General features: G+C 29.2%; 1 protein-coding gene and 1 long non-coding RNA gene across 6 annotated transcripts; one reads left to right on the top strand and one right to left on the bottom strand.

Moving 5' to 3' along the window:
- Nucleotides 1-30,102: 30,102 nt before the first annotated feature.
- On the top strand, nucleotides 30,103-46,058 carry LOC111292568 (uncharacterized protein At5g08430-like). 4 transcript variants are annotated; one of them, XM_022885009.2, is made up of 9 exons: nucleotides 30,103-30,242; nucleotides 31,074-31,873; nucleotides 34,641-34,750; nucleotides 35,454-35,513; nucleotides 37,270-37,320; nucleotides 38,135-38,205; nucleotides 38,952-39,190; nucleotides 45,020-45,058; nucleotides 45,535-46,040. In XM_022885009.2, exons 2-9 carry the CDS (start codon nucleotides 31,219-31,221, stop codon nucleotides 45,918-45,920), a joined length of 1,611 nt encoding a protein of 536 aa, XP_022740744.2. In that variant the 5' UTR covers nucleotides 30,103-30,242; nucleotides 31,074-31,218; the 3' UTR covers nucleotides 45,921-46,040. The 4 variants fall into 4 exon arrangements, with proteins under 4 accessions (XP_022740744.2, XP_022740746.2, XP_089622947.1 ...); XM_089766820.1 differs by lacking the exon at nucleotides 45,020-45,058 and adding an exon at nucleotides 30,729-30,818 and having other exon boundaries at nucleotides 30,144-30,242; nucleotides 45,535-46,058; XM_022885011.2 differs by lacking the exon at nucleotides 45,020-45,058 and having other exon boundaries at nucleotides 45,535-46,058.
- Nucleotides 46,059-48,414: 2,356 nt separating this feature from the next.
- Nucleotides 48,415-51,250, bottom strand: LOC111292410 (uncharacterized). Of its 2 annotated transcripts, none has more exons than XR_002690514.2 (4): nucleotides 50,646-51,250; nucleotides 50,335-50,569; nucleotides 49,465-49,532; nucleotides 48,415-48,624 (listed from the first exon to the last, which is right to left on the bottom strand). It is a non-coding gene; the product is annotated as an uncharacterized LOC111292410 (long non-coding RNA). The 2 variants fall into 2 exon arrangements; XR_002690515.2 differs by having other exon boundaries at nucleotides 50,732-51,248.
- Between the last annotated feature and the right edge of the window lie 20,839 nt (nucleotides 51,251-72,089).

Raw genomic sequence — 72,089 nt, 5'->3', positions numbered from 1 at the left:
CATGTGAAACCCTAAACCAACATACAAACCCCTAAACCCTAAACCTTAAACCTAAACCCTAAACCCTAAGGCGAAACCTTAAACCTAAACCCTAAACCCTAAGGCGAAACCTTAAACCCAAAATCTAATCTCAAATTCTAAAACCTAAACCTAAACCCTAATCTAAACCCTAAACCTTAACCAAAGCTCTAAAACCTAACCTAGACCTTAAACCCTGAATCTAAACACCCAAACCCTAAACTAAACCCTAAACCTTAACCTTGACCCCAAACCAACACCCAAAACCTTAAGCTAAACCTTAAACCCTAACCTTGACCCCAAGCTAACCCTAAACCTAAACTAAACCCTAATCCAACCCTAAACCTTAAACCAAGATGAACTAATCCCAAAACCCCTAAACCTAACTAGCTCCGAAATTCCTAAGCCAAAACAAACCTAACCCTAGCCCCTAAACTAACACCTTAAACCCTAAAACAAGCCTAAGTCCCTAATCTAAGATAAACTCTAACCCAAACCAACCCTAAACCCTAAGTAAACTTGAAAGCCAATCCCCAAACCTAAAATGCCAACCCTTTACTGTTTCATGCATTCAGATCTCATTTTACTTTATTGTTACATGTATTCTTGAATTGTCATGTATTTACATTTTGTCATTCATGTTTAATTATCATGCATACATTATTTATACTTGTGTTCATGCATGCTATTCACACGCTTTTACAAATAAGATCTTTTAAGGAAGTATTTCAAAAGAAATAAGATCATATTCCCAAGTAAAAATAACCCTTGAGATTTAGCCTAAATATAGGAGGATTCTCAACAGCTATCATTTATACAAAGTGTTATCATAATTTTTAATAGGGCATTTTGAAAGCTTCTAAAGTTAGAGGCATTTTTGAAGCTGTGCCTAAATATAAGGGCATAAAAGAAGTATCTCAATACTTAAGATTTTTCATCTTGATCAAAAAAATAAATTTTTTTCATTTAAAAAAAAAAAACAATTTACTTTCAAAGGAAAATTTGAAAAAGATTTAACTTTTTAAATAGACAAGTGAAATAATGGAATTAATTTATATACATTAAAATAGGACAATTTTTACAAAAATTCAAGAATAACATGTAATCAATTGGTACATTACTTTAACAGGCGTTGTAAAGGTAATAATCTTTCCTCATATGTAACCGACTTTCGAACCCAACTTAGATTTTCACAAACTACAAATATTGTTTTAATAAACTTTACACTCGTTTTAAATATTTTATTAAAAGGATAAAATTTTGAGTGGCCAATCACACCCTAAAAATGATTAGTGGTGAGTCTCCGGTTTTGATTTTTCTTGAAATGCTTTTTACCCATTTTTTCCATGTTTGGTGATCGAGTTCCTGGACCTACACATCATGATAGCTTGGCAATCTATTAAAGATATATTTTTTAAAGAATCAAGTCAAAAATTGATTGCATGTTATCCTAAGTTTTGGTTTAATGGTCTTAGGAAGTTTTAAATCTTAATTCTTTAATTTTAATTTTCTTATTTTCTTAAAAATGAAAAAATTGAAGAAAGTCAAAAATTGAAAAAAAATGAGAAAATGTTTTTATCTCAATTTTCTTGTTTCCAAAGAGCATAAAATTAAAAAAATGTGTATGTATGTTTTCCATTTCATGTATATTTTAATCATGTCATTTATTGTAAATTATTGTTATTTACTTTGTTTTTAATAATTGTGGGGCATTTAGGATAAGGATATTTTAGGAAAATGTGAAAGACTTGTACATTCCTTCGCACACACTCATATTTACATTACATGTATGAGCTCTATACTCAAGCTCTAATCCTTTTTATGTGGAAGTAGCTATGCTCTTATGAGGTGAATACCTCTGCAATGGCTAGTGAAACACTTCTATTTAGATTGTATCTTTTTCGTTCATAGTCTATAATAGGTGAGGATCCGGTGCTTCACTAGTCTGTATTGAACGATAATGTGAGGAACAATTTAGGAACTTATAAACGTGTTAATTCCTAACCCAGCATATAGTGAACTTTAGGGACCTAGCCTTAGGTAGAACCATCATTACATGGGAATAGGTCTTTAGGGGCTTTTTTTTTTCTTATTTAGTAGCATTTATAAACATTGCTTAACGATTCATGGCATTTGAAAAAAAAAAAGCCACTAAAAGCATCTATTATAATTGTGTCAGGGAGTATAATGGTGTTTTAATAAAAAAAAACACTGCTAATTTAAGTTAGCAGTGTTTCTAGAAGAAATGCCATTAAATTTAGCAAATGCCATCAAGTTTATTTCTTTCAATATTTACTAATATAATTAAATAAAAAAATTATTGAAAGATAAAAATGAATTTAAATTCATAAACTAAATATTATAAATATTTAAATATCTACATACATAATTTGTTCCAATATGCATGTAACCATAAAATTTAATACAATAACATTCAAATTGTCTCAGTACATTAACTAGAATTTTAAAATGTTTGAAATCGATGACTGCTTAGACTTGGAGCACTACCATGATCACTAGTGTGATTAAGAACCTACCAAATAAAGAAAAATAAAATTTTAAATTTAATAATAAGCTATTTTATATATTGAAAAAATATAAATAATTATTAAATTTAATACTTGAATAGGTGGCCCACCTGATTGGTTCTTGGAAATTATTGTTGCATAAAATTCATAAGAATGTTGAATTGATCTTACAACTGCTGAAATCTTGCACACTCTTGATCCATTCTAGCATGCTCTTCTTCAATTCTAGCATGCTTATCTTCTAGTCTAGCACTTTTTGCTTCCATTTGCTCGACACGTAATTGCATAGTTTGTAACCCTTTTTTCAATGTGAAAATGTCTTGTGAAAACTGACTTGTTGAAAATGTAAATTATCGAGAGCTATGTTCATAGTACCTAGATGGTGTTCGACCCAATCCAAGGCCTCTGACCCTTCCATGTCTTTCTTTTGCTGCAACTTCTATGAATGTCTGATCTTCTAGGTCTTGCATGTTGACGAACAATCGAATGCTGTTTTAATCTCAGAAACAATTTTCCCTTTCGCTTTCTTTTGTAAATTAATCAAATAAAGCTATTAAGTTTAATAATTAATTCATAATATATTTGAAATATTAAAATTTTACTTTATGTATAAAATGAATTCAAGAAATTACCATAATTTGTTGTGTTTTGGCATTCAAATAAGATCTGTATTTTTTGTGTGAGTTAATTGAAAAAGTTTTACACGTTTAATTTTTTCACCCAATTCAATCTTTTACATAAAACACATATTATTGTTAAAAACAGATCAACTATAACTTATTAATGCATATCAAGCATGGCAATCAAGTTAAAAAATTCAGACAAGTATAATATCATGTATTCGAGCTATCTAAATTGTTAAAATAGAAATATAATTGCAAAATTACACTTTTTCCCTATAACAACACAAAAAAGTCTTGAATAGACATAAATCACAACTTATTCATGCATATCAAGTGCGACATTCAAGTTCAAACTTTCGGACAAGTTTAATATCATGTATTAGAGTTATTTAAATTGTTAAAACATAAATATAATTGTAAAATTGCATTTTTGCCCTTTAACGGGACAAAAAAGTCTTAAATAGACATAAACCACAACTTATTCATGCATATCAAGTGTGACAATCAAGTTCAAACTTTTGGATAGGTTTAATATCATGTATTTAAGCTATCTAAATTGTTAAAATAGAAATATAATTCCAAATTATATTTTTACCCTTTAACAGTATAAAAAGTTCTAAACAGATACAAACCATAACTTTCTTACCCATATCAAGCATGAAAACCAAGTTCAAACATTCGAACAAGTATAATATCATGTATTGGAGCTATCTAAACTATTAAAATAAAAATATAATTATAAAATTACATTTTTGCCTTTTAATAGCATAAAAAATTCTTAAACAAACATAGATCACAACTTATTCATGCATATCAAGCGTGACAATCAAGTTGAAATATTTGAATAAGTTTAATAGCATATAGATGTGACTGTTAAAACAAAAATATAATTGCAAAATTATATTTTTGCCCTTTATCGTCACAAAAAAAACCTTAAACATACATAAATTACAACTTATTCATGCATATCAAGCATGACAATCAAGTTCAAAAATTTGCATAAGTATAATATCATGTATTGGAGCTATCTAAATGTTAAAATATAAATGTAATTGCAAATTTATATTTTTACCCTTTAATGGCATAAAAAAGTCTTAAATAGGCATAAATCGCAACTTATTCATGCATATCAAGTGTGGAAACTAAGTTCAATCTTTCAGACAAGTTTAATATCATGTATTTAACCTATTTAACTATTAAAACAAAACAATAACTGCAAATTCGCATTTTTATCTTTTAACAGCATAAAAAGTCTTAAACAAACAAAAACCACAACTTATTCATGCATATCAATCATGGCAATCAAGTTTAAATATTCAGACAATTAATATCATGTATTGAAACTATCTAAACTATTAAAACAAAAATATAATTACAAAATTACATTTTTACCCTTTAACAACACAAAAAGTCCTAAACAAACATAAATTGCAACTTTCTCACTTAATGCTTAGCTTACTTTTTCTTTTTGCTTTATTGCAAAGCTTTTTTATCCGCTCGTATGGCTATATTTTTGTTGCTTTCTACTAGCAATACCAATCTTTTATTTTTCCTATCACAAAAAATAATTACGTATATAGTAGAAGCACAAATATTACCTATTAAAAACGTAAAACACCTTTATTGTTAAAAATGACATTAAAAGTTCTAAATTAGTACCTCTTATTTCTTTGAGAACTAAAATCTAACAAAACGTTCATATTACCACCTAATCACACTAAGAGATAGCTTTTTTAATGTGGCCTTTATAGTACTATTTCGATCAAAATGCTTTTTCTTCAAATTATGCTTATAGTTTTTCCATTTCTTTCTCAATGACTTAAGTACAAATGAAAAGTTACAATCAATAAACCAATTTTAACATAATTAATATTTCTTATATGTAATTAATTATATTAATACTTTAATAAAATTTAAAGCATCAATCTTAACTTCTGCTGGAATTTTATGTCATGTTTCATTATAAAAGACAAATTTTTTCCATTACGGGCAATCATTCATAGAAATTCAGCCACCGATTGACACTTTTCATCAATTGGTTGCCTATCATAGTTTGTAGACACTACAATATGCTTGTTCGATGGTAGTGTCCATAATTTCTTCAAAGTTGTTTGGCCTCTTACCCCCCGTTGACCATTATTATGAACTATAAAAAAAAATATCAATTAGTAAATTACCACAACTTTAATATAATCAAAATTAAATATAGGGTTTACAATACTTGTACTCAAATTATAAGAAAAATCAATTTGCGGGATACTATCTAATTTTGGACCTCTTGTATTGCCAGATCCAATATCAGTTGAAAGGTTAGAAGCGATTAAGTTAGGACCAACAGTACGTACTTTCCCTTTTGAAAGGATTCACTTCATAGCTAAGATCAACAGGTATCGTAGATAGTTTTGAACTAATATCTTTGATATGTGCTCTTAACAATCTACTCATTGGCATTATAACTTAGCTACATCATAAAAATAAATCAGTTAAAAGTTGAAAAGTTAAGACATTGTAAATATAACCAATGATATTAATAACATATATAAAGAACATATATAAAGACATTGAGAAGTCAATAAATCATAACCAACGGTATATAAAGAACATATTGATTTAATTAAATTAAAAGATAATATATTATTTACAAGGCAATAAATATGCAAAAGTGAATGCCACATAAATTACATTAAAGCATTTATTACATTATGTTTTGAACATTCTAATCGTAAAATATAGATGATTCATCATTGTTCATAAATATCTTCATCACATCTTTATAAACCCACTAAGTAGAGATACTGGAGATATTTTCATCTAAGTTTTGTTCAACAAAAGAAAAACATTCAGTTTCATGTTCAATATCATCATTGGTATCTGAACCTTTATCAAATAATTCCTAGGTGTGTTACAAAGAACAATAAACCAACCTGATTCTTTGGGGTCTTTAAAATAAAAAAAACTTGTTTGACTTGAGAAGAAAAAACATAAAGTTCATCAATGAATTATTGTCCAGTGTGAATTAATAGAGAATTGTTCACAATTGTAAATCCAAATTGATCTTTCTTAGTAACCTTTGCACTATTCATATGAGCCCAATAACATCGAAATAAGACAACTATCCACTTGCCATAATAATCCAACTAAATGGTGTCATTAATCATACCATAATAGTCAACATTTTCCTTTAAAAGGTTTGTGTCCATAGCACTAGCATAGCTAATAGTTGATGGAGTAACAACTCCTGAATTTTATGTTCTTCTATATCTCTCACGAGATTTAGTGTGAAATCTAAAGCAATTGGTGATGAAAAGTTTATATTGTTTAGGAATCCTTTTCAAATTTTATAAAAGATATTTCACCTCTTCACTAACAAGCTTTCCACTTCAAACCTATAAAGGTGAAATAAAATATATGTTATTAATTTTATTTATATCCTAAGCATTCTATGTACAATTCTCAAAATGGGAAGTATGACATTACTTACAATTTCTCTAACCATTCATGAAAATTTTCGATGAATAGCTTATCAAGCTATTGAGGGTTTGATAGTCCAAAATGTGCAAGAGTTCTCAAGTTATTTTTATACTCATTATATACATAAAGATAAAGTATTAACAATAAAAAAAATTCAATAAATGGCAACTTAGTAGAATGAATAATGTTTTCACACAAAAACTTACATGCATAACCATTTAATTGAGTCATGATGGAAAATAACATATTGATTTGCTTGTTCCAGAGATTTGTCATCTAACTCCATTACTTTAGCTTTGCCAATTGGTCTATTAAATATTGTTTGAACATCTTCCAAATAACTTGAACAAAATGTCATACACTCATTTGCTAAATATCTTTCAGCAATAAATACTTTTAGATAGCATTTGTTATAATACTAAGACTTTAACCTCCCAAAAAACCTAAGGCATAAAACATTTGTCATATAACTTTTATCTAGAATGGTTTGATAAACATTAATAACTTAATCAAGTTATTAACAAACAATACCTTTCGATAGAATACATTCATCAATAATAAATTGGTCCATTGATTTTTGCTTCATATGCAATATAGATAACCGAATGCATTATAATAGTGAAGAAGTCTGAAGGAAAAGTCTTCTCTAAATGACATAAAATAATCGCGGCTTGATTTTTCACATTCAAAACTTTTCCACAAAGAACTTTAAATATGTTACTTAGTTCAATTACCATTGAAATGACTTGGTTTGACATTGATGAACATAAAGTAAAAGGAAGTAAGTCCTGCATCAAAATGTGGTAATCATATGATTTTAATGAAAAAAGTTTTCATCATTTCAGATTCACACATCTCGAGATATTTGACACATAGCTATTTGAATTTTGACATTTTTCAACACCTTATAAAACACATCTTTCCACTTCTAGACAACCCAAAATAAGTAAAAGGCAATCAAGATTTACCATTAGAAAGCAACTTCAGATAAAGGTCAAGGCTAATCCCTATGTTAACTAGGTTAATCGACTTTTTAAGTTATCATTTAATCTTTTATTCATATTGAGAATTATTTCCAAAAAATTTTTGCAAACATTCTTCTCTATGAGCATAACATCAAGGTTATGACATAATAAGTTATATTCGCAATAAGGTAACCAAAAAAACTTTTTTCCCCAATTTAAAATCATTCGATTCATCTTTTGTATCTTTTTCCTCATCACTTTTAACATCAATATCACCAACATGAGCATCAGCATTACCAATTTGAATAGTAAAAGATCAGATGCATTTAAAGATCTACCTCACTTTTTTTTTAATTGAATCATTTTTTCATAAATGAAATTGATATCTTTTAACTTTGACAAGATATTAGATCCAATAATTGGTAAAGGCATTTTCCTCAACTCTTCAGTTTCATCAAAGAGATTTTTGGCATTTAAATCAATAATTATCATCTAACCATCAATGATGTGTCCTATAACTGAACTTCCTACCATTATGTAACCAATTTGAACATGTTTTCACAGCACAAAATGGACAAGTATAATAACCTTTGGTGCTCTAACCAGATAAATTCATATAAGTAAAAATATCATTGATAGTCCATAACAAAGTAGCACGCATATTAAAGTTTTTTTTTATGAATTATAAGTGTTAACTCCTTCCCACTACTGCTTTAACTATTCAATCAGCGGATGCAAGTAGATTTTTATATCACTTTTTAGACCTTTCTCCCCATGAATGATCATAGACAAAATAAATGATTGTTGCTTCATGGCAATCCATTATGGAAAATTATGTGAAACCAATACAATTAGCCAAGTATAATAAGAAATACTCATTAGAGTCTAAACATAACATTTCAAGGATCAGAGGAAAAGTTTAAAAACCTAGAGTAAAATGATTTCCACACTACAAAATCAGCAAGATGCCTAAATGATCCATCATCTTTTCATTCGTCATGATGCCGCCTTATAGAATTCACAATTTTGAAAGATATGAAGAGTCATTGAAGTCTCGATATTAATGAAAAATATTATAAAATCTTTACATGATTTTTTTAGACATGGATTTCATCATCATCCTCGTTCAAGCATTCCTTAAGATTTGTGTCCAACTGAAGAGAATTACAATACACATGACAAGATTATTGATTTTTTCTATCACTCTAATACAACATTCAATCATTGGATAGCTATGAATTTTCTCATACCCAAGACCTAACTTCTTGATCATCTTCTTTGAATCTTTACAAGATTAAAGGATTTTTGCAAAAGAAAATATTTCTTTCATAACTTTAATAATAATGTCAAAAAGTTTTTTATTCGTCCACATAAGGATTTCAAGTGAAATAGAGTCACATAAAAAGATAACCTCAAATGCTTACATATCTCGTTAAGCTCTTCATTCATATCCTCAAGTTACCTATAAAACTTTGATACTTTTTCAGTAAGTTATTGGTCACCTACATTGTTAGCTTTAAATTGATCTTTATTTTAAAATGACAAAAAATTAAAATAAATAAGCTTGATCAAGATTTTGAAAAAGATTTATTTAGTACATGTTCTTAAGTTTTATATTTTGGTACTAAATAAATAATATGATTTTTAAAGTTTAAAAAAATCTTTCTTTATGTTTTTTTATTTCTCAAATCAAAAGTATATTTAAATATTATTTATTTGAGCTTAAATGAAAGTCTAATTGTTGTTTTTAATGTGAACTTATTCATTTTAGACTTTATACAATTTTGATAATATTGGTTTTGAGAAATAGATTAACTTAAGAAAGTTGTTTTACAAGAACAAAGTTTTCCAACATTGAACTTGTTTTATTTTTTGTATTAATTCACAAAGCTTTAATATTTTAATTTTATATAGTTGGAAAGCTTTTTGATTCTACTTTCTAATGGATAAAACAAAATCTAAATCTAAATTTTTTAAGAAAAAATTTGAAATTTTTACTAGACACTTTACAGTTATCTAAAAATTGCATAAGGGGTAGTTTTAAAAATTCATTATAGTTTGTACAATGAATTAGGTGATGATTTTTATATGGATAGAAAGGCCTTTAAGTCTAGTTTTTAAATCTTCAAACGGTTTGTGATTTGGATATGTATAACTCAAGATATGATCAAATTAGTGAGTAGAGTGCAAACTGAGAAACATTCACCTAGATAGACAGGATCGATCCCCTCAGGGAAGGGATCGATTGATTTTTCTTATAGAATGTAGATTGGTGCTCCTAGTTGACGAAAAGATCGATCACCCCTTTGAACCAATCAATCCCCTCACTTAAAGGCAATGGGTAGGTATTTTCAAAGGCATAATTAGTTCCAAAACATGAACCAATCGATCCCCTTATGAAAGGAATTGATCGGGTCATGATTTCCAAAGGTGTAAATGGCACTAAACATGAACCAATCAATCCCCTCATGGAAGAGATCGATCGGATATGCCTTGGAACAACTCCAACGGCTAGTTTCTTATGCTTTCAATTTCTATTTTCTTCCTCCAAGCATCCCTAATAGCTAGCCATTCAATTTCCGTATATATTGGCCACTCCAACACACCAAAAAGGTTAATGAATCAAGAAAGAAAGATCAAACAAGTCATATATTCATTCTCTCAAAAAAATCAAGAGTTTTAGAGTTTTAAAGTCTATATTTTTGTATTTGTTGTTAATTCATTCATCAAATTTTTTTATACTTCATTACGCAAACACTTAGCCTTTGAGAGGTGTTTTAAGTTTACATTTTTATTAAGTGATTTTGTAATCAAGAGGTAAGATATCATCTTGAATTTATGGATTGAAAGGTTGCTACTTGCCTAGAAAGTAGAGAGTGTAAGGTTTCTATCTTAAGCCTTAGAGAGAAAAAGATAAGGTTGTAATTTCAATTTAAGATTAGTGGATTGAAACCTTAGTGTGGACAATCAAGAAGAGAGAACATAGGTACCTTACAGAGAAGGACCAAACCTTTATAAATCCTTGTGTTTGATTTCTCTATCCTTATCTCTTTACGTTACATTTGGTTTAAGATTATCAATTTATTGTTATTTGCATTATATTTTGATATTATTTTTAATTTTTCATTTAATTACTTTGAAATCATTATTTAGGAAAATTTTGAAGAGATTCAATTCACCCCCTCTTGGATCACCATCTCACCTATAAAGCTAACAATTGGTATCAAAGCTTTGGTCTCTTTTTGTAGGTTTAACCACCTTAAGTGAAGATCTTATGGCTCAATTTAGGCTTCATGATGGTGAGGAAGTTCTCAAAGCTCCTATATTTGATAAATTTGAATTTTATGAATGGAGAAAGAGGATGAAAGTGTTCATAATAACTCATGATTTTAAAGCTTGGAATGTGATAGAGATAGGGCTTGAAATTCCTCTAAATGATGAAAACTATATGAGGCAAATGATGGATAATGCAAAGGCCAAGTGCATTCTCTATTCTCCACTTCAAAAGAAATATGACAGAAGTTGGATGAGCTACATGAAAAATAAATTTTCAACCAAAATGCATTATGTCTCATGATTCTTGAAGAGCTAAGGTAACCTCTAATACTATTTATTCAAATTCATATAGTTAGTTATGAAATTTGAGTAAATGAAAATGAAGTACAACAAAATAATTTCAAAGTTGAATGTAGAGAATAAGTTTTTCATGAATGCAAAAAATGTTTTAGAAAAAGAAAATGAAAATGTGAAAATAGATTTAAAAACCTCTTAAATTAGGTATGAAATTTTAGAAAAAGAAAATTTTGATTTGAAAAGAAATTTGATGTTTTGATGAATCAAAAATAGGAGTTTTTAGATAAGAGTTTAAGTGCTAAAAGGATTAAATGCAAGTTTTGTAATTTCATGGCCATACTATACATTCTTGTCCCATGAAGAGAAAAGTTTCATTTAGAATTAGGCAAGTATAGGTCTTTAAAGGAACAAGAGACTTGGTAACTAACTTTCAAAGATCCAAAGCAATGTGGGTACCAAAAATCAAATGAACAATGTCTCTTTTAGGTGTGCTAGAGCAAGAAGCTACAATGTGAGATAGAAGATTGAATACTCTAGAAACACAATGGAGATGGGTACCCTCTAAATTTTTATTTTAAGTGAATATGAAACTGGTTGTCTATTCTTGTTGGACATAAAATGCTTAATGGATATTGGTATATGCTTTATTGATATATATTGAATATACCAATTTTATTTGATATATGTGAGCTTGAATTGAATATGCATTTATTTTGCTCTTACGTATGTTTTAGTTGCTTATTGAAATTAATTATGGTGTTAAATTGTTTGAGCATAATTTTGTTGATGAATCTTTTTTATGCTTGGTGTGATTATTTATGTGCTTAATTGTCTTCATATTTACGCACTTAATTGTTTTCATATTTATGCATAAACTTAGGGGGAGCACTTAAAACTTAATGATTTGAAAATTTTATGTTTTGCTTTGAAAATGATTTTTGCTAGAGTCAAGCTTTAAAATATGAAATATTATTTTAGCAAGTTTTTAAAAGGAAATGAATTTGAATATCTTGTATTCAATGTTTTAAACTTGGTCAAACAAAGAAACATGATAACTTGCAATGTTTTAATTTTTCATAGTGTTATATGCAAGTTTCAAAGGATTTTGAAGCTCAAAAGGTCAAATTTTGTTTTTAAGCAATTATGGGTATAAATACCATTTAGATTTTTTTAAAGTGTGATATAAAAATTTTCTAAATGGTTTGAAAAGCTTAAATGTGTGTTTAAATATATTTGTCCATCTTAATAGCCTTTTTCAAGGAAATATAGGGATTAAGAATTGACTTTTTGATTTTGTTATTTCTAATGCCAAATGACCACTTGAACAACTTTATTTTATTATTTGAAACTTGTTGGAATGGTTCAAGATGTTTAAAAATGAGCTTGACTAGTTTTGAGATTTCTTAAGGTATTTTTCAAGCAAAAATGAGTTTTAAAGTGCAAAAATCAAAATCCTAGACATATTAAGCTTTGAATGATTTACCCTATAGTATTCTGCATAAGTATACTTCTTTGAATGATTTAGCATGATGGAAATGATTTTTGTGCATATTGATTTGTAATTGTTGAACATGCTTATATGCTATGATGTTTAAAATTGCTCAATTTATTTATAATGCTTGGATCTTGTGAATTCTTTAAACTTGATTGTGTTATACATAATTGTTTTAACTTTTGATTTGTAATTTTAGAAATTGGTGATCATCTTGTGCTTAAATCATAAATATTGATGTTTGATTGTTCATCTTTTATTTTTTTTTAAAATTGTCTTGAAATATGCTTTAATTCTTTATTCTTATTAATTCAAGATTTATTTCTTCTCTTGTGTTGATTAATTAATGAACTTTATGTGCTTAAGTAATATATATTGATTCATTGTTCATCCATGTTTTTGGTCAAAATATGTGCTCATATGATCATTAATTCAACTTGACCTTAATGCTTATGATTTGAAAATACTTAAATTTTTTTTATCTCTTGATTTTTAAAATATTTTTAAACATACTTTCTCTTGTGTTAAATTGATTCATTAATTTTGTGAAATATTTTGAAACTTGTGTATAATTTACTTATTTTTTTGTTTGGGGTTAAGTATTAATGAACTAATTGTGTTTAATGATATGTGTTGTTAGTTCATCTATTGTTCTTGTCAAGTGTTTGCATATATGATAAATATAATTTTTCTTGACTTGACATGGTTGCAATATGACTTAAGTAAATGATTTTCTTATGATGCTTATTTTTAGCTTAAGTTATTGTTGATTATAGCCTATAATTTGTGTAGATATATTTATGTTTTTATGCTAAATTTTCTTCAATATATTTTTAATGATAAATATGTCTTCATTAAATTTTTAGTTTTTATATGGCCTAAAATTTATTTTGACATATTCTTTGGTGATTTCTTGAATATACATGAATATTGAATATGTTTATTTGTGTTCATGAATGATCTAAAAGGTTTGATTTTTGCACATTACATGAGAACTTTTGCTTTAATGCCATTCTTGTGCTATTTGATATTTAAATTGATATATGACTTGTAGCTTAAGTATATATCTCTTTTGCTATTAGTAATCTGTGCTTAATGAACAAAATTTTTTTTGCCTATAATGACTTAGAATGTGGAATTCATTTTCTAACAATTGTTAAAATTTTTATTAATTGATTTTCTTGATGCTTTTAATGAAAATCCTTTGTTAAGAAAATTTTCTAAGTTTATGCTAGAAGAACTTAAAATGAGCATGAACAAGCTTACATTTTTAGAATTTCAAGTATACTAGCAAAGCATCTCATCTTTATCACGCAAGCCCAAGTACATAAAAGACTAGCTCAAATGATGTGGAATGGAGGATTTAAAGCCTCACTCAACTACAATGAGCATAACAACATAGCTTGATAAGGATGGAGGTAATTGTATTGAATCTATGCTAGTGCCTATGATTTATAATGTTTAATGTATAATTTGATAAATACTTGCTTTGATATGTGTAAAAATGAGATATTATGTTTGAATTAGTGAACACTTTACACAAATTAACCACCAAGCTACTTGATAGAATTTGTCTTAACTTTGTTAAATGCTTTTTAATCGATGTAGTTGCTATTATTTTGAGACAAGCATGAAATATTTGGTATTTCACAAGCACAAAAAGCTTGGAAGCAAATGAATACAGGTAAATTGTAATATTAAATAATTATAATTTATTTATATTATTTAGTTGTATAGCACATTCATATTTAATTTAAATAATTTTATACAATTGAGGGGTGGATGATATATGACATTTATGTTCTTGAATTACCAAAACTAGCAGTCAAAGTGCTTAGTCAAACAACATTTGCATCAAATTGTGAACGTAATTAGAGCGTATTTAGCTATATTCACACTAAAGTAAGAAACAAGTTAAAGTTTGAAAGACTTCTAAAACTTATATATACCTATTACAACATAAGGCTAAGAATGAGACATTAAAAAAGAATGAACATTGATGAGATAAATAATAGTTTTAATCCTGTTAGTTTTGACCATATTTTTGAAGATGATGATCCATTAATAGAATGGTTGCAAAAGAAAAAAAATCTTTTGTTAAATGGTCAAAACTCTAATTGGTTGCTTGTAGATAATTTTGATATGAAATAAATGTTGAATAGTCCTACCAATATCAATAAAGGAATATGTCTCATTCAAGTTCAACTCCAACACCAAGTCAGAGTGATGATGGTAGTGGTTTAAGTCCAGATAATGATGGTGGTGATGGTGTGAATTTCGATGGTAATATGGTTACAAATCAACTTTACAACCCATTTGCAAGAGAACTTGGTCTTCCTGCTACTGGTGGATTTTTCATTAACATGGTAGAATAAGAGCAAATCCATCTATTGAATCTATTGGGGGTCAAAGTGCATGTATAGCTTGATCGAAAAGAAAAGCCAAGAAGCACCACTATGATATTTCTAAAGGTTTTTCATTTTTAGGTAGAAGATCAAATTCTAGTAATTTGAGCATAGTGAATCATCTGCTAGTACTCAAAGATGTTACTATCAATCGGAACAACCTAATTTTCAACCTCCTTATAGTTATCCACCTCTATATGGTTATTATCAATATATCCTCCACTTCAAATGTATCTTTTATTACATATGTATCTCCCACCATAAATGTATCATCCTCAAATATATCCCTTACCTTAAATGTATCAAGAATAAGGCCACAGAGATAGGGATGGAGTTAACTTAGCTCTCAAAGTGAAGATAGAGAATTTGATTCTCCTTATCATTCTACTATGTGGTAAATTTTGAAATATATATCAATACTTGTAGTTGATGGAATTTTAAATTATTATATTTTTAAGTTTATAATTTTATTAAATATAGATGATTGGTATTTAACATATTATGTTTTGTTAATATTTGATTTGTCTAGAGTTAAATATTGAATATGAACTTGACTCAAGCAAAACTTTTGTTGCTAAACCAAATATGAATGCTTTATTATAATCTAAATAAAATTGTGAATAATTTTTTTAGAAAATAAAAAACATATAGTGTCATAAACTACATTAAAAATCATTAAATAAAAGTTTTTATGATTATAATTATAATTATTATATTTTATAACAATTGTGCAAAATTAAAAAAATTCACGAGCACGATGATCGTAATGATTTCCATTATATCCGAAAATATGATAAATACGATGTGAACGAAAACATAATCATGAGAATTATTCAAATCCCTGCTTGTGATTTAATGCACTAAAAACCTTGATTGCACTTTGGGAATGGTAAAATTATCGAAATGCTTTTCAGGGGTATTTTTGCAATTTCACTTTTTTGAATTTGTTTTTATGTGAAAACTTTTATATCATGATTAAATATCATTTTGTGATTTTTGATGAATTAAAATCCTTGATTGTTCCTTGAAAGATGTAAAATTACTAAAATACCCTTTAGGATATTTTTGTAATTTAAATTTTCAAGGACAGTTTATTGTGAAAAGTTGTAGATCACAATTTGACATTATTCTATAAGTTTTGGTGTATTAAAAACCTTGATCATACCTTGAAATGTGTGAATTACTAAAATGACTTTTAAGAGTGTTTTCGTATTTTGATCGTCTCAAGGTTGGCTTTTTGCAAAATGCTTCAGATCATGTTTTGAAATTATTTTATGATTTTTTGTGTATTAAAATTTGTTATCATATAATGAGATGTGAAATGATCAAAATACCCTTTAGGATTATTTTTGTAATTTGATATTCTCAAAGTTAGTTTTTTACGAAAAGCTCTAGATTATGATTTAGTATTATTTTATGATTTTTGGTGTATTAAAAATCACAAAAACAAAGAGGAGATCATAGGTTTCCAAGAAAATCACATAAAAAGGTCAAAACTATAAAATGGGCAAAATGGTTTTTCATGTTGTCACAACTGCACCAAAGGCTATATTTTTTTGTTAAATTCATCATGAACCATTAATATTTCAAAAGGCTAGATCTAGGGGTGAAAGGTGCTTGCTTGGTAAATAAACTTATGGAGTGCTAGTAACCCTTGGATGCAAAATTGATTAAAGGCTAGCATGCATTTGCATGGCCTTTATATTCATCATTTAAGGTTGAGAGAAGGGAGGAGGTAACCAAAGAAAGTGGCATGAAAGAGAGAAAAAATGAGAAAAAAAGAAAAAATTTGGGAAGCTTTTGAGAGGTATAATTTCAATCCTATTTTTCCTACATTTCTATACTTATTTCCATACATTTTTGTATTGGTTTTCTTTGATTTTTGTGTTCTTTCAGGAGAAGACAACATCCTCCATAGTTGTTTGCCTTCATAATTTCAAGCTTGATCTAAAAATTCAACCAACTAATCAATGGTTTGGTTTGAAACAAAAGTGATCAAAAAAAAGAAAAAGTCTACCATTAAATACCTAAAGGTAAGTTTAGCTAAGCTTTCATTCATCCATGGTTGAACCTCTTTTAGGTCATTTCCTATGTTTTGCATGCTTTGGATAATGTATCTTGATCATTTAGGTGTTATATTGTATGGAATTTGCATGCTTGTTGATTATTTTTGTAGTTTGCATGATATGTTTGGTTGGTATTTATATTTCTAATGTTTCCTCTTTAGGTAGTTTACTACATTTTTAAGGAAAATTATTTAGTAATAAAATACCATCATAAGTGAGTTTTCTAAGTGTTTGATGCATGTTCTAGCTAAAATAAATGATAGTATGATTGTGGAGAAGCCAAAGGGGGCATTCGGCCAAGCATTCCCCATTACTTGTCTAAAACTCCCGGGCTTGTATTTTATGGCCAAAAGTTGATATCTCATGTTTGTTTGCTTGAGTTCTTAATTATTTCTCTATACTATGTGTTTGATGAAATTTTCAATGAATAAAAATGTAGAGTTACTAAACTTTTTGGTAAATTTCACCTTGTTTGCATGTGTTTGATTTAAAGCAAAATGGTGGACACATTCCTACTAGTGTTTGCCCATAATAATGAAGCATGAAAATGGCCTTAAAGTTTAGGTCAAACCCTTAATCAAGGCTTGGCCAAACCTTTCTTGCCTTTAAGCCCTTGTTGTTTGATTTCTTTTGGCTAAGTTTTTTGCATGCATGTTTAGTTTATGATATGTTTGTAAATATGCCTACATCTTGCTTTCCACATTCATCCTCATTTCTTGCATTAAAGGTTTCATTTTTATAATTGATATCTTTGTTATTTTGTCATATGCATTGCCTATGCGAAACCCAAACCACTATGCAAAACCCCAAACCTCAAACCACTATGCAAAACCTCTAAACCCCCATGCAATCCCTAAACCCTAAATCTAACCTTAAATCCTATACCATACGTCTAACCTTAAATTTGAAGCCAAAACCTTAAACCCTAAACCTAACCTTAAACCTTAAGCCTAAAACTAACCCAAAACCTTAAACATTAACCTTAACCCTAAGCCCAAACCTAACCTTAACATAAACCTTAAAACCTAATCTTGACCCTAAGCCTTAGATCTAAACACCCAAACCCTAAACTAAATTCTAAACCCTGACCTTCATCCCAAACCAATCAAAAACCCTAAACTAAACCTTAATCCAACCCCAAACCTTAAATAGAATGAAACCTAACCAATCCTAAGAGCCCTAGACCGAACCAACTCCCAAATTCCTAAGCCAAATCGAGTCTAACTCTAAACCCTAAGCTAAAACTCTAAACCTTAAAACTAAAACCCTAAACCCTAAAACTAACCTTAGGCCCCTTAACCTGAACCAAACCTAACACTTAAGTAAACCCAAAAACCAATCCGCAAATCCTAAAAAGCCAACGTTAATCCTTTCATGCATTCACATTTTATTTTACTTTATTGTTACATGTGTTCTTGAATTGGCATACATTTACATTTTGTCATTCATGTTTAATTATCATGCATACATTATATATACTTGTGTTCATGCATACCATTCACATGTTTTTACAAATAAGATCTTTTAAGGAAGTATTTTAAAATAAATAAGATGCTACTCTAAGTAAAAATAACCATTGAGGTTTGACCTAAATATGTGGGGACTCTCAATGGTTAGCATTTACACAAAGTATTATCTCAATTTCATGGAGCATTTTGAAAACTTCTAAAGTTAGAAGCATTTTTAAAGTTTTGCCTAAATATAGGGAAGTAAAGGAAGTTTCTTAATACTTATGATTTTTCATTTTGATACAAAAATATATTATTCTCATTTTTTAAAAAAAAATTTTTTTAAAATTCACTTTCAAAAGAAAATTTTAAAAAGATTCAACTTTTTGAATAAATAAGTGTGAAAAAGGAATTAATTTATAAACATTTAAACATGACCATTTTTACAAAAATTTAAGGATAACATACAATCAATTGGTACTTTTTTTAAGGGTATTGTAGAAGTACTAATCTTTCTGCATGTGTAATCGACTCTGAGACCCAACTTTGATTTTCGCAAGTCATAAATATTCTTTTAATAAGCTTTAAGCTTGTTTTACATGTTTTATTAAAAGAATAAAATTTTGGGTGGCCAATCACACTTTAAAAAGATTGTTGACAACTCTCCAATTTTGATTTTTCTTGAAAATGCTTTTTACTTATTTTTTTCCCATGTCCAGTAGTTAGGTTCCTGAACTTGCACATTACGACAATTGCTTTTCTAAGAGACAATTAGTTGCAAGTTCTTCAAGATTAACATCTTCCTTTTGTGTTTCAATGTTTACTTGAGATCTATCCATGATGAAGGAAGCTTGTCAATTATAAAGACACCAAATATGCCTTATCTATTTTATTTTATATTGTTTATATTTATTTAAGATTGTCTCAATTTCAAGAAATTGATCTAACATTATTTCAAAATGTCTTACACATGTGCCATCTTCAAACTACGAATTTTTTTTTATATAGCATCTTTTTTCATGTAACTTGCATCCAACTTATCCTAAACTTTTTTTGTCGATGTACATGAAATGTAAGTATCAAATAAAGAGTCAGACATACCATTTAAAATGCAACCTATGCATGTGTCATTATTTTTCCATTTTTTGCTTTTTTTAAGTTTTATTACAACTTTTATCATATTTCTCTTTCGGTCTTGGAATAGTGAAAACATTGATAGCACTTAAAAATATAGTATGATTACATGCAAAAATTGGTGCTAAATTTTAAAATTTGTTCAAATTTTGGTGCCTTAATGTTATTTTCTTGCATTTTAGGCTTTAAAGCTTATGGATGAGGAAAATATGCAATTCATGCATAAAGGTGTATATTCAGCCATACAAGATCAAGGGTTAACCGAACCTCATTAGTTCAAGGCCATTCAACCATGCAACCAAAGAAGAATTTTAAATGTATATGGACTCTCAAGTTATCCTTATATTCAGCTAAAGCAAGATCCAAGACTTCTACTTACACTAGGACTTGTTCATGTGGCCAAGAGAGGAATTTGCATCCACAAAGGACTCCTACACCATTCAACCCTATCTATTTTCCAAGAAAACTCCATGCAAATTTAAATGCACAAGAACTCTATCTTATATGGCCAAAAGAAGTTTGAACTCTACCATAACTCTTTTGCTTAGCATTGAAGGATTTCAAGCTACCATAGACTTTACCCTATTCGACTAAGAGTGTTTATGTTTGAAATGGATTTTTTTGCTCATATTTTTGAAGATTTAGAAGTTACATCTTAGGAGTTTGGATAAGAATCAATTACCTTGTCTTGAATTCTACTATAGCTAAACTTATAAGGAGATCACAATAAGATCATATCAAGCAAATATCATATGGCCAAGATTGTTTCCTAAGACATCTATTCAGCTACAACTCTTTAAGAAGCAACAGTCCCATTTGGTTAAAGTGCTTAGAAGATGAAAATAAACCATAACTCTTAGTATTTGATTTAAAATCAAACTTTTGTAATTTTTATCCTCTTATGGCCAAACCTCCTCTATAAATAAAGAGGCCATTCTCACTTGTTTCGTCATCCCATTTTTCTCCTTTTTTTTTTTTATTCTTAGTTTTTCTTTAGTTTAGTTATTGGCTAAGGTGACGAATTTGCCAATAACAAAAGTTTTTTTCTTTAAATTCAAGAAGTATTTATTTTCAAGATTTTTTTTTCTTAAAAACAATATTACTTCATTTTCTTACTTTTGATTTCAAATCATGTTCTTTACTTCCTTATTTTCAACAGGTATTCTTTTATTTTACAAGTTTGATTCAAGCATTCCTACTCTAATGCAATACAAGTTTCGACTATCATCATTCCTTAACATTCAAGTTCTTTAGTTTCATGTTCAACAATTTCAATTTTTTTTTATTTTCAAGATTTTTATTCTTATTTTTTTTAGATTTTGTTTTGGCTTTTGTCTCTAGCTTAAAAAGTGATAGTTGGATAAGTGAGATCTAAGCCTACATTACTCTTCTATTTTCTTATTTTGCAACCAACCGTGAAATTTCATTTGTTTAGATATAAGATTTTATGATATCAACATTGGTACTTGAAAACTATCCAACATTTACAATCTATAATCCCTTGGGAAACGATACTAGAATACTTTCATTTTATTACTTGATCTGTGCATTTATAGGTTATACAAAAAGCAGCAATCAAGTTTTTAGTGCTATTGTCAGAAATTACACCTGTATTTTCAATATCAATAAGGATTTTTTAACATTTTGTAATCTAAACACTTTTTTTACTTGTACTTACTTTAATGTGTGTTCTTTTCTTTTTTGTTTACGTCAAACTTTTATTATAATAAGGCTAAAACTTTTGGGGATGATGAAAAGCTATCTTTTAAGTATTCGCAAATCAAGCCATCATGGTGAGCTACTTAAAGATATGAAGAAGACTCATTTTCAACCATAACCTCACAATTAGCCTCTTTGACTAAAAAGGTAAATGATCTTGAAAAAAAGTGTAAACTTAGATATGTTCATTCATTCTAAAGCTAATTTTATAATTGTTAAGGTTATAGCGAGAAATACTATAGTGATAAGTGTTAAGAAAACCAATCCGATTTTTATTCAAACATCTACACTCAAAATTGGGAGGAGCATCCTAATTATGCATGGAGAAATAGTCAAGAGCTATCATCGATATATACCCCACCTAACTTATTAACCCTCTATCTCAATAATATTCTCCTCAAACATACAATCCACCTTAAGAAAAAAAGTTAAACCTAGATATGCTAACCCAATTGATGCAGTCCAACGATGCAATAATCTAAAGCCAACCTGCATCCATCAAAAATCTTAAAAAAGTAGATAGGTCATTAGCTCAAGCAATAGCCAATCACCTTGTAGGTACCTTGCTTAGTAATACCAAGTCCAACCCATATAAACAAATTAACGAAGCATGTAACAATATATACCTCTATGGGAAAAAAAAGACTTATTTTTCTGATGATGATGATGAGAAAGATTTAATTGATAAGCTTATGGCAATAAACCTACCTAGTTTTATGAAAGTACTTGATGAGAAAGAAGTTTAAGAAGAAGATCCACAAAAGGATGATGATGAATAAATAGATTCTACAAAGGAAAAAGAAAAACTCATCCTAGTTGCAACAACACTCTTAGTAAGTATAAAACTTGAAGTGGAAGACAACTATGAAGATATAAGAAAAGTATGAGATTGAAGAATATGTTGAAGAGCAAGCTAATGTGGTGCCTATTATGATTGATTTAACAATAATTGTTAAGGTGGTGGACAAAGGGATGGTAGAGGTGGAGGGTCATTCTGATAAAATGAAAGTAGAGAAAGATGGATCAACTTTAGGATCAGACATTTTTTAAGAATCTGGCAATAATCCCTTTAAAAGTGAATCTGAGCCCTACAGTCCATTCTTACCAATTACCCAACCCTATGAAGATCATGATTTGGAATTGAATAAGGTGAAAAAGCCAACTGATAAGGGTTGTTTGGTTAATGAATTACTCAAACCTTTAGAAATACTCTTCATTAAACCTAAGGAAAAAAAATGAGAACACATCACCCGTTTTGATGAAACAAATCATGGATGAACCTTTAATATTCAAAACCAACCTTCTAGTTTTCATGGTTGTACCATTTTCATTGGCATTGAAGCCAATGCTTATTTACCATAATCCAACAGTAATGAATACATTGCTAGAGGTGAGAGATCTAACCACAATAATTGAACCACACTACCAGTTAAAGTCTATTGATAAAGATATGGTAAGAAGAAAAACCATTAAATGAATAGATGTTGATGTTAAGTGTGGGGTAGTTATGTAACCCCATGGAAAGATGTATGGTCAAGCTTGACCAAAACTAGCATTGCTCAAAAGGCAACCTAAGTTTTACCTTACTAGTTTTACTTTTTGTTTTTGCTAGGATAGGTATGTTTCGATGTTTCTGTATGAGTTTGTTTTGATAGGGAGAAGTGAAGCAAGAAGGATATCTCATACAAGTAAAGATTCAACCTTAAGCAAAAATTTAGGGAGTATTTCTTTTCCTTTGTTTTAATATATTGTTCAACTCAAGAATTGGGGGAAAAATTACTCTGTGAACTTAAAATGAATTTTAACCCAATTTTGTTTTCAAACCAAATCGACAAACTAGATTTTATTGATATGCATTCTTAGTTGATTTTGTATAAAGTTTCAAGATTGACTTTGGTATGATATAAAGTTTGAATATGAGTATGGTGGAATTTGAAAGAAATTCTTGAACATGTTTTTCTTTAGATATGATTTTTGTACATATGTTTTTATTCTCTTTCAATGAAATGCTTTGATTTCTGTGAAAATTTTGTGAGATATGGATTTACATGAACTTTGAAGATTCAGTAAGTACTTTAAAATTCACTTACTCAACCTTCAAGGTAAAATCCTAGACTTATTTGACTTAAGAGATGATCTAAACATTTCTTTGGATCATTTAAGCTTTTCAAGCCCAATTTTTAATAATGTATCCCTATTACTTATATTTTAAGCTTGTTATATTATTCTTTTTTTTGTTTATTTAGTCATATAATAAGCCCAATAAGCCTTTTCTTTGATTATTATCTCTTTTTTTGTTTTAACCTAACCCAATTGTTCTCACTTATACATTATGAACATCTTAATGTATTTGAGAGGAAAACATAAAGAATGAAAGAAAAAAAAAAATAGCAAATGCAAGGCAAACCCTAATAAAGCAAAAAATATGGCTAAAGTTAAAAAAAAAAGTTGTGAATAAAGAATAAAATGATGCTTCAAAATTTTAAAGTTTTAAAAAGCCCTTAATTATTCAAAGTCTAAGAAATTTCAAAGAAAGTAAGCTTAGGGTTATGAGCATAAATTTTTTTTCCTACATTGATCTAAGCCTTACATTACAAGCCTGAAAGATCTTTGATCTTGAGTCAAATAAGTAAGTTTAACATTAGTAGAGAAGGAATGGGAAAGTGAACATATGAAGTCTATTATGTCTTTGAGTGAAGATATGATGAAATGTTTTGCATTTTTTTTACTTGAGTTATATGCATAAATTAAAGATTGAGTAAATTTATATGTGTAAAGAGCATAAGATATTAAGAGCTTATTTTTTAAGAAATTTCTTGTAACTCTATGTTTATATTTAGCTTTGTATTATGCTATAGTGCATGAATTAAATTTTATGTAATTTTTGACTTTGTGAGTATGTATGATGATTTTTAGTTGTGTTGATTTGATGATTTTACTTGAGGACAAGCAAATATTCAAGTGTGAGGTATGATAGCACCTAAACATATAATATTTTTACATGCAAAAATCAAAGCTAAATTTTAAAATTTGTTCAAATTTTGGTGTCTTAATGCTATTTTCTTACATTTTAGGGTTTAAAGCCTATGGATGAGGAAAACATGCAATCCACGCATGAAGGTGCATATTTGGCCATACAAGATCAAGGGTTAGTTGAATGTCATTGGTTCAAAGCCATTCAATTATGTAGCCAAAGAAGAATTTTACATGTATATGGATTCTTAAGTCATCTTTGTATTCGACCAAAGTAAGATCCAAGACTTTTACTTGCACTAAGACTTATTCATGTAGCCAAGAGATGAATTTGCATCCATGAAAGACTCTTACACCATTTAGCCCTATTTATTTTTTGAAAAGATTACATGCAAATTTAAATGCACAAGGACTATATCGTATGTGGCCGAAAGAAGTTTGGACTCTACCATAACTTTTAAACTTAGCATTGAAGAATTTCAAGCTATCATGGACTTTATCTTATTCAGCCAAGATTGTTTGTGTTTGATATGGATTTTTTCGTTTATCTTTTTGAAGATTTACAACCTACAACTTAGGACTTTGGATAAGAATAAATTATCTTGTCTTGAATCCTACTTTAGTTGAACCTATGAGGAGATTGCATCAAGATTATATCAAGCAAAGATCACATGGCCAAAATTACTTCCTAAGATACCCATTCGGCTACATCTTTTCAAGAAGCAAGAATCCCATTAGGTCAAAGCACTTTGAAGATAAAGATAATCCATATCTCTTAGCATTTGATTTAAAATCAAACTCTTGTAATTTTTATCCCTTTATAGCCAACCCCCTCTATAAATAGAGAGGTTGTTCTCACTTGTTTCATCATCCCATTTTCTTCTTTTTTTTCCTTTTTTTTTCTTAGTTTTTCTTAAGTTTAGTTATTAGCTTAGGTGATAGATTTGTCAATAACAAAAGTTTTTTTTTTTTAAATTCTTTTCTTTAAATTCAAGAAGTATTTTGTTTTTCAAGATTTCTTTTTCTTCAAAGCAATATTACTTTATTTTTTTACTTTTGATTTCAAATCATGTTTTTTACTTCCTTATTTTTCACAAGCATTCTTTTATTTTATAAGTTTGATTTAAGCATTCATACTCTAATGCAATACAAGTTTCGGCCATCATCATTCTTCCCCATTCAAGTTTTTTAGTTTCATGCTCGGCAATCTCAAATTTTTTTTATTTTCAAGATTTCTATTCTTGTTCTTTTTAGATCTTGTTTTGGCTATTGTCTCTAGTTTACCAAGTGATAGTTGGATAAGTGAGATCTAAGCCTCTATTATTATTCTATTTTTTTATTTTGCAATCAACCCTGAAATTCTATTTATTTAAATATAAGATTTTAGGATCTCAACATTAGGACTTGAAAGCAACCTAATATTTACAATTTATAATTTCTTGGGAGACAATACTAGAATTCTTTCATTTTATTACTTGATCTATGTACTTGTAGGCTATACAAAAAGTAGCAATCAAACATATGCAATCTTTATTGAGGATAGAAAGATATGCATATTTTGTTGCCACCTTAGGAAGTTGCCGTTGTCAAACCTTTCCAATATTTAGAAATTAGTTGCTATCTTTTTTGTGGAATTAAACTTATCCATGTTGTAAATAACATTAAGAATGTTAAAAATTACAAGGCTTAAAGAATACAAAAATAATGTGTACTTAATGTTTAAACTTAAGATCTTATTATAGCCTTTTTATTTTGAAAGTTGAGTAGCAAAAATGAACTTTCAATCACGAACATAACTAGCTTTAAGGCATACTGCAAGTGCCACTTTCCTTACAGTTTATTTTGCCTGAACCAATTATGGTATGCAAAAAATGTTGGACCAAATAACCTCTAAGATATAATGAAACCTACATTAGGTTTACTTTACCCTAGAAAACCCAAACCACTATACACTTATTGATGAGAGACCAAAATATCTTGTCTATAACAAAGTTTTTTGTAGCAAACAATGCCAAAGAAACTAGCCTTTTACTTAAAAGAAATGAGAGAAAATTTAAGAAGAAAAGAACTTCTAAATTATATCAAATGAACTCACAATAATTTCAATTTATAGAGATTTCCTCCTAAGGTTATGACTCTTTGATTGTATTGTTTCAATGAAAGATCACTTTCTTTTATTGAAAAGATTTCATTTTAAATAATTAAAGATGAATTGGTTCATTACACTTATTAACCTTTTCAATCTAAAAGAAACCACTTTTCTCATTTTTAAAAATTGTAACTTTACACATAAAGCAATAGACTGTTTCAAGAAGATCGTTGACTATCCGTTTGTAATTCTAATTTCTAGAATGCTTTCTGTGGTAAGGTAGTTAACTACTCTATAAAGTAGTCCACTTCTTTCATCTTTATAGAATGCATTTAACATGTAAGTAGTCGACTGCTTCATATAGCTATCAACTCTTTTTCAATTTCCAAAAAAGTTTCACATTCAGCCTCTTATAGAGTAGTCAACTCCTATTTGCTAGTATTCAACTACTTTAAACTTAGGCTAATTTTTAGAAGACTATCAATTAATAACAATTGATTCCAATAGAGTTTTGAACAATTCTACTAATATCTAGCCATAGTAGTCAATTGCTCAAGTTTGGTAGTAGACTACTATTTATAAAGAAACTAAGTTTTGCTTCTATTTGTCAAGGCAAATAGTGATAGACTACTTTTCTTGGAAACCTAAGGTAGTCAACTCCTTTATTCATGGTATTTGACTACCTATTTGATTAGTCTTCTATATTCAATTCTTTAAATCTAGAATCATATTCTTTGAACCATTCCATAAGTTAAATAACTTAATATGGTTTCTCTTTTGATTAAGGTAGTTAGGTTAATCAAATATTTTCATATTTTGAAAATATTTCTTAGTGGGAATGGCCATTTTATTTTAATTTTTATTAATACCAAAAATTGGTATATTTTGAGAGTTACATCTAAGTTCTATTAATATAAAAAATTAGACATATCTTAAAGATCTGTGGTGTTTCTTAGAAGAGGAAAGTGAAAGTGCAAAAGAAAAATGAACCATAAGGCATGAGGTGAGAGTTGAAGGGAACAACATAAGAGAGGTTTGAAGTTTGAACTAAAAAAAGAGAACTTGGAGAGTAGGTCTTGAACAATGATGGAAATGCATTGTACATTAGCGATGAAGTTAAAAAATGATGGTGAATGTTAGATAATGAGTGAGGCAGCAAGTGGCTTGATGAAAGATTAAGAGAATATGAGTGAAAACATGGTAGTGTTAAGACTTGGGGTTCTAAAATGTGGATAGAGTAAGTTTTAATTTTAAAAAAATGAAATTGTCAGTTTTTTAATTTTAAAAAGATAATAAATTAATGAATTGTCAGTAGAGTGGATAGTGTTTTAAGTTGGGCTTTAAGGCCTTTAAAATTCAATTAGATTCAATTTGAACGTATTAATGAAACAATTTGAAATTTAAACTTTTTGGATTTTTTAAAAATTTGGGTTGATTCAGCTTTTTAAAATTCAATTGGAATAAATCAAATCGATTTGCATTTATTCAATTTTAATAATGCCATTTATCTACATTCGAACTGAAATTTTTAAAATTTGAAGTGATCCAAACTTCCTAATTTGAGTTGATTTGTTAGTTTTCTTGATTTTTTTACTTAGTTTTATTCAAAACTAGATCAGCTTGAAACATTAAAATTAAAAACCAAATATACCTAGGTTTTAGGTATAATTGAATTTTATTTCATCTTTTTAAGGCTCAATAACATTCATAATGAACTTAGAGGTAATCATACTCAATGTTTTTTTTTTTTTTCAATATTTGCTTTTTTTTAGAGCTTTTAAATGCACCATTATTTTTTATCTTTACATTCATTTTATTTATTTTTTAAAAATTATTTATAAGTGAAATTATTTAATTACTTTTCTCACTTTTAAAAGATTTTGGATATCCATATTTGGTAACTCAAATAACTTATTAGGTATGCGTTTTCGATAAATTATATAACCTACTAAATATGTGTTTACTATAAGTTGCATAACTTACTAGATTTTCATATATGGTAAGTTACTTAAACCTAAAAAATTAATAAACTTGAAACTTGAAACTTTAAGTTCAAAATTCCTAAATTTTAAACCTTAAATCCAAAATTTTAGTTGAAAAAAAATGAAATCTCATGTATTGAAGAATTTCTACAACGTTATCAAAAAAAATTTTGTTTCAAATAATGATAAGTTTCTTTAAAAATTGATAGATAAAAATTATAATTTTGAGTAAAAAAAAATCTGATCACAGTATGCGAATTTTTGAAGTTTTTCTTGATTTTAACAATTTGAGAGAAAGAGAAACGATTGATGTTTTTAATAAGATTTTTAAGTTATTTAAATTCAAAAAAATTTAAAAGCTTCTACGTATAAGTATCCAAAAACTTTAAAAAACTTGGCAATTACATATCCAAAAATTTTTAGAAATTTTTTTTAGAAAAAAAAATACTTAAATAATTTCACTTAAAGATAATTTAAAAAATTTATATATGAACGAGGTACAAATAGAAGCATCAATGTTTTTTTATTTACACAATTTCATTATTGAGTTTGACAGTGGAGGGAAAGGAAGCCACCGTGATGGTGTGATGGAGGGAGTTTTAATAAATGCACTTGTCAATTCTAGTTAGACTTCAAGAAATTAGTAGAGTGAATAAAAACTTTTGAGCTTTTATCATCATCATTCCAAGAACTATCATTCTCTTGTCTTTATGCTTCAACTTGGCTAATGTTTTCATCGTTAGTGGAACATAATACCAATAGAAACACATAATCTTTGTTTTCTCTTTTATGTTTCTGGCCTTTTTTATTTTATTTTTCTTTAGGTTTAACGACTTTATTTTCTAATGAAAAATATTATCATTGTAAGTATTTTGATCAAGCACATTAATACCCTTTTTTTTTTTTTTTTTTTTTTTGTGAGTCAAGCACATTAATAACCCTTCGTTTTAATACAAGGTGGAACTCCATCTCATCGTAAACAAATTGTTTCCCATTTAAATGCAATAATAGACGAGTCGTGTCCATTCGATTTCCATCATGGAGCTCCTCCTCGTTCAAAATTAGAAAGGATTAATATTAGTGAGAATATATTATAATACCTTAGTTTAAAGATATTGAAATGCATTTTAAAATAGAACATTTTGAATTCAAATCTAATTATAATAAAAAAAAATTACAGTAAATTAAATTCTTTTAATAATAAATTAAAATGATGAAAAAAAGTATTATAAATATTAAAATTTAAGTTCAAAACTTCATCTCTCAAAATATCTCAATTGATTGAGTTAAAGTTTAGCTTCATCAATACCATTATTTAATTGCTAAAACATCTAAGCAAACTACAAATAAAATCTCAGCAAAGTAAATATGTCTTATCTAAATTTGACTACCAACCCCAGCAACCCAGTCAAAGGTGCATGTCACACAAAGAAATTTAATAACACTACTTGTTTGGGTTTAATGGAGAGAAATAAATCTAAAGAAGGTAAGCTTAATAATTCTAAATTTTCTTCCTTTTTTATGTGGACATTACATTTTATTTGTCGTAAAATCTGTAATGACGTAACTAAAAACGGGGAGGAATAAAAAAAGAAACGACGTCGTGTGTGCTGCCTAATGGTAATATGGTAGTCGGATCGTCGCCTCTCGCCTCCTCGCTGTAGAGTGTAGACTGTTCAAGTGAAGTGCGGTTGTTGTGTGGGGCGTGGAACTCCGAGTGGCTGATAGAGTTGCAGCAAAATTCCTGGTTTTGCAGGTAAGACTCCAAAGCGTCATTATAACAAAAAATTTCCATTTCTTCTCTGCTATTTCATTACTCGTATCATTCGCCCTTGGGATTCCCCCTTTCTTTCTTCCTCTTTCAAAAGACGCATAAAATGACCAAAACCGAACAAGGAGAATAATAATTACTTGTTATTATTGTATTTGTTAATAATAATCTGCTGTTTTTTTATAGACAAAATGGTGAGGGCTTTAGTTTCTATTGTATTATCTATAATAATGTAATTTAAAAAGCAACTACTGTTATTGTGTTGTAAAATCACAAAATTGTTTGTGGAATTTATAGCTTTTTGTTGAGAACAAGTAATCCCTCTTTATGCTTTATATGCTTGAATCAAATCATTCTTACATACCCACTACTTATTGCTGCACGTTTTGATTTTGTACATAACCAAAACATCTGAATCACCCTTCCCTTTGCTCGCTCCTAGTTGTTTCAGCCTCTATCTTCTTTTCACAGAATATCTACATACTGTCTTTAGTATGACAAGTTTAGACAGCCATCCGTTTGGACGTTGCTGTCTCTACCTTTTTTGCACGGACTTGTCTGGTAACTTCTCAACATCTGCTACTAGTTAAATGATTCCCATGTCCAATAACTTAAATTACTATTTTATGTATGTTAGGAATATTGTTGCAACTATAATTGAATCAGCATAAGGCTTGCAAACTTTTGGCACACACAAACTGTTTACTTGGGGACTGAATAACCCAAAAAATGATTTCTCTAACATAAACATAGGCATTATGACTTTGTTCATTTATGATCTTTATTAAACATCATTATCTTCTGCTCTGGTTGCAGGGCATGGTAGATGTTCAGGATGGTAAGCATATGTCTTTCTATCCGTGGGAAATGAACACACTGCCTTGTAAAGCTTTTTTTGGTACATGTCCAACTGAAAATTTTCAAATTGAGGAAGTTAGTGTTTATCATTTGAGTGAAAAATATGGATGCAAAAGGAGTACCAGTGTTTTGGTTGGAAGAATACAGTGGGAATCCACTTACTCCTGCCAGTTTGAAAAGAAAGGCCAAATCAAAGAAACTGGAGTTTGTTCATTGGGGTTCAAAACCACTCATTGAATTTCTTGAATATATTGGTATAGACACCACTAAACAGATCTCTCAACACGATGTTACTGACATTATAGGAAAATATGTTAATGACAGTAACCTTCTACACCCGGCAAAAAAGAAGAGAATTCTTTGTGATGAGAGGCTTTATTCTATTTTTGGAAGAAAAACAATTAGCCGAATCAAAGTCTATGACTTGCTTGAGACACACTATGCTGAGAACCAAGATGCATGGGATGACGACTTTTTCTTTAGCTCAGATGAGGAGAATCTCGGTGAAGAACAGAAAGGTTTGAGTTTGGAGAAAAAGGCTTACCAAAAGAAAAAGGTTTTTGAAACACCAAAAAGTTGCTTCGCTGCAATTGTTCCAGATAATATTAAACTGGTTTACTTGAAAAGGAGTTTAGTTAAGGATCTTTTGAAAGATTTTGAAAGCTTCGAATCTAAAGTTGTAGGTAGCTTTGTGAGGATCAAATCAGACCCCAATAACTTCCTTCAGAAAAACTCTCATCAGCTTGTGCTAGTTAAAGGTAATTTGCTTATGCAATTAGCAATTATTTACTTCAAATTACATTTTTTCACTTCAAATTACATTTTTTCTTTGGGTGTGAAGTGCTCTTTTTATTTCTGTCTTGTTGTGTATTTTTTATGCGGTCTAAAAAACAGAAACAGGAGTCAACAGCATATTGACTGGAAATAGAAAAAACCTGACATTGAAAGTAGAATAAGGGGGGTTTCTGGTTTAATGAGCTAGATATTTCTGTAAATAAATAGCTGCATGCATTGTTTTGAATTACTTTTTTCACTTCGATATAGCAAATTGAAAGGCCCAGTACTTGATTACACATAATTTCTATTTAACTTTCAACACACAAGATAATAAGTAAATTTTAAGAAAATGGTGTTGTCCCTGACTTAAAGTTGAAGCAGAGAAATTTGAGAAATATAAAACTAGGTATGTTAATAAATCCTACTAATCGAGCGGCTTCTTGTCTTCAGCAAGACTCTTGGATGCTTTTCTCTCAATCCACTAGGGTTTGGGACAACTTGGCACTAGTAAGAAAGCTTTAACAACTTAAGGCTTTGCTTAGTTGGAAGGATGAAAAGAGGTGAAGATAAAAATTTTGTTAATCTAATGGTTAAGGTACAAAGTAAAAAGGTTGTTATGAATTTTAATTATTAGATTAACAAATTTTTCATCCTCACCTCTTTCCATCTTTCCTACCATGCAAAGCCTAAATGTGTAATTTTCTATTTTGGATGACTCCAAGCATATTTTTAGCATTCTTCAATCTTCATATTTTTACTATCTCACTTTCTCAATGAAGCCTATGATGGTTTTCCTGCTTTTTCTTTGTTGACATTGAAGACATCTATGATGATAATAGTCTTCACCTCGGGTAATTGTATACTTGATGTTGGGATGATACATTTCTCTAAATAGCCTAAATAACTAGATTTGGAGCTCATTTGTAAAACTATTCCAAATATAATTGGAGTCAATCTCTTTTAGGAGTTGAAGTGCTTGAAAGTTCCGACTTTTATTCTTTATGTTGTGAGTGGGTCTTGTAGGAAGCAAAGTGATTAATATTGTTCTAAGGTTGGAATCCTAATTGATACATAAATGTACTAAATAAATCTAATAGACATTTAGGTTCTGCTTGTTTTACAAAAATTAGCTTCCAGAAAATGTTTTTTGGAAAATGTTGACATTTTTCAAAAAACTAGATATTTTTTGATGTTTGGATGAATCAATAAAAAATGTTATTTGTTGTATGGTTTTTTTTGGGGAAAATTTGCATTTTTTCTAAAAGTAATATTGTTAAAACTATTAAAATATTAAAAATTATTTATCATTAAAAAAATTGAAAAGTATTTACTAAATATTAAAATAATATTAAGATAAATATGTACGTAATAACTATTGAAACATCTATCATTAAAATATTGAAAATTATTTATCATTAAAATATTAACAAGGTTTTTGTATTAAAATATTATTGTTTTAAAATTGTAATATTTTAATAATAATATTTAATAATAAAGTATTATATTAATATTAGATACTTAAGACATTATTATTTATTATTAAAATATTAACATCTTTATACTATTAAAATATTAAGATTTTTAATATAAAAATATTTAGTATTCAAAGATAAAAATATTATTTGTTTATATTTACTATGAAAAGATTAATATAAAAACATTTATCATTAAAATCTTAAAAATGCTATATGTTTTATATCTAAAAATATTAGGAAATGATTAATAATATTCAAATTATTAAAAAACATTATTAAAATAATAATAGTGTTATATGAAATAATATTCATTATTAAAATAAAAACAGTTTTTATTATTAATTATTAAAATAATAATAGAATACTATTTATTATTAAATATGAAAAATATTTATTTTTAATAATAATAAAAATGAAATATTTAGTATTTCAAAATTAAAAAAATAAAAGATTAAAAGACTTTATATTAATATTTTCATGTTTTTAATTATTTTTAATAAAAAATAAAAATTATTTTATTAATATAATAATATTTTAAATCGAATCAAATTAGATCCCAACTTAAAAAATCATGCACAAGTCCAGACTCAATTCGAATTAAGCTCATGGCCTTGGCGAGTAGCCCTACTCTTTGACAACTCTTTTCTAGAAATTGTCTTCCTAAAGACACTTTATTTTCTGTTGACCAATAAATCATTTTTCATCAATTAGTCAATTTTCTACTAAACAAACATCAAAAAATGAAGAAGTTATTTTTTGGAAATCATATTCTGTGAAACAAATGGGGCCTAATTTAAAGGGGAAGTGCTATTCATTTTTACTAATAATTACTGTTTATAACTATTAAGCAAGTGATATAAGGATCTCTATGCAATTCAAATAGTTTTTAAGTATGTGAACAAAAACTCTAGACTCAATTCTTTTTTAAATGATCAATTGGCGATTGGGGGTTGTGGAAAGATATTAGTTTATTTTATTACATGTAAAGAAATTTGAGCATTTTAACAAACCTTAGCTAATAACAATTATTTGGTATTTCTTTTTATGACTTAGACCTTTTATACAACTACTCTCTACAATTCTTTAAGGCTAGCCATTGGCACACAGTTAATGCAATTATTAAACCAAATTTTCTAATTATTCCTTTGCCATTAATACATGCAGAATCTGTGTTGTTTATTATATTTAGCAACTGTATCTTATATTGGATGTGCAATATTTTTGCATTTATTTTAATTAGGTAATTTATGGTGTTAGCATTTTTTGATGTCAGGGATGAAATACTCTGGGAACAATGATACAAACATAGACATTCTTCTCTGGGTTTCAAATTTTGTGAAAGATGTTAGCATTTCCATGCTTTCTGAAGATAATTTCTCTCAGGTAACTTGTATATGCAACAATTTTGCTACTTCATTCAAATAGCATGCAGTTTTTACATATTTCAATACCGAGCTGAAATTTCTACCATCTTTCTAATTTTGGGAGCAAATCTTCTGGAAATTTGAATAATTTTGATGAATTGTTGCTCTTCCTTTCACTTTAAAACTGAAACAGAATTTAAATTATTGTAAATAGGTGCTTGATGAAGAAAACACTAACTTTTGTTGACATGAAGTGAAAAACTGTAAAGTAATAGTTCACTTATATATATATATATATATATATATTTTTTTTTTTTTTCAGTTTGCTTGTGGGACACTAAATTATAGACAGATATAGGCTGGCTTCTTTAGTGATTGCTGATGCTAGTAATATTAGAAACTTGTTATTTCAAACTCCTGAACTTTTTCTGGCAAAAACCAACGTAAAATATTCTCTTGATGATGGTTAGATCTTAGATCAGTTCATCATTTACATTCCATTTTTATCTGAGGTCCCATGAGGATCATCTATTTTATGTTAGAGCATATGTGCTTTTAGAAGTTCCAAAGAAGACATAGTTGAAGTTATGGTAGGTTAGAATTGGTAGAGCAGCTGCATATGGTATAGCAAAAGATCTTAATTTGATTTGGTGGTTGTTTACACTGAAATAGATATCAGATGCATGTGGGTATCTTAGTGTTTTTGTTGGCTTTTTTTGCAGGAAGAATGTGAGGATTTGCATCAGAGAGTAAAAAATGGCTTGCTGAAGAGACCAACTGTTGTAAGCTCACACTGTTTGCATAATCCATTATATTACATTCTAGTTGGGGAAGGAAAATTTTCTTTTCTTTGTCTATTTAACAAGCTATGTCTTTAAGGGCTATGTTAGTTTGTACAATATATACTGTCCATTTTCTAACTCTCCTTTGAAATGGTTTGAGGTAAACTGGAAACTACATAGGGTGAAGTGTTAAGCAGAACTCAAAAACTTAAAACTTTTTTGATAAAGATGGAGCTAATTCCAGAGTCTTGTTCTGGAATTGTAATGGATGTAGCATTGTTTGAATAGATACTAGAAGTTTGTACCAAGTTTAGACTTCTTGAGGTACAAATCATTTACTGTTGTCATCTTTACCAAAATGGTAAAAGGTGTGAGATTTTGTGATTGATTTTCTATGTTATGCCTGAAAAATCAAGGTGTTTGTCTTGTTTGTCTTGGAATGTTTGCAATAAGTTTGGGTTCCATAAAACTGAAATCATTCAATGAACCTTTTTTAGCATATATGGAAAATCTGTGGTTACTCTCAGATTTAGTCTGGTTAAATGTGTCCTTTTATAAATGGGAGAGTAAGCTGAGGTCAGTAACTGATATGTAGGCTATGTTGCATCTATTGAATTCTTAAGTGTTTATAAAAGCCAGTATCTTTTGGAGCAGGAGAATTTTCCTCTTTCTTTGGATTCCTAAAATTAGGATTATTGTTGAAATTGAGGTTGTCAAAGTTTTCAAGCAATTAATTACTCATAAATAAAAGATTCTGCACGGTAAAAGCTTTTTATTTGTTGGCCTAATCATATTGTTGGTATAGGACAGCTGGGAAGCTTGCTGTAGAGTTAAGGTTGGAGGAACAGATTAGGAATTTAGCAAGTTGTACTGATAATGTTTAGTTTAAGCTATACCTTTGGACATTAATTAAGGGTTTTAGGTTTAATTCCGACTGCTGATTGATTTGGGTGCAACTGTGATTGAAAAGAATGGTTAAAAAGGGTTTTATGATGGCAAAAATAAACTGGTTTCAGATCTGAAATTTTTGTCAAAACTGTGGTTCATTCTGCCAATGTTCTCCTTCAATAAATCTGTTTCATGCTTGTTATATTTACGGTTGATGAACTTTTTAAAACCAAAACCAGCCTAGTTGTGCTGACTGCTTAACCATTGACTGGTTTTAGTTCTGGCTTTGGTTAGTTGTCAGACCTTCTTCCGAGGTCTAAAAGCCTCAGTCAGATGACCCTCTTATTGAGCCAAATGATATTGACTTGGGCCATTTTCATTAATCAGATGGGAACACATCCTGGTCTGGTTCCTGCTCAGATAAGTAAACCCAAGAAGGGAATTCTGGTGTCCTAATCGTCTATAGTTCAATAACTAAACATCAATGGGGCACTGGTGATGTCTCACAAAGCTGAATTCTCATGGTTTCACTGCATTACACTTACCATTAAGCTGGCTGTATATTTCTATAGCTCTCTATTTGATATTTTATTAAATTCTAAAGTTCATATTTAATGGATGCTCTCTTATGCTTGATTTTTACACACCAACCAAATTAGTGAAGCTATTGCAGATTTTATTGGTTTATGTTTGGTTACTACTTAATATTTTATATCAATTCCCATGTATTTCTCCCTACCCTCCAATCCCTGTTTTACCCATTGATTTTGCTTTGTTGTGTTTTTAGTTTTTAGTTCTCCTATCTTTCCCTTTTCTTTTTGACTTTTTAACTTTTCCTAATACCAAATTTATTTTAAACTGTTGATAGATGGAACTCGAAGCAAAAGCTCGAATTTTGCATGCAGATATAACTAAGCATGTATGTATTCTCATTCACGCCATACTTAAACTGTTAGAGAAGTTGAATATTCTATTCTCTAGTTATCGGTGTTTGTAGTGTCAATTGATGGCCAATTTTCTTTTTCTATTTGGTTCCTTGTTCCTTAGGTGTTGTTTGAAAATTTGAAAAATTAAGTGTTGAACATTTAATTCTAAGAAATTTATTTATGTATTAAATTTATACGACAAAAATTTTTTGGCATGCTAGTTAAAGATAAATATTGATTAGATATTTTATTAAAGTTTTTTTCTAAAAGTTACATATGGTTTTATTAGGATTTACATAAAAAAGGTTTAAAAAAGAAAGGATATAAGATTAATGTACTTAAATGATAAGAATTTACTTAAATATGATTGTTGAATACATTAAAAGTAGGTTTTAACTACTTAAACATTTTCAACACTTTTTCATAGAAAACTTTCCATTGAGTTTCTAAATTATCAAATACGTTGAGAAGGTTTGTAATTGAAATTTGAATTATTGATGGTTGAAATTCATCAATTTTTTTATCAAATAGCACCTTAGTGCTTTTCCATTTCAGGCTTTTAGTTGAATTAGAGATGACAAAAAATATATAAATTATTTGAAGTTGTAAATTTGCTACCTGAACAGTTGTTGTATTAAAGAAATGCTGTTTACCAAATATTTTCTATGTACTTGTGAATTATGGACCTGAATTATTTATGCTGACAATACTGTTTCCTTGGGAATGCTTATGATGACCTTGTTAGTATAGTAGTTGAATTCCTAAAATTTTTTTCTACGATTCTGTACTTTTTTTTTTCTTTTGCAGTGGATTGCTGCAGAACTTACCTTGTTACCAAAGCTAATTGATCGTGCCAATGAAAAGGGATGGCGCAAAGAATATCCTTTTAGAATACTTGTTGATTACATGCCTAGAAATATATACTTTGAATAATTATGGAGCTCACCCATTGCATTTTAGGTATTGTGATGAGATAAGAAAATGCAGTAGTTTAGTGTTAATAATTTTGTTACTCAACCAAGTTCTTTCAATGTATATTGTTGAATGAATTTGTTGAGGTGGTAGACACACCTAAAATATAATTGTTAAAAGAAAATTTATTTTATGTTTGTTTAAAATAGTTCAACTGCTGAGATTTTTTTGTCTTGTACTTAAGATTACAGATAGGTCTACTACGTTTATGATGGGAGTTCTTTAGGGGACATCACAAAGATGTAGAGCTTGTTCATCTCCCCTACTTTTGCCTCTATGAATCAATGATTTCGTATTTTAATGGGAGGGAATCCATGTGGTGTTTGCTTTTATGCCTCTATGGGTTCGCCAGTAAAATGGTTCAAAATGTTCTTTTTGATTTTTTATGAGACTAAAACTTATTCTTTTGTAGGCTTATTGTGTACATCAATTCTTTCTCAAGGGATGAAGAGGCTTAGACTCTTTATAATATTTTGGGTTGATGCACTTTTGTGTCAGAGCTGGCTGTCATAGTTTACCATTAAAAAATTGACAATGAACAATGTCTTTCTCAAGTAACCATGTTGGTTGGAGCCTGTCAAACCTTGTGAGTATCTAGCATGAAGCATTTCCATTAAGCATAATTGACTACTTAACTTGCTTCAGCTCTTACAATGTTTGAGTACATGGAGAAAAGAGAGCTTCTTCAGACTCCAGATGAACAATCACGACTGCTGCTTGAGGTTCCAAACGTTATTGCAGATGAAATAGAACTTGAAACTGCACCACAAAATGGTAAACATGAAAATGCTGGCTCGCAGATATCAACTGTCAGGGGAACTTCAAAGATTCTTAGCGTTCCAGCTTCAAATGGAAAATTGTCAACCTTGATGCCTTTAACCACAGAGTCTGGTACATCAACTTTTTTTCATTTATTTCCCTAAATTCTCTTGAAGTTCTTTTAATTTGATTGTGCATACTTGATGCCTTTATCTACCTCTTTAGATTATACTGGATTTTATTTTGTGCAATGCATGGGATATATACTTAGAGTTAATGAATTTGCAAAATAATTGATACTTTTTTTCCTTCAATTTTTTTATTTTTGTTTATGTTACCCCTCTTTTTCCTTTAAGTCACATTGTGTTTATTAAATGTCTTAATCATAGAAATTTTTCATTGAAAATTTCTTTACTAAAAACTAACTCCTAATTTTATTTGAATTACCAAAAAATTGCAAAATCTCATTAAATCTTATTTATATAAGTTAATCTGTTATTAATACATAAAAATAGTTTATCTTTATAGTTCTAAAAGTTCACATAAGTGACATTGGCATAAAAAAAATTGTAATACTAAATTAATGCAGAATTTCATATTTCAACTTTAGATTTTATGTATTAAAAATATAATATAAATAATGTAAAAATTCAAGTGTAACAAAAAATTAATATAAAATTACATCAGTCAAAGTTATGTTTCTCAAAAAAAAAAAAAAAAACTACAGAAATAATTCTGGAAAACTTTCCCTTAGTAAATATACATATTGTAGATAGAAATATATCGGTGTTAGTGGTGTAATATAAGATTTAGAATAAATTTGTTACTATGCATTATGCATGAAATAATCCTTATGCTTGATGTATCAAAACATAATTAATTATACATGCAATTTCTTTTATATTCATAATTCATAAGCATATAAAAAGCCAAGATAAAAAGGTTTGAAAACATATTAATCAAATTGAAGTGAAATTTTATGGAGACCAAGGTGACATTTTCCAATATCTTCAATAGGGTTATTTGGAAAAAAGGGAAACAAAAACCAAATCAAGAAACCTTAGACCTTGTATTTCTCAAAGAAGGGTAACAATTATTAGGCCAACTTTTGGTTGTTTAATAATTAATCTATTTAGTTTAAAGTACCATCTGTTATCTATTTATACATTGCTACAAATGTGAATTCAAATTTGAATCATCGAATCAAATCAATTATATTGTTTACATTTAAAACAATTATGTGCTCTACATTAAAAAAAATAAATAAAGGAAAATTATCCTATACACAAAAAATGGAGTTTTGAAATCCAAAGTGGGATTTGAGGGTTGCCATATGTCCCATTACGCTACATATAAAGAAATTAATAACTTAAGATAATAACTAAGTAATCATCTCGCAACACTTTAACTCCAATTATAGAATTTGAAATATCAATGGATGGTGTATAGAATATTAATCTAAAAGTAAAAGGAAATTTAAAAATAGGTTAAATGTGCACCTTTAATGAGATGAAAAAATGAAAATCTCTTTTGTTAGAGATCTATTTATGTAGTACCTTTAAAATTATGGTTTTCCTTTTTCTTTTAGTGTTTATCCTACAAAAGGAAAGTGATCAAAATTTTTGTTGTTTTAAAGATACCAAGTAAGTGTCTTGCATATATATTATACAAGAATTTGACTTTTAGTTAATTGTTTTAATGAAAATACTAAGAATCCTCTATAATTAGATATAAAAAGGAATTGATCATAGCCAATTTATATACGGATTTTATTCTTCCTAAAATGAAAAGATGAATCTTTTGCCAAAATAATTAATCTGTTCTTAGTTTAAGATCAGTTAGGAAACTTTTTATTTATGGGATGGTGTAATTAATAGTGTAAAAATGACTTAAACCATGCATGATTGAATGCATAGCCTTTAATGCAAATATTGTGGTTGCAACTTTACATGTTAACAATTAGAGTACATACATATATAAATAAATTTGTGACACATTCATGCATATTAACTAAGCTTTTATGTTGACCCAAAAAAATTAAGCTTTTATAAGTTAAAATTATAGGATACTTGTTCAGCATGTAAAACACTAACGGCGCATAGAACCTTTTATCAATTGCTATATAAAATTAAGGCAAACATTATTCTTGTCTAGTGTACAAAAACTGTATCTTAGTTTTAGAGTCACATGGTATTGAAGGTTTGCAACTTTGCTTTCTCCAACTCATTTGATTTCAGATTAACAATTGCCTTCAAAACAATAATTCATTCTTTTTAATAGAAGAAAGCAATTCATTCAAACTAAAATTAAACCATCTCCATGATTAACAAATCAAACGAATATAAAGAACAAAAATAGTAAGTAAATCTGATTCCTCCCAACATCTATAGATAGAGCATATTTTGCACAAGCACTAGCAACAGTATGACCTTATTACCATGTGTGTGACCAAAAAAAAAATCACATGACCAAACCTATTAACATGCAAAATAAGGACCACAAACATGCTAGTCTTTAATCATCGCTGATCTTCAATCAATTATGTTTTAAATTTTATAAGCTTAACTATATAAGAAAAGAAAAAAAAATCAAAACTGGTATTAAGCTCTATGTTAAATTTGAAACTTTTTATAAATATTCTGGTGAACATGCAGCTCTTCAACAAACAGTCATTACCAACAGATATTAGCAACATTATGCCTATAACTTTTAAACTCAAGTAAAAGATATTCAACACCATAGAGTTGTCTTAAACAACCTTGCACCACCAAGAGCTAAATCACAACATCAAACAAAAGGATTAATCTTAACCTCAATAACATAGTCATACTTCTCAAAAATAACATAGTCACGCTTCTTAAAATCATACTATGTAAATACATTGTTTAAAATAGTTAGTCGAGACATATCGGGTAATGATATGAAAGAGCACAAAAGAATAGTGGATATATAAACTCCATAAATTTTTAAACAACAATATAATACTATAAACTTTTCTTCACACTTTCAGCTTTTTCATACTGTCACTTATAAAACTTTAGACAACAAAAATTAAAAGGAAAAAATAAAGAGAATGATAGGCAAAAGCTTGTGGAACCTACAAAACTATATTGGAATTCAACGTTTGAGCCATCTATTTGTAACAGTGATTGAGAGACAGATTAGTTAAGGACTCAAATATGTACATGTAGTGTCTTTTACTATTTTGACATAAAAGGAAAAGAAATATTTGCAATTTATTTATAAATTTCAATATCAGCTTTGGATTTTAATTTTTGAAATGTGAAGTAATGGCAGCACATGTAATATTTTGAGACTATACACATGCCTGAAAAGGTAGGCTATCCATATAGGACTATTTCCTTTTTTGTCAGATTCTTTGTCTTTAGAGAGAGAGAGAGAGAGGATTTGATCTGCGGATATTGCATCTAAATAGAAAATGCATTGTGTTTTCGCTTAGGGAGTGCATTTACTTGATCAACTGATAGTTCTTTTTTATCACCTAATATTTTAGCCTTAGGGAAAAATGTATAATATTGCATGTAGTGTGTGTGTATGTAAATACTCACTTTTTTGGCATTTGAGACAAGTACCCTGGTTTGTTTGTGAAGTGTGTGCAGGGTAGGATGACATTGTTGCGAAATCATTTATCATATTGAAAATTATGCTGTTTTGTTGTGGATTTTATACAATAGAAATAGTATTGATTCCCGGTAAAAGAAAATAAAATAGAAACCTTTTTCCAGTGCTGCAATCTCTGTAACATTGTAAACACCACCTTCACTTCCGGTAGTCCTATTTTGAAACCATTGACTCCTTGGAGATGCTTGCTGTCTCAGCTGTTAATATTTGTTGGTTGGCATTATTATCATGCTTCTATAAGAAGGATATTTCAAGTCCTTATTTTACTTGTTGGTCGGTGGCTTTGTTGGACTTATATTTCCTGTCAATCTCAGTAATGTTTAGGCTCACCTAACTTTTAAAGTGGCCTCAAATATAACCATACTCTGCATTTTCAGTTGCTTGAATCAGTTAGTCTTATTTGATTTGATTGCTGAAATTAATGTGTCATGTTTCTATTTCAACCGAGTGCTTTTCAGGGGAAATAGAATTATTTCTTTAGTCTTTTTTTCTTTCTGGGTGCCAAGAGTTACTTCCTGGTGAAGAATACATGTAGCTAACTTGATAGTATTACAAGATATGAAATTGAAATTCAATAAAAATAAAAGGCTGGCATCGTCATACATAATGCAACATTCAGTTGTTCTTGCTAAGTGGCTGGAAATTCATTTAGCTTTGTGATTGTAATCCTGCTGCTTTAGTGAAAATGCTTTAGCAAAAACAGTAAGTATCCAACTTTGCCTTACTATCATTATGGAAATATTCCATAGATAGAAGCAAACATTTGAATTCCATATGGCCAAATTCTAAGAAATTAAAATATTAGGTTTTTCTCTTTTTTTTTTTGGAACAAGGGATTCTTCTGGGATTTGTCTTAAGAATTCATCTACAGACATGTCATAACAAAGTGCTTATTTTATTTCTCTATTAGATGATTACTATGACTTGGACCTCATATCATAGTATACTATATAGAATACAAGTAAAAGAGTGTTCTTAAGTCATTGTTATGGCTACAATGACTTTCCTCTCGTTAATTCACTGTTGTCATTTTCCTTCAATTTTATTTCTTTCTTTCTTTCTTTGATTTTTTTTGTTTTTTGTTTTTTAATTTACCTTTTGTTTTCCTTTGGATTTTTACCTTATTTAAATTTGCAATTTTTTGGTAAAATATTTATTCTACCACTTTAGTTTTTATATTCTTCCACAAACGAAATTATTGAGTTAAGATAATCAATCATAGTGATATATTTCTAAATTTAATTTAACTAATATTTCTATATTTAGTAGAGTCTTTTGCCTTTTATCGAGAACTTATTCACTTCTCTCTAATTAATTTGAGTCTTTCTCCTTACTTTAAGTTTACTTCTTTTTTTCTTTCTTTTTTTTTCTTCTTTCTAATTTACCTTTTGTTTTCCTTTGTTCTTTTACCTTATTTTAGTTTGCATATTTTTTTGGTAAGATGTATTATCTACCACTTTAGCTTTCTATTCTTTCATAAATGATACTTTCAAGTAAAGATTAATTGTAATGATATATTTCTAAATTCAATTGAGTGAACACTTCATATTTGTTAGCTTAATTGAGTACTTTATGTGTGATTATACTTAATAAATTCTAGTGGAACTAACTCTTAATAACTATATCAGTAGGTAATAGCTCAAGTAGTGTGAACCTTTAATTATAATTGTTTATATGAATATTAATACAAAAATAACTTCTTACAAAATTTTCAATTTAACTTACTTGTCAATAGAGTATTAATTTATTACACACAAATATTATATATATATATATATTATATCTAATTTCATTAAATGTTTCAATTTTTAATATAAAAAATATATTAAAACATAATTTTCATATGCCACAGCAACATGCAGATGTTGTGATGCTTGTCTCTGCGTAAAAAAATCCCCTTTCCTTTCCAGGAAAGCTCATCTGAGTTAAACCCATATGGCTTTAGCATAAAAAAAAAAATGATCTGCACTTTGTTTATTTTCCTTGACCTACCAAGGTACCAGGCAGAACTTATGCTTTTAATATTCCCCTGCAAAAGTTTTGTCATTATATAAAAGTAGAAGCGTGCAAACATTTTGAGTTCCAAACAAAAGTACAAGAATGGTTACGAAAATTTAATCCTATTAGTTTTTTGGACAGTCTTTGTTCTATTAATTAGCAAAAGCAAATGTTAAATGCTGATTTTCCCTTGATTCTAGGATTTCTCATACTTTGCATGGTATTCGAATAACTGGAGCTTAAATCAATAACTGTTCCAATAGCTGTATTTCAAAGTGTAACTTTAACAGCCACTAACTTTGTTTTATTTTATTTCTGCAGTGGTCCAATCTTCCTTCCCAATTTCAAAAGATGATATTGGTATTTATAAAATTTTTTCTTTGTTAATGAAAACACTTAGATAGAGTAGGCAGGGAAGGAATGGAGGAGCAACATTTGTAAATTAGTTTTTTTTGTCAATATTTCTTCACTTTGTTCTTTTCATTACCAAAATGAAGGGTTAGGAAAATGTGCTCAGTATGATTCAGCCCTGCAGATATGCTAGTCCTTATAATCCATCTAGAATTGTTAACTAATAGAGGGAAAAAAAATATTTATCATGTCTACACCCTGTCATTTAGATTGAGGGTTCATTATTCTATGGTGTCAAATATACAAAAGGTGTGTGCAGGGCTGTGAAGGTTGAAAATCACCTTTATAGACTCTTGACTGCAGTTTTTTTCTTGTGGACTTGTTGTATGGACTTAAAAGAGACAAAACCCCATCACGCAGAAGTGTGCAATCTTTTGCTTCTTTTCTCAATCATCCTTGTAAGTCATTTATTTCATTTATTGCAGTTCATTGGCATGATGTTCACAAACAGCTAACACAACCAAGAGAGAGTAATGATGAAAGTGCACAACTTGTGAATGGACCAGAAAAAAATGGCTCCATAGACAAACAAAGCTTTGTAAAAATATTCAATACTCAAGTGATTGACTTGAGTGATGATGAAGAACAGAAGGATTCAAATGAAGTTCAGGCACATGAGGATGTGAATAGCTTGATGTGGCATTATGCAGATCCTCAAGGAGATTTACAGGGCCCCTTCTCTCTCAAATCACTAAAAGCTTGGATGGATGCTGATTACTTCCCTAATGATTTTAAGGTTTGGAAGACAGGACAGAACAGAGATAAAGCTGTATTGTTAACTGACATACTTGGTCGAATGTTTCCGATTTAGTTGATGAAATTGTACATGGACAAGAACTAGATATCTTGCAACTGCTAGCACACCCTTAGGTTGTGAAGATGAAATTGTGCCATACCAAATAAATGACAATCCTTTCAATCTTCAGTTATATTATAGCTTGTTTGATGAGAGGAATGTCTTATTCCTTTTTCGGTTTCTCGGTTATATTCATGTTCAAGCTCAAAAATAGGTAAGTATTCTAGGCGGAGCTTGTCCATCATTTCTGCCGAAGCTCCAAATTGGCACCTGTTATTGTTGAAAACTGATCTGAGGGCAAATATTAGAAATGAAGAAAAAAGACAAAGGTTGGAGGTTGGAGGTTGATCTGCTTTTGTGCTCGGACATTTAAGTCAAGGGTGAAGGAAGAGAAAAGTAAAGATTGGCCTAAGAATGGGTAAATGAGAGAAAAAGAGTGGTGTTAAAAGAGTGACATGAAAGAAACGTGATATTTTTACCTAGAGGGATGATGTGGTCTGATCTGTTTGATTCGACTTGATGTGGTATCAACATGAACCGATATGGTTTTTGGATAGTCAATGCCTGAATGACAAGCGTATGCGATCATGTGAGAGTGATGAGACGTGAGGTGTCCATCGTTGTTTGAGGCAGTGTATCTGGATCCGAGAATTTAGGTCACACAAGGGGGAATCTCTATAATCGTTTTGTCCACGTAAGGATGGTGTAAAAGACAATAATGTTTTTGGAATGGAAATTATCTTCAGTTCGGGTAAAAAACGATTATACCCTTACGATTCTACATCATCACTAACACTAAAAATATCAAATTAGTACTATGCAATATTAGAAAGAAATATTATGAAGATGCAAATATTCTATCAATAAAATGGAAAAACAAGAAACGCGAGGGAAGAAGAGGCAGACCTGTCGACAGGGCAAATTGGGTTCGGGTTGGGCAAATTCATATCTGTTCATTTCGAATTTTAAAAAATTAAGTCAAATTTTTATTAGATTTGATTTTGAGTTATTTCATGCTTAAATTATTTTTTGAATCACATTTAATTTATTAATTTTTAGAATTAAATTAGATTAAATTTAATTAAATTATTTAATTGATTTTAAGTTAGATTTTATTATAATTTTTTTAAATGATAAAAAGATATTTTAAAAATAAATGTAAATATTGTAGTTTGTATGTTTTAAATTAAAGTTAATTTTTATATAAATGAAAAAAATAATTTTATTAAATTTGATAAATTTTATGACATGATGGCAACCCCAAAACGAAATTAAAAAAAAAAAAAAAACTGTATGATTTAAAAAAAAAAATGTTCCACATTTAACCGTGCTTACACAAATTTTGGAATGTATAAAATACAAAAATGTATTTAATTAAACTATGCTATACAAGTGCACGTAAAAGATACGCGAAACATGTTTATCACGTTTGACATATTTAATAATTTTTTATATTTATTTTATTTTAATTTAATATAAATATATAAAGATTATTTTAAATTTTTATTTATAATACATAATTATATATTTAATTTAATCATATAAAATAATTTAAATATTTAATTATGATATGCATTTAATACGCAATTATTTCTTATATTAAGAATATAACTATAATATAAATAATTATTTTAGTATAATTATAACTCATTATTTAATAGCTTATTATTTTCTATTTTTGAATAATTGTAACTCATTATACTTTTTAATCTAATTGCATAATTAAAAATTAATAATATAATGATAATATAAACATAAAGTATATACATAAATCAATTACTTATTTTATATACTTTATTTAAATCATATGATAATTGATACATATTATAATTATAATATATTATACAATTTTATTTTAAATAATTCAGTGATTTGCATACCAATAATAATTAAAAATATATAATTTATTTTAAATCGTATTACAAAATTTAAGTTTTATAAGTAGCATAGTATACATATAATTTATATTAGTTCGATAATAAAATATATATTAATTTGATATTTTTAATAATTTTAATAAGTTATTATTTGTGTTATATTTATTAAATTGATATTTTTAAATAAAATTACACTTAAATTAATTTCGAGTTATTTTAAATTTTTTTTTAGATTATTTTAGTTTTGGATCATTTTGAGTTTGAACTAATTCGAGTTCATGTTGATTTGGATTTTAAGTTAAGTTGATTTTTTAGTCAAATCAATTTAGGTCTAGCTCAAGTTTGGATAAGTTGGATGAATTTTTCAGGTTCGAGGTCTAGAAAAAATGATTGAAATATTAAGAATGGAAAGGTAGAAATAAAAAGAGAAAAAAGAAGAGAAAGGAAAATTAAAGAAGAAAAAAAAAGAAAAATGTTAAACAATGGAGAACAAAAATTTGTAATGAAAGCAACCAAAAAAATTGAAGCATAAAAAGGTTGAAAAAGAAAATAAATAGAAAAAATTTAAAATGATTGTAAATTGATATAAAAATATTATTAAAAGTAAAAGTAAGATCATAGCAAGAAAGAAAGAAAAAAAATGATATTTAAGACAATTATAATATTAATGATTAAATTAAAAAGTATTCGTTACGAGTCTATCATTGACATTTAATTAAATTAATTTGTAAAAATGTGAATACATTTAAAATGATAATGAAATAAAATAAAGCAGACTCTCATTCACCCCTCGTTCTTCAATGAAACTATGGAGTGCATCCCTCATATTTTCATCAAGATCTCTGCCAAACAACAAAGAGAGAAGCCTTAGTAATACACAAACATAAGAAATGATAATGGGCTAACCAATAATGATTAAAAGAAAATAAGAGCTTTATCTGGCATTGCATAGTGACAGGAAAACATCCATAAAGAAATCAGCTTTTAGATTACAAAATCAAATGTTTATACACGTCAAATGAATCCCTGGCAGGGTGCTAGATGTAAATATAATCATCGATGCAACCTCCTATGCACGAATGTTACATAATCCATCATATGAATATCAATACCAACTCAAGCTTCTCTAGCTGCATCATCCAAGACCAACAGAACTGCACCTCCTTTCTATCTTTTACCTCAGGTTTATATGCATTATATTAGATAGTTGCATTACCTAGAAAAAAAAAAACATGTTTTGAAAGTCAAAGCCATCATTCCACACTCTTGTGCTGCATTACTACTATTTGGTTTAATATAGATTAGCCATTTAGAACTAAACTGCTTCAAGGAAGCCAAGTTTTTGAAATTTCTTTTCAAGCTATTTTTTCACTAAATATTTTAACGATAAATTGATAATGGAAGTTAAGTGCAGCAATATTATTCGTAGCCTATGGGAGAGAGCCTAATCGTGTATTGATTTGGAGGTAATTATGATTTTCTCTATGCTCTTCTGCACTTGAGGCATCAACAGAAAGAAACCAACTTTTGCTCATGCGCTTTTTACAAACATGGAATCTGAAAGGTGATAAAAATATCCTCTACGCTTTACCCGTTCATGTGTATGCAGCCATTTCAACATAGGATTTAAATCAACAATAAGCATCCCTAAAAACCTAGAAATGCAAGATATAGCATCGTACCTTTAAGGCATAAATCTTTATCTCCCCAATATTAGGAAGGCGCAATGGGTGTTCATATGGTATCTTTTCTGCACATTAGGAGCACAAAGATATTATCTAAAAAACGGAATTTTAAACACAACCAGTTAATATTAAAATTGAAGATTATATCAGTCACTAAAAGTTTGAGAGCAAGAACTGTGGTTTATAAGGATTTGCCTCCGAAAAAACCCTCCATCTACAATATTTAAACACCTTATATTGGTGAAAAGAAGTTTTGTAGATTAACTTAAATTAAGTTTAAAAAGAAGTTAAACAATTACAACCAGCAATTATTTTTCAGAAGGATAAAGCTTAAAGAGAAATAATCCATGACTTCTACTGCATAAATAACAACTAGTAACTTTTTTTCAGCATGATAAAGCATAAAGAGAAATAATCCATAACTTCCACTACATAACTAAATCTTCTTATCGTAACATTGCCAATGTTACTTCCCGTTCAAACATTCTAGAAGAACTTTTGGTGACATCACCAACTCTTTCATCCATTTGAACACCTCTAGCTCTCTCGATTTTAGGTCCATTCCAGGGGAAATTTAAGTAAATTTTGATTCAAATTTTTATCTTTGAGGTCTCAAATGTATGAAAACAGTATATAAACAAAAACAAAACTTAAGCTGGCATTGAATAAATCATCGAAAAAGAGATCACAAAGTCACACCCATAATGTTGCTTAGCATGGAACTGAATCCAAATAGCATTTATAACCCCAAAAGAAAAAAAAAAAAAAAAAAAGCAGAGAAAAGCAAGAAAATTTGCTTAGACATGCCAACTAAACAATAGTACCTAGAAATCATAATTGAGAGGGAAAAAGGAGAAAGCGACTTACTTTTCAGATCAGAAACAGTGTCAGAGTCGGAGAAGATCATGGCCAAGTAGGTGTCGGGGCTGGTATCAATGAAAACATTATTGAAGACAAAGGAACAACCAGAAACGGCAGTAGTATCCAACTTTTTTATTTTCGTTTAAAGTCGGCGGCGAGTCGGAACTTAGAAAGGGTTTCAAAGCTCCCAAGAATGATGTCAGCAAACTAATTGGTTAATAATCCCATTGTATTGCATTTCCTGCCAAAGACAGTTTCAGTTCTATCAGGAATTGACTGCAATGTTGACTGGATGTTTCACAAAAATTGGAATTTACCTGGTTCGAAGGGATTGGATGGTGGATAAGATTCATGCATGAACTAATCTCACATCTCCATAAAAGCACAGATCTTTCAAACTTACCTTTTCAGTTTTTGTGGCTTCCATGAACACAGCCTACTGATCAACAAGATCATCACTATCAAACCAGTCTCTCCCTTGGTTTTCAACTTTGACGAAATCTCAGGTACCGATGCGTTTGTCTACTGTTTGGATTTTACCTCGGATTCTTCAGCTCCTTTTCTCAATCTCTCTCCCCTTTTGGCACATTTAAAGCCTTCAGCAGAAATAATCAATTCCAAAGTTATTTTCTGGCATTATCCTTCAGGTTTTTTAAGTGGGTTTTCAGAGCAAAGCCTGATGAAGAAGAGTCGGGGGAAACCAACGTTGACAAACGGTAGCCATGCCAGTGGAAGAGACGGTGGCAACACTGCCAACAAAGGAACGAAAAGGATGACAGAATAGAAAGAGTTGTCATCGAGGAGAGGAGAGGAGAGGAGAGGAAAAGACCCCTGAGGAGAGAAGGAGAGGAGAGGAGAGGAACAGGCGATGGACCGTAAACCAATTTTTTTCCCAAATTTAACCCCCAATGTTTTTGTAAGACAATGATGAGGTGTATATTCATTTGTAGTTAGGGGACTACTTTTATAGTATGCATGTAATTAATTTTGTAGTTATTGTATATAAATTCAGTGTAAAGTCAACTTGATGACCTATTTTTCTATATTGTACAGATAATATACTACTAATATGTTCTCTAAACAAATATTAAATTTTTTTGACAAATTATTTTACTGGATAACTATTAATTTTAAGAATTTTAATTGTTAATTTTCTTAGTAAAGATACAATATAATTTGTTTCTCAATAATCACTCAAATTTTCAAAGTGTTAATATATTAACATATTTTACGAAAAATAAAAATATTTTTAAAGAATAGTAAAAATTATTTGAAAAGAGTTTATCATGTAGTAATGCACGAGTATTTAATTCAAACACCTTTTTTTTTTTTAAATACTGAGTTATTGATTAAAAAGGTATACTATCATTATTTTCTTATTGTTTCAAATGTTTTAAAGCATTTTTATTTTTCTTTATCAACTTTATTTTATTTTTTTATATCAAAAGAGTTTAGAATGTTTAAATATGTTGATAAATTATATTTTTAAAATAAAAAAGGATGAAAGGAAAAACATAAAACAAGGAAAAAAAGTTATGGAAATAGAAAATAAGAATAAGAATAAAAATATAATTTATAATTGGGTCAAATTATGTTAGTGATTTTTATACTCTATTGAAATTTGAAATTTAGTATATATATTGTAATTCATATAAATTTAATTTTCATATTATTTGATTTAATAATTTTAATCTAATCACTAATTTTATTAATTTTTTTGTCATTAAAAATGCCAATGTAGATGTTGACTTTGTTGATACAATAATTTAGATGGATGAAATCAATTATTAAATTATACAAATAGTTTTTGTACCCAATTTAAATTTAAAATTTAATGCATCTAGTTAATTTAATAAAACATTTGTCCTTATACAAGTTGAATTTAATAATAGTGGTCCAATTACTAATAAAAATCATATTTTTTTATTTTTTTTAAAAATCAGATATTAATTTTTTTTTAAATTAACACTATTTCAATTTTTTATAATTTTTTTTATTTTTAAAATATTAAATTTAATATTTTTAATATTGGAATTCTTAAAAATAATTTTTTTATTTTTTTAAAATCATATTTTATTTTTTAAAAAATTTAATATTGCAAAATTTTTAGAAAATTTCTAGATTTTTTTAAAATATATTAATTTTACTTTTTTAAATATTATAATTTTTTAAAATAAAATTTATCTTTTGAAATTTTATATTTTTGAAAGTTTTAACATTTTATTTAATCAAAATATCAAAATTTTATTTTTAATTTTTTTGGAATTTTTATATTTTTTAATTTTTTTAGAAAATTTCTATATATTTTAATATTTAGATGAATAAATAAATAAATTATAAAAAGACACAAGTTTTTAAAATTTGTTTTATTTTGATATATTTGAGGTAGAAGAACATAAAAATCAAAATAAAGCAGAGTAATAAAAAGAATGATAAAGAGCTTTTAATTATAATATATTTTTCCTTCAATAACATAAAAAACATATAGAAAATTTTTAAAACTTATAAACTCTTTTTAAAAACACAAAAAATTTAAAAAGAACATATAAAAACATTTATAAACGAAACATAAAAATAAGTGATATTGAAAATTTTATAAAAATTTTAAAAAAATATTAAAATTAAATATTTTGATTAAATAAAGTGTTAAAATTGAAAAAATACAAAAATTTCAAACATGAAATTTAAAAAATATATTGAATATTTTAAATTTAATATTTTTTAAAATATAAAATTTTCTAAAATATTCAAAATATTGAATTCTTTTAAAAATAAAACCAAACTTTATAAAATTCATAAAATATGATTTTAAAAATTAAAAAATTTAAAAAAAATTTAAATTTAATATTTTAAATATATGAAAAAAATTCTAAAAAATTCAAATGTTGATTTTAAAAAAAACTAACATATGATTTTTTTAAAAGTAAAAAATAATATTTTTATTAATAATTGGACCGATATTATTAAAATTAACTTGTACAAAGACAAGATTTTTTAAAATTGTATAAGATGTACTAAAGTTTAAATTTTATATGAGTATAGGGACTATTTGCATAATTTGGTAACTGATTTTATTCATCCAAGTTACCACATTAATATAGTCAATGGTACATCAATAAATCAACACCAACATCAGTAGTTTTTTACAATAAAAATATAACGAATTAATGATTGAATTAAAATTATAAAATTAAAAATAATTAGAGGATTAAATTTGTATAAATTATAATGTTGGAACTAAATTCTAAATTTTGGCAAAGTATAGAATCTTTTGGCATAATTTGGCATAATAACTGAGTAAATGTGAAGAAGTTTTCTTCTTAAAAGATGCAAGTAGAGAAAAAAAATAAGAATTTCATAATTTCAGTCTATTTTTCTAGTTGACACCCAAATAATTCATAAAATAGGTCAAGGAACTTAGCACATAAAAAAGTAATTAAGTTTGACCAATTAGAGACATTAGTGTTTAGTTGGTCAATAATCAAATAATTAGTAATAAATTAATAAAATGAAAGCCTAAAAATTAGGAATAGTCTTATGGTCTTGGATTGATATTAGCCTAAACAAAACCAAAAAACCATTTCCTCATGAACCAAACCCAATTCAGAGTCCAAGTCACTTGGAACTCTGTATTGGTTAGCTGAAGTTTTGTCCTAACTAAGTGATTTAAAAATCTTTATTCTCAAAATAAAGTATTTTTATTCTTATTTTCAAAATTAGATTTTTTTGTCATATAAGTACTTAATTACCACATTAACTCTTAACTAAGCTTTTTCTTATGTGAAGTCACTTTTTGATTTTATTAACTATATTAGGGTAGTTTTGAACTTAATTCCTAAAACAAAATATTTCATACGTATGGAATCCATGTCAGACATATTTGACAAATCACAAGATATTTCTTGTTTTTTCTTTTATTTTTTCATACTTGTGATTTAACTAAATTCTTAATTTTTGGAATTTTGTGAAGGTTTTTATCCCTTTTTGTGCTAAGTTGATGATAATAGTCACAAAATAAAAGAAAAAGATGATCAAAGGGAAGAATATTTGGAGAGGATGATGATAAAATTTATTGGGTTTCCATTTTGCTTTATTTCTCTACCAAAAGCAAGTACGAAATCACAACCTCCCCCACCCAATCGCCAATTTTTCTCACAATCCTTTCAATAGTCAACATCACATTTTTGCCCTTGGCACAAAGATCAATGCAACTCTGTACCCACTACCAACAAGGGAAATAAAAGCAAACAGTAAAAATACATAAATCTTCCACTTCTCAATTTTTAAGAAAAATAGATTCTTTAATTCTTATTTTTTGTCTTATACATTTTGTTGAAATATTTATTCTTAAACAATCTTTTATCTTTCAATATTTATATATTTGAAAAATAACCCCATTTCCTCTAATGTTAGATGTGTCTAAGTTAGTTACATTATGTCTCAATTGTAGCCCTTACTTTTCCTTTAACACTAGATGAGCTTGAACTTCATCACACCATCAACCAATTCTTTTTAGTTTGAATGTAAACTGGAGATGAGCAAAATCTAAGATATAAATTTGTACTACTACAAATTAAAAAAATAAAGAAAAAACAAGAAAATCTAAAATAGAACAAAAGATGTAAAAAGAAAGGAAAAAGTAAAGAAATTGAAAATAACTATAAAATAATATTTTAAGAACGCTATTTTGGTGAATGTGAACAGACATATTGTGATGATTTGTTTTTGTCCAAAAGTGTGATGATTTCATACTTTCACAATAATCCAAAATTTGTTTGAAGGATAATGATTCAAAAAGTCTAATAAATGGATACTTGTTTCACTTTAAATTTTCTTTTGAAAGATTTTAACTCTTGCTATTTAGATTACTCTTTCATATACTTTATTGATTTGATTTTTAATAGATAAAAGAATTTGGGAAAAGATAAATAGATATTGTTTGTGTCGAGTTTCGACCTAAGAGTCTTCTTGGAAAGAAAAAAAAAAGGGAAAGAGTGGTTAAATGCAAAGGTAATGAGTGTTCTTTGCATTTATAATCTAACGCATAAGTTAGAGATAAGAACAAAGAAAGTTAGAAGGAAAGAAAAGTAAAGAATTAGAATAAAAAGGAACTTAGAATGATAATATCTAGATGTCTATATTTATAGATAGGATGAGGGATCTTCAGGGGTAACAATGATGTAGTTGAATTGATGTGGCACAAAACATATCAGCCAACTTGACATGTCAGGTCGACTCAAATGTTCAAAATGCTCATCATTGTTTGTTGATAGCCTTTAATAAGGGAAAAAGATTATAATGCCCTTTTGACCATTAAATGCCTTTAACATTCTATCCTTCTATTGGGTAGTTTGAGTATCAGATTGTTAGGTAGGTGATTAATTTATCTTACATATGTTTGTTGGCTTAAAAGATTGCCAGGGATTCGACCTATTTGGGCTAGGGATCTGACCTCTTTGGGCCAAGGTCAATTTGTGTTCTCTAAGCCATTTGTGTTCTAGAATAGCAAAGGCAATTTTAGAATTTTTAGAAAATTTTTTTGAAATTTTTTCTAGGAAATTTCTGGAAAAATTCCAAATTCCGAGCAATTTTTGGACGAGATTTAAATTTTTCGATGACTTTTCGACGAAATTCAAAGTTTTCGATGAAGTTTCTAATTTTCGGCATCCATTTTTTAGAAATCGATGAACTTCTGGCCAAATTTTGGTGAAAATCTCAGAATCTAATGAAATATTCAACCGATATTCTTAAATCCTAGAGAGAAAAAGAGAAAAGAAAGAAAAAAGAAAAAATATATGGTGAAAAAAGATCGAATTTGGCCTTTTATACTATCACAAAACGACATCGTTTTGGGCATTAAGAGATCCCAGGATCTGCACGTTTCTATTTGGTCCAACCAAACCCGGGCGTAATCCACTTTTGGCTGACTCGAGTTCTAGTAAAACCTTCAGCCAAGCCGAGTTGAGCTGAGTCAAACCGCTTGAGTCGGGCTTGTAGCCGCTTTTGTGCCTTAAGCCGAGCTGTTTCAGTCGCTGAGCCAAGCCATATCAAGGTTTTTCTTTTTTCATTGTTTATTTATTTATTTATTTATATTATTATTTATTAATTAAATTGGAATTATTTATTTTAAGTAAGCATTTCTTTATTTTTCAATGATTCTTCTAAAATAAAATTTTCAAAAAAAATATATTTTTAAGGAAAAGTTGAAAGTATCAATTTTCCTTGAAAATAAAATTTTTCAAAAAAAAACATTTTAAGGAAAAGTTGAAAGTATCAATTTTTTTTGAAAATAAAATTGTTAAAAAATATTTCTAAAGAAAAGTTGGAAGTACCAATTTTCCTTAAAAATAAAATTAAAAATATATATTTTTAAGGAAAAGTTGAAAGTATCAATTTTCTTTGTATAAAAGCATGAATTTTTTTTCTTATAAAACACAAAAGAGATCTATATCAAAAGTCGAATCATCATCCTTTTTTGCTTTTGTCTTTTTCTTTTCTTGAAAAATTTTTAAAGTTAAACAATCTAACGATGCAGCCTCTACAAGAAAAATAATAGTTTTCTTGTATACTCTTGAGGTGAGAGAATTTTTCTTAATTTTTTGCCAAAAGTATTAGAGTTAATTAAGAATAATTTTTAATAATTAATTACTTGGTAAAATTTTTTAGGGTTATTGGATAACACGAAATTGAGCTAGTACCATCTTTTGATGGGCGTTTTGAGGGTGCTATAACCTTCCTCACATGTAATCGTATTCTCAAACCTTGTTCTGGTTTCACAGATATTAAATCTACCTTTTAAAGTACCTAAGCCAAATTTAAGATTTTTCTTTAAAAAGGGGTAAATTCGATTAGGTGGCTAATCGCTCATAAACAAAAAAGATTAGTGGCACTCAAGTCAATATTTAGCTATAGATTTATGGATCTATATGTTATGACAGTTTGGCGACTCCGTTGGGGACATGCCGACAGTCAAGTCAACAAATAAATTTGTGTTATCTAAAAGCCTAATAAAATTAAATTTTTTGTAAAGATTTTTTTTATGCATTCATTATGTTTATTTGTTTGATAATTATGTCATTCATATGCATGTGCATAACATGAGTTCTATACCTGAACTCTGTCCCTCTATGAGGTAGTAAAGTACTTATGCTTTCATGAGGTCTTAATACCTCCGTAGTGGCTAGCAAAATATTCTCACTCAAATTGAACCTTTTTTGCTTGCAGCCTATAATGGGTGAGGATTAGGATATCTTACTAGTCTGTGATGGACAATGATGTAAGGAACAATTTGAGAACCTTTAGGCTTTAATCATAAATTACATACAGTGAACCTTAGAAGCGCCTAACCTATATATAGAACCATCTCCTTCCCTTTAGAATCGACCAAAAGCATAGGATTCATTCCTCTTATTATGTGTGATGTTTTAATTTATTTAGTTATTTATTTATTTATTTCTCTTTATTTTGTGTACTAACCTCTTCTCTTATTCATTTTTGCATTGATTCATGCTCATATCATAAAGTTGCATAAAGAACATTTGCTTGAAAAATGGTTTTCAACAAAGAGTTTTTCATGGACTCCACAGAATGACTAGTTTACTTTTCGTCTGTATTAGCTCATTATGAGTCACCCAACGAGGTAAAGGTTCAATCAGAAAGAATTCAATAAAATGAGGGGGATTGTTTGCCAATTCGCTATGCTTTCAACTTGTCTCAAGAAACATCCATCCTTCTCAAACAAAATAATTTAGAGGATTTGCTTGATATATGGAAAAAGATGAGTCCATCAAGATAAGAGGAGTTTTGCCAGAGACATGGGCATATAGACACCTTTTTGCAGTAAATGTTGAGAATTAACTAATTAAAGTTGTAGTGCAATTTTGGGATCTTTCATACAAGTGTTTCATATTCAATGAAATTGATATGACACTGACCATTGAAGAATATTTGACTTTGTTGGGTCGTACCTCCAGGTTCCTAATAAGATATATGTTAAAAAATACAAATTAGGATTTTGTAAGAATTTGGCCTATATTATGGGGATAAACAAAGAGATTATGGATTCTCATACAAAGAAAAAACAAGAACAGCTTTGCCTACCTTGAAAGTTCTTTCATGATTGTCCAGTATAACATGCTGATGAAGAATAGGAGTTAGACATGTTTGCCTTAGCCATATACGAAATGGTGATTTTTTTTTAAGGTCTTGGGTTATAATGAAATAGCAGTGATTGACTTCTTTGAAAGTGTGATCAATGGCTGTAACCCTTCAATGGTAATACTAGCAGAGACTATCAGATCTTTAAGTTATTGTTATTGGAATGGAGGGCATTTTATAGGCTGCATATAGTTATTGTATTTATGAATGAAAAGCTATTTTGAGTGTAAAAGAAGTGCATTCTCGAAATCATATTTTCACAACCAAGCTCCAATTAAGGAATTCTATGAAAACGAGTGGCCAAAACAAAAGTCTAAAAAAGAGTGGATAGCGTCCTTAACAAAGCTCACAAGCACCGAGGTGAGATGGTTGGCCCTGTGGATGAATCGTGAACCTATGTTATATTAGTGTAGAGATAACATTGTGGTCCCATTTTTGGGTTTATGAGGAGCAACAAGTTATGCCCCACTTCTAGTGAAAAGACAGTTTGGGGCAGAACAGTTCATTCTCATGACACATAAGCTTTATCAATCAAATTTTTCTTACAATGAGCCAAAAGCATTTTAAAAGATGACTGATGTGATTAAAGCATGAAAAAACCCTCGTAGGGTGAGTCCTGGACCACTCATTGATAAGGTCACTCATAGGTACTTGGTTTAGAGAGCAAGATAAGGATAGGAATTGGTATTCACTTATGAAGGCTTTCAAAACCAATAAGAGGAAAGCTTGAAGAAATACCATCAGAATTAGAGTTTACGAAGAAAAAACTCGAGATTGAAAAAGATAGGCTAAGGTAAGAGATTCAAAAGCTTCAAAAGGATAAAGATCAATGGAAAGATAGAGCTAAAAAACATGAGGTCAAATTTTACAAGATTGCTAGAGTATGCGATACAATTGTTAAAGACCTAAAGGAGCTACACCAAGAACATAAAAGGTTGTATGTAAAGGTCAAAGCCAAAGAGATAACAATCACTGAATTGACTAATGAAAATGAGTGGTTGAGGCAAGAATATGTTGATTTAGAAGAAAAAAGTACCCAAGCACAGAAAAAAAAAGCATGTTGAACAGCTACCTAAGCAGATTGAGACAAAGGTTGAATGAACAAGAAGACTATATTACTGCATTGGTTAGAAAGCATAAAGAGTTATCATACCAAGTATGGTGTGGTAAAAGAGAAAATCTGGGAAGAAAAAAGTATGTTGAGCACTTAACAACTGAAATTTACAAAGGGGCATGTATAGTAAGAGAAATGGTCAAAGAGGCAGAAGTATTGAAGCAAGCGGTGGCTTTAATAAGGGAACATGGACAACGTCTGTTGAATTTTTTTGAAGAAGTAAAAGACTAGTATAAGCAGATCAAATGATTCTATGGTTATAACTCTAGGATGATAAATTATATGCAAATAAAGTTCTTTAGAATAAATGAAATCTTTTGATTGAACACTGTCTTAAGGCAAATGTTCTTCGCATGCACGGATTTTCATTCATTGCATTCTTATTCATTACATTTAACAAAATAACCAATTTAGGTTTCCATGAATAGTCATATAAACTTGCTAATTCTAAAATATGGTATTCAAGGTTCAAGAATAACTCCATCCAATAAAAACCCTACCCACCACAAGGATATTCTTCATATTATCCTGTTGTGAATAATGTTTTCCTTTATCCATACCAACTAATCCCACAGTCATCTTACCTCAAAACATATCAACCCTTATTTAGACCTCAAAATACCATACACAGTCTTAATACTCAATCTACCTTAAGATATCAGACCCGTTCAGCTAGCCCAATAGATGGTTCACCAGAGTAATGAACTACTTGTAAAAAGCCTGTATTCGATCCATTTCTCATGACTTATACAAAGTTATATCGTGAGCTTTACAAAAATCATTTGATTGCTCCTAGCAAATTAGAGCCACTCAAGCCACCTTACCCTAAGTAGTATGATCCCCTAACCCATTGTGACTATCACTACGGGATTGTTAGTCATTTCACTGAGAATTGCATTGCCTTGAAACATAAAGTGCAACAGTTGATCAAGGATGAAATGATTAACTTTGATACAAGAGGGGTAACTGTACCAAATGTTACTGGCAATCCTTTGCATAATGATAACGTGAATGCTCTAAATAAAAAACATGAGTATTATTTGAAGAGAAAAGTGACAGATATTAAGACACCTCTCAGTCAGCTATTTGATGCTTTATGAAAAGCTAACATGATACAACTAGTAGGTCTACATAGTTATCATAGAGCATATGTGGTAGGTACAAGCTGTAAATATCATAGTGAGGCAATTGGCCACTCTATTAAAAATTATGAATAGTTTTGCCATGAGGTATAAAAGCTTATGGATTCATATCAGATTGAATTCTATGAAAAAAAGGTTAGTTCAAAGAATGCTAAGGTGTGTATGACCGATCAACCACCCAAATTATTTTCAAGGTCGTTAACAATTTATTGTGGGGATAGGCTGAAATCGACAATAAACAAGTTCACTCCCAGGCCAATAACCTTTAAAGTCCTAGTTCTATTCTCTTACAAGAACAATAGGGTTGTGCCATGAGAATACAACTGTGACATAATAGTCCAAGGGCAAAAAGAGAATATTTCTTAGCCTGATACTACTAATATAACTGGTGTGGGAGGTATTACCCGAAGTGGAATGTGTTACATTCTAGAAACGCTGAAAAAGGCTAGAAAAGAAAAGGCTAAGCAAGGTGAAGAAAAAAATAATCTAAAAGTAGTACCTAAAAAGGATTGCCCAAAACCAATGTCCAAAAAATAGGCTTGTGAATTTTTGAAGTTGATAAAACATAGTGAATACTCAATGGTGGAACGTTAAATAAGATGCCGGCATGAATCTCATTGTTGCACTATTATTGAATTTGGAACCACATCGGAATGCCTTACTAAAGGTGTTGAACCAAGCATATGTAAAACATAATGTGTTTGTTGAATATGTGAACCACTTAGCTGGAAACTTGGTCATGCCAAATTACATATCATTTAGTGATATGAGATTTTTTCAGAAGAAAGGGGAAGCACCAAGGCTTTGTATATCACTGTCAAGTGAAAAAGCCATATTATAGCCAAAGTCCTCATCGACAACGATTATGCTATTAACGTCACACCTATGTCAACTTTGGCAAGGCTAACTGTTAATTTCTCACATATAGAAGATAGCCAAATAGTTGTCCGAGTACTCGATGGGATCAGACGATAAGTTTTTAGAGACATAAAGATACCCATGCAAATTAGGCCATACACTTTCAATGTAAAATTTCAAGTAATGGACATTTCCCTATCTTATAGCTATCTATTGGGAAGGCCATGGATTCACATGATAAAGGCTATTCCTTCTACCTTGCACCAAAGGATTAAGTTTAATACGGTCAGTTGATGGTAGTGTTTTAAGAAGAAGACATACTGGTAACCCAACCTTTGAATGCTTTATATATGGAAGCTACTGAAGAAGTAATGGAATGCTCTTATCAATCCTTTAAGTTAGTCAACTCTATGGGTGAAAGACCTAAAGCCAACAATATTCAAAGATAGTGATATGTTAGGTCATTAATAAAGGTTGATATCCTAAAGTAGGACTAGGCAAAATTTACAAAAGATAAGAGAGCCTCCGACAATGTTGGACAACAGAGAGAAATCAGGTTTTGATTATGAAAAAAAAATTGGGAAATTAGGGGAAGATAAGCCATCAAGACAACAATGATCATCCCACACTTATATGAGACTTTCAGGCTTTGAGGATTTATGTACCTAATTACAGAGGAAGATTTAGAACAAAGCATGAAGAAGACATTTGCTGAGTTATCCATCCATACGATTGAAAACGAAAATGGGTACAAGCCAAAAACATGGATTTATCTTTGTCCACCAAATTATGAGCTGAATAATTAGAGCATTATTGAAATGCCTGCTATCCTTGATACCGATTCAATGTAATTAAACATCCCAATAGCTTATGCCCAAGGCCTTAGGGTGGTCTTTCTTGTTTAGGTCATTTGTCTTTTATTATTTTAATAAAAATTAGGAATGATGCATTTTCATTCATTTCTTCTAGTTTTTTCATTTTTTGTTTTTCTATTCTTCTCATACATTTCGCCAACATATCCTATTTCATTCAATTTCAGGTCCTTAAATGAACAAGAAAATAATCATGATAATGATCAAGGGATTAATTTTGAAAAATCAATTAACATTGATGCACTTGATAATAAAGATGATTTTGAAGAATATGCTATCTCTCCAGACCTAATGAGATTGATTGAGTAAGAAAGTAAACCAATTAAGCCTCATCATGAGACAACTGAGTTAGTGAATTTAGGATATGAGAAGAATAAGAAATAGGTTAAAATTGGCATGTCACTCTCATTGATAGGCAGACAACGATTGAAAAATCTATTGTGAGAATTCAAAGATGTGTTTACTTAGTCTTATCAGGATATGTCTGGGTTCAGTATAGAAATAGTAAAGCATAAACTGCCTTTGAAGCCAAAATGTAAGCCAATCTAACAAAAATTAAGGCAAATGAAACCTAAAATGCTATTGAAGATCAAAGAAGAGGTGAAAAAGTAGTTTGATGTAGGTTTCTTACAAGTGGTCACGTATTCAGAATGGGTAGCCAACATAGTAGCAGTCCCCAAGAAAGATAGAAAGGTACGAATATGTGTAGACAATCATGATTTGAATAAGGCTAGCCCAAATGATAACTTTTTTTTACCTCATATTGACACACTGGTAGACAATACGGCCAAGCATTTGGTGTTCTCCTTTATGGATTGGTTTTCAGGGTATAATCAAATAAAGATGGCTGAATATGACATAAAAGAATCACTTTCGTGACCATGTGGAGAATGTTTTGCTATAAAGTCATGCCCTTTGGTTTAAAGAATGCTAGGGTAATATACCAAAGAGCCATGGTGACACTCTTTCATGACATGATGCACAAAGAGATTGAAATGTGTGTAGATGATATGATTACAAAATCTCAAAAAGGCCAAAATCATGTCACCAACCTTAAAAAGTTATTTAAAAGTTTGAAGAAATTTTGACTCAAGCTAAACCCAACCAAGTGCACCTTCAGAGTAAGATTAGGGAAGTTTCTAGGCTTTGTGGTCAGTAAAAAAAAGATTGAGGTCGATCCAGATAAAATACGAGCTATTCAAAATTTATCACCTCCAAGCACACCAAAAAAAGTTTAAAATTTTTTGGGTAGATTAAACTACATTTCTCGGTTCATATCTCAGCTTATCGATAAATGAGATCCCATATTTAAGCTTCTTCGTAAGAATAACCCTAGAGAATGGAATGAAGAATGTCAAATGGCTTTTGAAAAAATTAAGTAATACTTGTCAAATCTTTCAATATTAGTGCCATCTGTTCTAGGGAGACCCTTAATTTTATACCTGACGATGTGCGAGAATTCAATAGGATGTGGTTGGGGCAACAAGACGAGTCTAGTCGAAAAGAGAGAGCTATTTACTATCTAAGTAAAAAATTCATAAAATATGAATCCAAGTATTCCTCTTTGGAGAAAATGTGTTATGTATTGCATGGACCGCCAAAAGACTCAGATAATACATACTCTATCACACCACCTAGCTCATAGCAAAACTGGATCTAATTAAACACATCTTTAAGAAACTCTCTCTGTCTGAAAGAATTGCTAGATAACAAGTAATGCTTTCAGAGTATGATATTATATATGTGAAATAATAAAAAGAAGCACCATAGCTGAGTTTCTCGCAGATCGTATTGCTAAAGATTATGAACCGATGAGATTGAAATTTCTTAATGAAAATTTGATGACTATTTCCCAGTTGAAAGAGGAAGGGTATGAAGAAAACCATTGGAAAATGTATTTTGATGGAGCTATTAAAGCATTGAGATATGGAATTGGGGTAATCTTGATTTCTCTAGAATAACAATAGTATCATATAACAGCGAGGTTGAATTTTAATTGCACGAACAATATCTTTGAATATGAGGCATGTGTCATAGGTTTGCAAGCTATTATATACAAAAAAGTTAAAGCATTAAAAGTGTTTGGAGACTCAACTCTAGTTATATATCAATTGAAAGGAGAATGAGAGACGAGAGATTCGAAACTCATTTTATATCACAAGTATATCCTAGAGTTGATCAAGTAGTTTGAAGATATTCAATTTGATCATTTACCTCATGAGGAGAATTTGATTGTTGATGCCTTGGCTGCTTTAGCAGCAATAGTTTGAATTAATGATAGCGTTAACATTTAGCCTATCAGGTGAGATGTCAAGGATATGCTGGCTCACTACTCTAATGTAGAAGAAGAGGAGGATGGGAAGCTCTGTATTATGATATCTTACAGTACATTAAGAATCAGTAATACCCTGCCCAAGCAATAAAGAATGATAAAAGGGTCATCCAAAAACTAGCTATGAGCTTTTTCTTGGATAGAGATGTTTTATACAAAAAGAGCAGTGATCAAGTATTGTTAAGATGCGTGAATATGATTGAGGTAAAAAAAATTATTGAAGAGATGCATGATGAAATATACGGGCCATATGCTAATAGACATATGATGGTAAGATAAATCATGAAACTAGGGTACTATTAGTTAACAATAGAGAATGATTGCATTGACTATACTAAAAAAAATCATAAATGCCAGATTTATGCTGATAACATTCATGCTCCATCATATGCTTTACATGTTTTGACACCACCCTAACCATTTTTTATGTGGGGCATGGATGTCATTGGTCCTATTACCCTAAAAGCTTTTAATGGGCATTGGTTTATTTTTGTGATGATAGATTACTTCATGAAATAGGTGGAGGTAGCATCATTTGAAAATGTAACACGATCTATGGTTTGTAAGTTCATAAAGAGAGAAATCATTTACAAATATAGACTTCCAAAGAGAATTATTTCAAATAATGCAAAGAATCTGAATGGCAAGATGATGCAAGAAGTATGTGCTTAGTACAAGATCAAGCACCATAATTCTATGTCATACCGTCCGAAAATGAATGAGGCACTTGAAGCAGCAAATAAGAATATAAAAAAATTATTGAAAAGATGATCGAGACCAATAAAGATTGGCATGAGAAGTTGTTATTTACGTTGCATACATATCAAACATCGATGCATACCTCTACTAGGGCAACCTCATTTTTTTTTGTTTATGGGATGAAAGCTATACTACCAATAGAAGTAAAGATCTCATTTTTGAGGGTTTTGAAGAAAGTTGAACTGGAAGAGGCTAAATGGATTTGAGAGTGCTATGACCAGTTGAATCTTATTAAAAAAAAGATTAACCGCGTTGTACCATGGTCCACTATATCAAAGAAAAATGATAAGGGCTCATGATAAAAAGGTTCGACTTCATTGTTTTTGGGAAGAAAAGTTAGTCTTGAAAAGAATTCTCTCAAGTCAGCATAATAGTAAAGAAAAGTGGACTCCAAATTGGGAAGGACCATCTATCGTAAAACGAGCTTTTTCTAGTGAAACATTGATAATAACTGAGATGGATGAAAATGATCTATCTCATCTTATAAATTCTGTTGCTATGAAGAAGTACTATGCTTGAGAAAAAAATAAAAAAAAAAGAGAAAAAAATAAAAAAAAAATGAAAAAAAAAAGACTTAAGGAGAAAACTTTAAAAGGGCGATTTGAGTCAAAAGGGGATTTATCTAAGTTAAAAAGCTAAAAAGGCAGCTTAAATAAGAATAATACAGCATCGAATTTGGAAGTCTATTGGCAAAAATGCTAGCATAATCTGAGGAGCTCTAAGTTGTTAAGTGCATTAGGTGGTTGAATTTTTTGAAAATGACTTTCGGATATGTTATCATGATTATCTGATTGTTTATTTTTGGGCTTTGTCCCTATACCCATTTTTGTAATTCTTTCTTTTCTAATTGGCCAAAGTTTGCTATCATTCTTGCTAATAAAAGACTCTATTTTATTCTTTGTATGTCCCTTTTGTTAATTATTTCCTAGCCATTCTTATTCATTTCTCTTCAATATCTTACAATGGAGGAAATGTGTGAATGCATTCTTACTTTTTGAGATTGAAATAATGATTGATAAATTAATAATAGCATGAAAGATTTTTACATTACATTGGAAAAGTTGAGAGTGATAAAGGCAAATTTGAAATGTTCAGTTCTTGATAAGGACATTGAATTTGGAAAGGGATTTCTTGAAAAAGAGAAGATGAGAATTAAATGAGAAAAATGATTCAGAGTTACATTGATTTGGCCCTAGTACTTAAAGATTGAGGGGTTTGGGGCCCAAGAAAAGAGCTTGAGAAACTTGAGTACTACAATTGAATGAGAATTAATTAATCAGCATTTGCATAGCATGCATTGCATTTCTAAATGTATAGTGCATAGCATAGACTGTATTTAAAAATGGTTTAGTGCAGAGATGTTTCAAGATCCCACATGAAGAAGACAAATGTAAAAACTTTTTGATGAAAAAGTTTCAAATCCTCATTTGATAAGAAGCTTGTGAGGTAAGATTTTAATATTTGAAAAATGATATTTTTCAATATTAGGAATGATTTGTAAGACCTTCGAGTATAATCTCCTAAAATTCTTTCAGACATGATTTATAACTCCTTTAGACATGATTGTCAATGAGCATTTTATTTTTCAATGGCTACCTTTATTAAGTGAGCATTTTATTTTTCAAAGTTGTGGTTGCCTCTATTTAAATGAGTAATTTATTTTTTCAAAGTTTTGTTGCCTCTATTTAAAGAAGCAATTTATTTTTTCAAAGTTCTACTTCCTCTATTTAAAGGAGCAATTTATTTTTCAAAGTTTTGTTGGCTCTATAGATGAGCAATTTATTTTTTTCAAAGTTCTATTACCTTTATTTATAGGAATAATTTATTTTTTTTAAATTCTGTTGTCTCTATTTAGAAGAATAATTTATTTTTTTAAAGTTCAATTGCCTCTATTTAGAGGAACAATTTATTTTTCAAAGTTTCGTTGCCTCTATTTAGAAGAGCAATTTATTTTTCTAAAGTTGTGTTGCCTCTATTTAGAGGAATAATTTATTTCTCAAAGTCATTGAGCCTCTGTTTAGAAGAGCATTTATGTTTCTCAAAGTCGTTGAGCATCTACTTAGAGGAGCTTTGATTAAAATTTACAAAAAATAAAAATAAAACAAAAAAATAAGAAAAATGTCGAGTTGAGTCTTGAATGGATGTCTATGTCTTTGCACAATTCCTATTTCATAGAAAATATGCAAAGAAGGGCAGTTGTAGACACCAAATCTGTCCAGGGTCAACTTTTTAGTTTTGTTCATTAATTAAAAATAATAAAAATGAAAAAAAAAATGAAAAAGGAAGGGTTGAATTGGTGTAAAACACTAAATTGAGGAGTTTGGACGGATTGAGAGAGGTTGAGTGAGACTAAAGGATCGAAGGAATTTGAATTTCTATTGGGACTGGGATTTTGTGGCCCTAAAGTCCTATAAATATAGATTCTAGGTAAGTTTCGAGAACACACGAAACAGAAAGAAAAATCACAAGACACAGAAATAAAAACAGTGTTTAAAAGAATAGAGGCAATTCTAGAATTTTTAGGAAATTTTTTTGAAATTTTTTCTGGGAACTTTCTGGAAAAATTCTAGATTTCGAGCAATTTTCCAACAAGATTTGAATTTTTCAACAACTTTTCGATGAAATTCAAAGTTTCTGACAAAGTTTTCAGTTTTCGGCATCCATTTTCCAAAAACCAGTGAACTTTCGGCTAGATTTCAGTGACCTTACCCAGATTTCGATGAAAATCTCAGAATCTGACGAAAGATTCAACTGGTGTTTTTGAATCCTAGAGAGAGAAAAAGAGAAAAGATGGGGAAAAGAGAGAAAGTGGATGAGAAATCTGGTGAAAAAAATCGAATTCGACCTTTTTATACTATCATAAAACAACGTTGCTTTGGGCATTAAGAGACCCCATGATCTACGCGTTTCTCTTTGGTCCAACCCGACCTGAGCACAACCAACTTTTGGCCAACCTGACCCGAGCACAACCAACTTTTAGCCAATCCGCGTTCTAGCCAAACCTTCAGCTGAGCTGAGCCGAACCGCTTGAGCCACGCCTTATAGTCATTTTTGTGCCTCGAGCCGAGTCGTTTCAGTTGCTAAATCGAGTCATGTCAATGTTTTTTTTTCATTGTTTATTTATTTATTATATTATTATTTATTTATTAAATTGAAATTATTTATTTAAGTAAGCATTCTTTTATTTTTCAATGATTTTTCTAAAATAAAATTTTTAAAAAATATATTTTTGAGGAAAAGTTGAAAGTATCCATTTTCCTTGAAAACAAAAATTTTCAAAAAAAATATTTTTGAGAAAAAGTTGAAAGTATCAATTTTTTTTCTTGAAAATAAAATTTTAAAAAATATATTTTAAGAAAAAGTTGAAAGTATCAATTTTCCTTGAAAATAAAATTGTTAAAAAATATTTCTGAGAAAAAGTTGAAAGTACTAATTTTCCTTAAAAATAAAATTTTCAAAAAAAAATTATTTTTAAGGAAAAGTTGAAGATATCAATTTTCCTTGAAAAATAAAACCTTAAAATGCTTTAAGGAAAAGTTGAAAGTATCAATTTTTCTTATATAAAAGCATGAGTTTTTTTCTTATAAAATACAAAATAGATCTATATCAAAAGTCGAATCATCATCTTTTTTTCCTTTTGTCTTTTTCTTTTCTTGAAAAAGTTTTTAATGTTAAATAATCCGACGATGAAGCCTCTGTAAGAAAAATAATAGTTTTCTTGTATAATCTTAAGGTAAATGAATTTTTTTAAATTTTCTGCCAAAAGTATTAGAGTTAATTAAGAATAATTTCTAATAATTAATTACTTGATAAAATTTTTTAGGCTTATCGGATAATACGAAATTGAGCTGGCACTATCTTTCAATGGGTTGTGAGGGTGCTATAACCTTTCTCACATGTAATCGTACTCTCGAACCTAGTTTTGGTTTCACAAACATTGAATCTAACTTTTAAAGATACCTAAGCCAAACTTAGGATTTTTCTTTGAAAGAGGCAGATTCGGTTAGGTGGCCAATTGCACCTAAATAAAAGAAATTGGTGGTGACTCATCAAGTCAATGTTTGGCTATAGATTTGCGGATCTATATGTTATGATAGGGTGAAGGAAGTGTCAAGGAAGAACAAAAAAGAGGTCAACTCGGGCATGATGACAATAATCTAGTTTCACCGATCATTAGAGTTTGGGACTACAAAAAAATAGCCCATTGGCTCAACCTAATGTCCTAAGAAAAGTAGCAAAAAATTGACAAGAATGCTCGGCCCAAAAAGAATGGGTCCTAGATGTGAACGAGCTATGCACTCAAATAGATTTTGATTTAGAGAATCTTTCTTTTCTAATATTATAGGTTGGTCTGTCTTCTATGACTGACATTCATTTCTATTAAACTATTCCCCCTTTTGGGGTTTAGTTCATTAACTTTTTTTTGCATCTACTCCTTTACCTTTTGTCGTTGATGCTCTTATTTTTTCCTCTCTTCCTCTTCGGTCAACTTCTATTAATGTTCATTCTTTTTTCAAGGAGTCTTTTCATCCCTTCTCTATCATTGTGGTGCTCTTTACCACTATTTCAACTTAGAATCCTGCTCTTACTTAAGAGTTTAAATCTTCTAATAATGAAGACTCCAACAATGAGAAAGCATTTAAAAAGGATCAGGCAGGGGAGGATAACCCTGTTGATGAAGGCGAATGTGAGGGGAGAGTCCTCTTCAGGGGCATATGAGCTAATTGATGTCCCAATTTATACCCCATGTTCCTTAAGCATAATCTCTAAGGACCTGATTAAAAATTTAAAAGGTAGGGTAACTCTGAGGATTGCCCTAATATGTGTTCAACTCATTACCTCCGTTATTTAGGAGTGAACTTTCTCTTTCCATAAAGGGGTATAGTATAATGATGCCAAAAACCTTAAATTGGGTCATTGGTAAGCTAAAATCTCATTGGCATTAGGTATACCAGGATTCTATGGTGGTTGATATGAGGTTTCTCTTACATTTTGTTATTTATTGAAATTTTTAATTCTTATAATTTAATAATCACCTAGCTCACCCCTAACTTATTTTGGTGCATAGTAAGATTTATAATTTTTGGCCAATAGTTAGGTATTTTTCGTATCTCTTTCTATTTAGGGAATTCTTTTCTGTTGAAAAACACCATTGTGATAAAAGGTGGTTTTATGTCACAGCTTGACCTAATAAAAAATTATTCACAAACTACCCAAGCTCAATAAATAATTGAAAGCTACCTTTTTTTTACCTCTAGAAAAAGAAAAAAATAAATATGGTGATGTACCTATTGTTCTCTCTATCTTAGACCTTACAAACGGAGACAAAATAATGGACTACACCCAAAGAGGGGAGCTGGTCATAGATGCCTACGAGCTTACCTCTCCCGAAGTGGTAAACAAGTCTAAGTATTGGGGTAGGTATAACGTAACCTCGTAGGGTCTTAAATTTTTTTTTTTATTTTTTCCAACTTTGAGCTCATTTTTGTAGAGATGTCTTCCAACCTAGCTAAAGATTTTGACTCCTTTCATTTCTTCTATAAGTTGAGGCCTAATAAGGGCCAAAATAAAAAGATTCAGCTTGGTGTCTTATTTCAAAGGGGAAATAAACCAATCAATCTTACATAGAAGCAAGTGAGCTCTTTAGCTCAGCTTTTTGCCATCACTAAGAGTAAGTATAAGAAGACGGTGCATAGGGAAATTTCCACATTAGCTCTTCCTCTAGCTAAAAAAATCAATGACTGAGGCCTTATCTTTCTTTTTAAAAAATCTCTAGGCTAGGGTCATAAGGCCTTGCTTGGATAAGATTTGTACCAGTTTAGAGTAGACTTCCAATGAGAATCCATTAGCTACAAGGTTCTACAAGGTCATGGTCCTTTCAAGCAGTAAGTATCACTTTAGCTCAATTCTTTTATCATTATTTTTAGCTTTGTTATTTTTTTTTAAGTCTAAGCTCTATCTTTGCAGTCTATTAGAAGCTTCCACCTCAGCCTCCCATCTGCATCAGATAGGCTTTGCACCATAATTATATTGTAATGGCTCATATACTTAAGATTGAAAATGACTTAACGACATGGAGTGAAAAACACAATAAAGGCATAAAGTCCTTAGTCAGACTTCAGTCCAACCTTAATATCTCTCACAAATAAGAGGTCAAATAGAAAAAAAAAGATAAATGAGCTAATGTTCAAGCTGGAAGACATCTAAATAGAAAAAGCCTCAATAGAATCCATGAGAGATTAGGTCAAGCTTAAGCTTAGTGAAGCTTAAGTTGAAATTGTTAAGCTACGATTTTAGCTAGAGGCTAAGGTGAAAGAAAAAGAAGAAATCAAGCAAAAGGCTAAGGAGGTCTACAAAGATGATGTTATTTAAGAGTTCAAAGCCATTGAAGAATTCACTTAGCTTCTGATAGAGTTCTTAAGAAAAAACATCCTCGGTGCCTTCAAGTTTACAAAAGAAAATGTGATATCAAGTATCCTTACCTCTACCTTGACCTCTTTGACATCAGCCTAAACAATATCAAGTTA

The sequence above is a fragment of the Durio zibethinus genome, chromosome 10, assembly GCF_047325235.1.
Source record: "Durio zibethinus cultivar Kanyao isolate XHJ-2024 chromosome 10, ASM4732523v1, whole genome shotgun sequence".
In the NCBI taxonomy this organism is placed as follows: Eukaryota; Viridiplantae; Streptophyta; class Magnoliopsida; order Malvales; family Malvaceae; genus Durio; species Durio zibethinus.
The sequence above is the reverse complement of the archived record's forward strand: the minus strand, read 5'-3'. Positions and strand labels throughout refer to the sequence as shown.

Coding starts and splice junctions, on each gene's coding strand:
- LOC111292568 (XM_022885009.2), top strand. CDS start 31,219: ATGGATGCAAAAGGAGTACCAGTGTTTTGGTTGGAAGAATACAGTGGG. Junction 38,206..38,951: donor GAAAAGGGATGGCGCAAAGA/ATATCCTTTTAG, acceptor TTCAGCTCTTAC/AATGTTTGAGTACATGGAGA. Junction 45,059..45,534: donor AATTTCAAAAGATGATATTG/GTATTTATAAAA, acceptor CATTTATTGCAG/TTCATTGGCATGATGTTCAC.